The following is a 72,089-nucleotide window of genomic DNA, read 5'->3' as shown; positions in this document are numbered from 1 at the left end:
TTGATATCGACATGATACAGCGGTCAAAGGTAACCGCTGCGAGCTTGGTAGCGGCTTGCTGGAGCGGAAGAAAGAACCCGCTTGCGGTCGAGATTTTGAGCTGTTGACCGGTTTAATCCGGTTTGACCCGGTTTAATTCAACTAAACCAGGACGAGTTTAGACCTCTTATAAATAGTTTTAGCTTCCAAAACCCTAGTTTTATCTCATTTTTCTCTCAAGACTTTGTCTAAACTTGTAAAAGCTTGAATCTTTTGATAATCTAAGGAAATACTTCATCTTATATCTGTGTTTCTCTTACTCATTAACATGATTAGCCTTGATCCTTACATGGGTTTAAGGTTTCTCAGGGAGATTAGTGAGTAGTGACCTTGTGATTCATGGGTTAGATAGATTAGGGGGATTATGTGGATATTTAGGATGTTTATTGCTTGATTAACAATGTTTTATGCTTGCTAAGTGTTCTTAATGCTAGATTAGACTTGATCACTCTCATCTAGACCTTAAGCTATTTTACGCCCGGAAGGTGTTTGTTAAAATGCTTGAATGAACTTAGCATTGTCTTTTACATATTTGGCCAACGGCAGTTGATGTCCAAGATGTTTAAGTGGTTAGTAGACTTGTGATTTATGCATGCTTGAATGTGTTAGCCAACGGGAGTTGATGTTTGATGCATGACTAGCATAGGGATTATTATCACGGTAGTGGATTAATCTATTTTGAATGAGATCTAGACCTATAGACTTGTGGATTGTTTTGTTTGAACATCCTAGATTGAACCTTGATCACCTTATATCAATTATCCTTGCCCATGGATCCATCCTTAGTATTTGATTGAATTCTTGCACTTATTTCTTGATTGGATTTGAGATCACCTTGTTTATATTTCTAGGATATTAGCTTGTTACAAATCATCTATCTTCTTGTTTGCTTAGATTAAGGAAGCTTGTGTATTCTTGGTGTTATAGATCACTAGTTCCTTGTGGATTCGATCCTAAAATGCTACAATGACATACTATTCGATTGTGGTATTGTTGGCACATTAGGTTAATTGGTGTGTGCTTAAACGCTTAATCAACGGATTACTCTAATTCATATCCGCAAAACGCTTGATCAAAAAGATGTCTGGAAATACGAAACATCGCAGTTCGCAACAACGCTGGTAAAACAACTCCAGCAGCCACTGCGCCTATGGCCAACGCTTACGCCACAGTTTTTGAGAAAATCAAAAACCTAGTCGCGACTTTTCGCCACAGGAAGAGCAACGAAACGAGCTCGCGATTTCCACCCCGGAAGATTTGGCTCATTACCGAGCTAAAGAAGTCTCAACGCATAAGGGTTTCACCGAAAGAAGTTGTCCATAAACTTTTCGGAAAAATAAAACATGCTCTCCTCAAAACCACGGAAAAACCCTAGGTTAATCGAGGAAAAAGGGAGCACAGCAAATCGGGTACATAACTCACCGCTGTTCTTCTTCCGAATATCTTTTGGAAAAACCCTAAATTAATCGCGGAAAAAGGAAGCACAGCAAATCGGGTACATAACTCACCGTTGTACTTCTTCCAAATATCTTTCTTAAGAACCCTAGATTACTCGCGGAAAAAGGAAGCACAACAAATTGGTTACACAAACCCCCATAGTTGTACCTCTTCCAAATAACTTTCGTAAAATTAAGCTTAACAACATTTTATGATACAGCTTTCCTAAAACTAAACTAATGATATTTTGCGGAATAACTTTCATAAAATTAAAGTTCGACAACATTTTCCGCAACAGCTTTCGTAAAATTAAACTCAACAAAGTTTAATGGAACATCGTTCGCAAAGTGAAACAAGTCAATATGTTACGATACGACATTCGTAGAATAAAATTGACATCATTTACGAAACGACCGCATCAACGTACCATCAAAATTCGAGTTGGACCCGTCCAGCTCGCCGAATGGGCGAGTTGGACCGAACGAGTCGTCTAACTCGCCCAATTGGCGAGTTGAACAGTTGGACAAGCCCCTTGGGGTTCCTACTTTTCGTTCTCTTTTGAATTCCAATAGAAACGCTTTTGGTTTCATCTCAATCGAAGTTTCTGTTGAGATTTTACGATATAACAAGTTGGACGCACAACATCCAGCTCGCAATCAGGCGATTTGGATTTACTCCCTCCAACTCGCCTCATGGAGAATTGGACCAGCCCTCAAAGGCTCCTCCTTTGCGTTATTTTTTGAATCCCGATCGAAACGCTTTTCGTTTCGTCTCAATCAGAGTTTCCATTGAGATTTTACGACGAAAACAAGTAAGACTCGCTTAAACTCCTTGGCTTGCTTCTACTCGCCCTCTTGGGCATCCAACTCGCCCTCTTGAGAATCCTACTCGCTCTTACCTCCATATTTACGTTCTCCTTCGAATCTCGATCAAAATGTCTTTTGTTTCGTTTCGATTGGAGTAACCATTGGAACTTTAAGACAAAAACCGCAAAGACTTGTTTTCTCATATGAATTCAAATTGATCGTATAAAACAGCAACGGTTAACTTAACACCTTAGCTGCCTCAACTATACGAGTAATATGAACCTTTTTACAAAAATTGACGTCGTATCAAAGGAGAAGATAAAAGTCAAGTTCGGAAGATAATTGTCAAGTTTCAAAGGATAAACACCAATATCGAAAAGGGCGTACAGGCACGAGAAGAGGAAGGGGAAATGAGCAAGCAAAACGGAGAAGAGGTAAACCCGAATCTTCGAGAGAACTAAGGTATGTCCGACTTGAAATTGATGAAATCAGACTTGGAATTTTCGTAGGAAAGTACTAAGAAATAAAAACGCTTTTGAGACTACCATAGAACTTCAGGGAACATAAAACCTAGGTGGATAGTCTAGCAAACTAAGTCTTAGGCGTTTTGTCCTGTCTCGGTATATTGTTCCATGACTGTTCAGGCAGATCTTGCAAACCGATCTAAACTCTCTGAAAATTGAGAAGCGATCGCCACGCATATTCAGATCACTTCCTAAAGAAATAAAGAACTAGAGACACAAACTTCGTCTTAAAACTGATTTGTTTCTAGCGATTTTCTTAAAACCGACATATTCCGAATCGTCAACCTGGAAATAACCAAATCACAGTCCCAGCGTCGTCTTTAAATCGTCCCGGATTGTCGATCATTCCAATCCTCAAAAGATGAAACGTACACAACCCTTCAAAGTATCGGTTCAACCGTTTTCTTTCGTAAAACAAAAGGGGAGTAGGTACATATACTATACTCATATACTCCCAAACTTCAAAAACTTTTGCCTCGTCATAAAAAAATCCTCTTTCGTCAAGGCAAAACTCTCGCAGCAATAGGGAGAAAAACATTTTGGCAGTACGATGCCTCACTAAAATCGTCCCAAAAAAAGCAAACGACAATCTAAAATTCGTCTAAACGCTAGCAACATATCCAGACGATCATGAACATAATCTCAAAGACTATACAGCATTTGTCGTCCCAATCATGCGTATAGAATAACATGTACCAATGTCAAACTGAAACTCGACGATTAGCCAAAGTCTTGAAGCCCTTTCCGGCTTAATAAAGCCAGTTTCGTATAAATAATTTTATGAGAAATCTTCAAGCATCAAATCATTTCTTTCAGTTTCCGTTGAACCAAGTGAGTCACGGAAACGCATCGAAAACATTTGCGACGAAGAAAACTCGAGAATAAAAGTAGCAGTGAGCATATTAAAGGGAACACTTTTTTCCCGATCATTGGCTAGATCTACTGCTGGTTGACCAATTCGTTCCAGAAACGAATATGTCATGAGAATCCTCTCAAAAGCCTATGAAAAATGTTATGCGACTAGATCGTTTCGAAGAAAACTTCGGTAACACTCCATGAGTAACTCCAAGAAACTTTCACCAAAGATCGAAATCAAAGCAGAAACGTTTCTCGTAAAACCCGCAGAAACAACGCTACTTTGAAATGTGTATACATATCACCGATTTACAACCTTCGTAAAACCGGCCGCCCATTACTTACGCAAAAAATCCTTCGTACAATCAGAACAAGTCATACGAAGAAACTTTCAAAAGTAAACATAACAGGTTTTACGAAGAAGTATTTTTCGTATAGCAAATACAAAGCTGTAAGATCCGACTTTGGATGATCAATCTAAACTTTATCTCTTTGCATTACGATCTAATAGATCTGATTTTTAGCCCTGCGGCTTGCTGGCTTCTGCTTTTCGTTCTCCTCGGTCACATCCAAGCAGGCAATCATCCCGCAACTGACTCCGCACTGGTTAGACTTCGTCTTCCTCAGACAAAAACGAACTAATTTTCATAAGACTATAGGTAACATTATACGAAAAATTTATCGTAAAACTGAAACCTAAAGCGGAGAATCGTTTTTACGCCATCTTAACATGGATAACCCCGGCAAATTTGGCCTATCAATCTCGACAAGCGCTCTTTCGTCCTCGGTCAATTACGCCTTCCACTGAAAGTCTGAACCAGAATTTGGCATCCCCATTAAGGACAATCGTAAACTAACATGACCTTAATGTTAACACGAAAGTAACATGGTCTAATCCTTGACCTACAATGTCCTTGGCTATCTGAGTGAACACTTCCTTCACGCCAAGCCAAAGTATTTGAGCAACCATCGCTCCATCACTTAACGGCTAAACGGCAATCTGCGATTTGTCAAAAACGTCATATGACTATTAAGAGAACAATTATCGTATAATCCATAGTCGGAAATCATATGATAAATTCTTCGTGTCAAAACTCAGTCCTAACAACCAAACGGTTGACGGAAAATCTAAACTTGTCAACAATCGACCAAGTTCAATATGTTCCACAATTCACTTTAATCCCGGTACGTTTTACCCATAACATGCGGCATGTAAAGAAAAATTCGTAACAAAGCTCCTAGAGATATACGAAACATCCTCAAAATGCACGAAACAGATCTCGGAAGGCCAACACTTCACAAAGCATTATGAAGGATAATGATTCTTCCCATGGACAAATTTAAGCGACCCGTCGGTCATAATTCCTTGATCGCAAATCAAACCATTAGCATCCAAACAGCAACAACAGTTTTGGATGCGAACATCTGCAGACAAACCAAAAATGTTTCTCCGACGTAAGGTTAAGACTAAACTCTTGCAACACCGCGAAACATTTTCAAGCCCGCAAACATTTCAACCACGAAACGCGGCATGCAAAAGAAAAACCAATCTTTAGCATTGTGAGACAAAAATGCCTTCCTCGATAAAAACATCTTCTTGGAAGACCAAACAGTCATATGCACTAACATCTTCTCAAATACGTATCCTTCGCGAAGACTCAAAAACTTAATATCTACCGATAGGTTTGTTTCTGATCACAACAAACTCTTAACGTCCAAAACAGACTAAGCCATCTCGTAGAGATAGCTCTCGTACACCCGACACAAGGGTAATAGCGTTATACAAAAAATCCGAAATTTTGGTCAACACTTCCGGGAGACTCAAAATTGTCCTCGAAGAGATGCTCGATTCCTACCATACAAGTCACGTAAGATGAGAACATATCGCGGACTTTAAAGTAGGACGGAATCAGGCCGAAAACAATACGGGAAACATAAGTCGGAGTAGTCATCGCACCCCCTAAAGTCGTGATTAGACCTAGGTCTTGCCCTAAACCCAGCACACTGGTCTCTAACATCTCTAGGAAAAGTATCAAACACCCTGATACGAGATCCCAAAATTTTTCTCTAGGCTAAAATTCGAGTGTCTTCAGAAATTCCGCAAGTTTACGCACTGCGGAAAACTCTCAAAACAGATCAAAGATATAGCAGTTCACCCAGAATTAGATTACAAGGTGACAACTCGCAGTCTTCCCTCTACACTAATATAAAATACCATCGGCAGAAACATGCCTGATAACCTCTACCATAAAGGTCTCACTGGGAAACAGGTCTTAGGAATAGTAACTCCAGGACGAACTACGAAAGGCTTGTTCCTTCGGCAAGTGTACGTAGGCAGCCTTCACAAGGCGCAGTCCTAATCTTATCGCACTCCACTTTTAGTAGAGTGAACAGACCACTTCCAACCGTTAATTCCACCTAACTTACATGACCTGCCTAATCGCTCGCAAGAACATCGCAAAAATTCGGCGAGTTAAGTCCTAATCTTATCGCACTCCACTTTTAGTTCGGCGAGTTGGACCGAACATGCAGTCCAACTTGCCCATTCGGCAAGTTGGATCAATCAGCCTGCCTTTGTCCCGTCCTCGTAGCTTCCCCCTTCGGAATTAGATCGAACGTGCTCTTGTTTTATCTCGATCGGAGTCACCATTGGAACTTTACGATTGAAAAATCACAAGAACTCGTTCTCTCGAATAAACATTCGGATTGATCGTATAAAACGACAACGGTTAGATGAACACCTCTAATTGTCTACGCTATACGAGGAATTTGAATTTTCTTCGGAATTGACGTCGTTTCGAAAGCGCTCTTTTTATAAAATCGTAAAAACGCCTAAGTCAGAAAATGGCCCGAAAGGGCAGAACTGTTTATCTTTTACGATTTTATTCGAAATCAAGCCTAATCGTTATCTTTTATTATGCAGGAGAAGATAAATGTCAAGTTCAGAGGATAAATGTGAAGTTTCCGAAGATAAATACAAGGATCAAAGAAAAATGGAATATTTCCGCGAAGTGATACACTCGAATGAGGGCAGAAAGGGAAAGAGCAAACCGCCTCTAGAGAAGTATATAAGGATGTCGAGGTCGAAATTGCAGAGGGACGCAACTTTCCTACTCATGACAATTCTTTTTACTCTTAGAACTCTCTGCACTTAGAAACTTTAGGCATTATTCTCGACATGTACTGTTTCTATGACTTGCACTCGATTACTAGACGAACTCGCAAAGACAGTTCGATCTCTTGTTCTACTCTTTTAATCGAACTACGTTCGGCTTGAACCTCGAAAGGGGTACGTAGGCAGCCTATCATAAGGTTCAGACCTAAATCAATCAAAACCTTTTTCGTATTTTTTTTTTCTTCTGTTATCGAGCTTCGAGACTCAACTAGGTTTAAGGTTTTAGGTTGCTAAAACTAGGTAATTCGCTGACAGCTCTTGCGGCCGGAGATTTTATAATGTCTTGTAATGATCGCAACGCTCTTACGCGTATTCGAAATAAGATCTATCTTTTCTATATATTCGTTTTGTTATCTTTTCATATTTTCCGCATTTATTGGTCACTTTTCGTTGGCTCTCGCAGAGAATCCGGGACCTCAGGGAAATTTAGGATTTCTTGACTTTCCTCCGATTACAGAAATCGACGGTGTGAATTTCGGTCCAACAAATGTTACACTTTCAATCTTGAAAAACATAAAATTATTTTTCCTAATTGTATCATTCCTTCTACTGCATTATTCAATAAAAATCCACATATTCTTAGCATTTTTGAATATATAATTCGAGTATGTTCCGGGCGATCAACTTCCTAAAAAAACCTTCCTCTGGTAAATCCATACCAATATTTCGCAAAAAACCCTAGCACCTTTTCAGTTGAAGGTGTTCGTGAGCTCATAAAACAATCATCCAATCATAAGGTCATGGAGTATGTCCAGTCCAACAAGTTCTCATCTTGCCAGGTTCCAGCCACGGAAGAACAATTCATCTCTCTGAACACCCGGAGAACCTGCCTAGATTATGGCAACAACAAGGCTATACTCACCTTCACTTTGGGGTAGTAAGAATTGGTTTGAACCTACATGCGAGGGAAGGTCTACCAGTTATTGTGGGAACCGAAATTCACACCGCCGATTTCCGTTAAATTAGGAAAGTTCGGAAAACTCTAATTTCTCAGAGGTCCCGGATATCTGCTAAACCACATGCAAAGCAATCAGAATATGAGAATGAAAACGATGAAAATATATGAAATCATAAAAAGAGAGCAAAAAGAATCATCCAATCATAAGGTCATGGAGTATGTCCAGTCCAACAAGTTCTCATCTTGCCAGGTTCCAGCCACGGAAGAACAATTCATCTCTCTGAACATCCCGGAGAACCTGCCTAGATTATGGCAACAACAAGGCTATACTCACCTTCACTTTGGGGTAGTAAGAATTGGTTTGACCCTACATGCGAGGGAAGGTCTACCAGTTATTGTGGGAACCGAAATTCACACCGTCGATTTCCGTTATATTAGGAAAGTTCAGAAAACCCTAATTTCTCAGAGGTCCCGGATATCTGCTAAACCACATGCCAAGCAATCAGAATATGATAATGAAAACGATGAAAATATAAGAAATCATAAAAAGAGAGCAAAAAGAAATCTTATTCTGAATTTGCGTATGAGCGTTTACAACAAGGTTGGAGCCTTGGCTACAAGAGCTGTCGGCGAGTTCCCTAGTTCTAATAACCTAAGACTGCAGAACCTAGTTGAGTCGCAGCTCGAAATAACAAAAACGGAAAGTTGCCTAATTGCTCTAAGTGCTAAGTTGCTCTGGAAATGTTCTCTCTTGTGCCTCTCGCCTAGGACTCCTTATATACTCCCTCCAAGGTCGGTTTGAGCTTTCCTCTTCTACCCTTAAGCCGTCATAACTCGAAAATGGAGATATTACATTTTTCTCGATCTTCATGATTATCTGCGGAAACTTAACATTTATCTGCGGAAATTTGACATTTATCTTTTCTTGCGGACTAAGTATAAACCGCCATTGTGTCTACGGGCTTTTCCTTAAAAAATCGTAATTGGGTTTCTAATCACGATTTGGGCCTTCTTTCGACTCCAAACGTTTATTACGATTTTTATCGATAAAATTAAACTTTCCGCAATTTTTATCGTAAAGTTTAAGTGATAACTCCAATCGATGGGAGTGAGATATGGTATTGTCGTGGCCTATCGAAGATAGTATTAAGGAATTTAGACGAGAATGCACGGATTCATGTCGTGGTGACTTTACTCATTGATTGATGTTCTAGGCAGTCCAGTCATTGAATCGTGACCTGGTCCGTGCGTGGACCGGTCGCAACGTTGCGGCCTGATCCGTGCGGACCGGTCGCAACGTTGTGACCTGGTCCGTGCGTGGACCGGTCGCAACGTTGCGACCTGATCCGGGTGGACCGGTCGCAACGTTGCTACATGGTCTGTATGTGGACCGGTCGCAACGTTGCGACCTGGTCCATATGTGGACCGGTCGCAACAATGTTGCGGCCTGATCCATGCGGACCGGTCACAACGTTGTGACCTGGTCCGTGCGTTGACCGGTCGCAACGTTGCGAACTGGTCCGTGCGTGGACCGGTCGCAACGTTGCAACCTGGTCCGTGCGTGGACCGGTCGCAACGTTGCGACCTGATCCGGGTGGACTGGTCGCAACGTTGCGACCTGGTCCGTATGTGGATCGGTCGCAACGTTGCGACCTTGTCCATGCTCGGTTCGGTCGCTATGCATTGATCGGTTTGTCCGATGTTCTTGGACAATTGGTGTTTGGTGGCTCGATCGAAGATTTTTAATAACTTCATCGTGAAAATATTTCCGCAAGGGTTTCTTTATGAACATTACTTTTCCGAGAAGTGTTTTTACCTGTTTTTAAGGATATTTGGATGTTAACTTCGTTGTGATCGTTTTTTACCCCAGCAGTTATTGCTCGAGTAGCTTTGATCGACACTCGATTAAAGTCCTACCGGCAAGCGTGCATCGGAACGGTTCCAACAGCATTAAATGCAGGAAGAGTATTCATAACACTGTTTCCAAACTTTAATGTTTCACTACAAGACCCAAATCTCTTAAATACACTCAAGGTTCAGCTTCAACTGGTCAGAGCACCTATGCAAGAAAAGAGTGTAGCAGCTACCCTACATCATCAGATCGTCTACCAAATTCAAGATCACGCGCACTTGATCTTGTATTACCCTCATCGAATGAAGCACTATATCTCGAAGTCACATATGCATCCCAAGCACCAAACTCAATACAAATCCCTCGACAAATATCTCGTGAGGAATTACTGTGCCGACTGCCGGAGTCATGGGTAACGAGTTATGAGAAGCTTCATCAAGCTACCCAGTCGCCTATCCAATCATCTGATGTCAGCTTCCATTCTCGAAATGATGGAACAACCGAGATCAGATTCTAGGTACCTCGATCATCATCATTTCGAAAGCATATGTTCACTCAATTTGCGATACAGATTGATGAACGAAGCTTCTACGGTCCAGTAAAGCAACAAATTTCCAAACAAGGTTCTTTTAAAAGAGATGGAACAATAATCTATCCTTTTATGGACGAAGATGGACATTGTTACTTGGATGTTTGCTCATGTACTGCTTGTGAAGAAGAAAACTACGAATCTGATGAAGATATTCGCACACGTCGAAGAAAAAAGAAAGACCCCCTCTACAAAAGATATCTCGGAGGAGATACTTCTGTCTGTCCGCTCGGTGAGGGAAAGTAAGACTTTATTGTCCAATACTCTGACGAGAAGGAAGAGCCAAGACATCAAATCATGATGATAAATCAAGATGAGTTCCCTCCACAAGAAGATTTCATCAGGAGCAACACGCCCATAGCCCAAAGATTCTTTCTCAAGCTATCGACTCTTCTGGTCCCAACCAACTAAGTCAAGCAGACAAAGTCCTCAACTTGCAAACAGAGAATTTGCTCGCTCAAAATCAACTTTTATCAACGATAAATCATAAAGTTGATCAATTAGCGGAAGGATGCAATAAAAGATTAATTGGTCTTCAAAATTCGATCATAGAGATACACGGTCTACTTAACAATCTCCATCAAGAAATGATGACCATGGCAAGACATATGATGGCAGACACAACTCAATTCCGCAACAAAGGAGCAGAAAAGACTAGTCTTAAAAACCAGTTGAAAGATCTCCAAAAGTTCCTAGAAAGTATGATTCATAATCAGCAGCAAGCTAATACATACTTTGATCCCCTTGGAAGCACATCGCCAGGGATGCCGATGTATCAAGGATCCTACTCTCCTGGATTCCTCTTTGGCCATCAGACCCAAAAGACTAGATCTCCATTACCGGGCTTTCTGTCCTCTGGTGAATTCTTTACATCTCACTATGGCTCGACTTCAAACAGCTATCATCCCAAGACGACTCGTTCAAAGCCTCGGCGTCAAATGGAATCAGAATTTCAAGTCTACCCAAATAAGAAACCAACCCATACATCGTCCTCCAGTCACGAGTCTGTTGAAGACAACAAGAAGAAAGGACAAGACATTGGGGTAATCGAATTTTCTATGACCAGCCTGCTCAATAATCTCAGCAAGCCTTCAGAAACATTAGATCAAAAACATCCTCAACCCTCATCTTCTAGCCAAATCGTAAAAATCAGTCACATCTCATATACAAGTTCCACTTACTAGGAGACCGAATCAAACGAGGAATCTCTAACAAGATTATTTGCGATAGGAGAAGGAATCGAACACCCCAAATAAGGAGCCAAGTATCAATGAAGTCTATTCAAGCGATGAAGAAATGAATTATGTGCCTCCTAGACAAGAAACTCCAACTAAGCAATTTGCTTCAAAATTATGGTGTTCACATTCGATGACATTCCCGTTGACAAGTGGAATGACCAACTCGACGAGTTTCATGCATGGATGAATTCAGAAGCCATTACATCTCCTTTACAAATGGTGATCCAGAAATTCACGGCAAGATTATCTGGAGCACTTAAAGAATGGTGGAATTCACTCGGTGAATATAGACAGCAGCAAGTCTATCAAACAACAATACCATTGCTCCTCGGAGAAATTCATAGAGAATTCATTGGTACACCTACACACCAGAAGGAACAACTACAAGAAGAATTCTTCTCAGCAAAGTGTTGTTCGTTAAGAAAGAAAGATCTTGCAAAACACTTCAAAAGAACACGAAGGTACTACGCCCTGAATGGCGTTAACAATCCAAGCCTGAAGCACGTTTACCTCTCCTTCATCGATGACTGTCTTAGTCAACAGACTAAGCTATACATCCCCTATTTATTATTTGAGAAGCATTGCAACATTTTTTTGTAGTCATGTGTCATCACTAGAATGATTCTTAGAATCCTTAGAGAAATAGGTTGGTCCATTTAAATATATAATAAGCTTTTTATTAAACCACAATAAATACATTATTAATGTGATTCATTATTTCCTTAAATAAGATTATGGAATTACCTAATGTGGCTAAAGTATATATGACAATTAATGATTTTGAATAATAAAGATTTGATAAAAATAAGTATGTATTATAATTATATTTGTTTAATTTTAAGCTATTAAAATAAATTAAACAATCATAGTAACTATATAATAAAAATTAAAAAAAATTATTTATATATTATATTTTGAATTTTTAAAAACGAGTATAAATTACTAAAACTGTTAAAAGTTTTACATTCAAATTTTGTGATCTATGATTTAAAACTTTTGTTATGACATGATACAAATAATTGAAAAATAATATAAGTTGAAAGTCTCATTTAATAAGTATCAAAAATAAAAGATATATAAATATATGTATCATTTTAAATTAAACTATATGCCATATAAAAATACATAAATATCGTAATTTTGAAATTTACTTTGAACATTTTTTTGATAAAAAATTTGAAAAAATATTGACAACTTAATTTTTTTAAATATTATAAATTACTTAAACCACTATTCACACACTGAAAATTTTGTTGTCACTAATTTAGACTTTTTGCTATAACATATACAAATGATAAAAAAAAAATATGAGCAAAAAGTATCATCTAATAAAATATTAATATTAACATATACCTTATATATGTTACTATCATTTAAATTTAATTATATATCATATCAAATAGAAAAAATATTTTTTCGATTTATTAAATTTATTTATATGTTCGCACCAATTTAATTATATAAGTAGTAGATAATGACTTTTTAATTATTCAATATATATTTATTATTTCATAATATGCTATAAACATATAATATATAAAATAATTTTTATATATAATGTTCATTCCACGCAAGGCGCGGGTCTTAACCTAGCCAGAGATAAAGGACAAACAATCGAGGAAGTTTCTGTTGGTCAAATCCAGCAATATGTTTTCAGAACACTGGACAAACTCTGCAAACAGAAGAAATTCTGGATAGAGTTCATGGATAGATCAAAGCAGCTATCAAAAATATGTGCCAGACCAGATCTATCAATCAAATGTTCAAAGTCCAAGAAATCTTGCTCGTGTGATACCCATGAGAAGCGTCGGAAATTCAAAAATCGATTCTCTAAGGGCTCCAACAAATTCAGACGCAGAAGGTTCTTTCGAAAGAAAGGAAGTTTCAAGAAAGCAAAGAAACAAAATGCTTTCTATGCCGAAAAGAAGGACACTTCGCAAATAATTGTCCAAACAAATCCGCGAAGAAGAAAAAATACTTGATCAACTCGATATCTGAAATCGCACCAGATATTGACCTCGAAGGCCACGACCTGGATCATCGCCTGACGAAGATGATGATTGTTGTTTACTCAAGGACATTCTTTGGCGAAGTGTCCTCCTTTTCGGCATAGAAAGCATTTTGAGACGGAATGCATGTGTTTATTTAAATGTTTAGAATTTGAGATTTAGAGTTTCGTTTTGAATCCTCTAAGGAAATTTGATACAAAAATTATTCTTTTTGTTTATTTAAATGGTATATTTGAGGTTTATCTCTAAAATAATGGAGAACATGCACTAAATTATTCTCATTTTTTTATTTTAAGAAGCAATTAATGTTGATTTCTACTCGTATTACTTTATTTGATTGACGTAATTCTAGAAACAATTTTGTAGCATTTACTAATTTATTAATCGATCATTTGGTATGTATCAAATTTTGTAAAGAAGAAACATTTAGTTCTTATATGGTAGATTTGAATTTTTTCCATGAACTAAATTATATAATGAATGTTACACTTTCTATCTTGAAAAACATAAAATTATTTTTCCTAATTGTATCATTCTATCTACTGCCTTATTCAATAAAAATCCACATATTCTTAGCATTTATGAATATATAATTATATTTCTGTTCACTATAAAACTCTTTTTGAGGATGAAAACCGATTTTATAGCAAATTTTATTTTCTAGCTAGTGAACATATCAAGACACAAACAAGTTTATACAACAAGACCAGTTCAATATTTATAGTTACTTTTTAGCGACAAGAAGACTGAGTGTATGGAGAACTGAAACGAGGAACACAAACACAAAACAACTTTTTGTATTCATAATGAAACTAAAGTACACACAACATAGGCATAAACTTGGGGGCAAAGCAATGATATGTTTTGCCCTTGATATTTTATTGGGAAGCAAAAGAAGCTTGAGCATAAACAAACAGACATGTCACCTATTAAACACAAATGTTACACATGGTGATTGCATGAGTCTCATTTCCCTGAACAACGCCATTAACGACTGGAGGACTCCCGTATTTGGTTTTGCAACATTTAAAGCAATCAGCATTTGTACCTAACGCATTTTTCCGCATAAATACATTTTTCCCACCAAAACCGCAAAAATACACTTTTTCGCCAAAATGCATTTTTCCGCAAAAACGCATTTTCCAACCATAAACGCAAACACGCGTTTGCGTTTTCCGGCCAAAAATTAAAAAAAAAAGCGTTTTCCTGCCAAAAACGGAAAAATGTGTTTTCCCGCTAAAAATGGTGCCAAAAATGGAAAACACAAATTTTCTCGCAAAAAATGGAAACACGTGTTTTCCCTCCAAAAACGGAAAAACTTATTTTCCCATCAAAAACGCAAACACGTCCTTTCCCGTAAAAAACGCAAAACACATTTTTCGTTAAATTCGCAAAATCAAATTTCTCCTAAAACTGAAAAATTATATTTCCCTCCAAAACTATTTTATATTTTAGATAATTAAAAAAATTAATTGTGAAACAAAAATAATATATGATTAAATCAATACAATGGTATTTTGATTAAATCAAAACAAGAGTATTTTGATTAGTTCAAAACGAGGGTATTTTGATTAAATCAAAACAAAGGTATATTCGTATTTTGTTTACTAAACTTATCTAGATGAAAATGAAAATAAAGAAACGAACTAAGTCCATTTAGATGATTCATTTAGATGAACCATCTAGATATACAAACAAACAATCCCATAAAATCTAGATAGATCATATGGATGGATCATATAAGTGGATCATCTGGATGGAAATGACAGATGGTGAAACAAACAGCCCCAAAATCGATTGCAATAGTAAGCAGAGAGATATTGAGTTCATATCTGGGGGCAGCAATGATAATGGAGATAAGAACTTAGTGAAACGATAAATATCGCGAGTCGGGGAAGACAGTACAAATGGAAACGCAAGTCTAAACTAAAGTTACAAAAACGTGGATCGGTCAATAAAATGTGTTCTCACCTTTTTATGTTACTTAGAAGAATAACTCTGTATCGTTTCCTCTGTCTTTAGGCGGTTCGAACTACACGTTTTATGTTTATAATATTTATCTTGTATTCATGTTTCCATTTTAGCATTCTTGCTGAGTTTAATGTTATTCTATTTAGAGTTCTGAGTTTTCTGATTTGGGAGATTTCATGGGCTTTAGGATAATGGCATGGCTCAAATTCCTTATATCTACTATTTTAAAATTTTCAATCACATTAAACATATAATAATAAAAAAAAGTTCTTATATTTTGAAAATTTTAAAATGACTATAACTAAAATTGTTAAAGATTTCATGTGAGCAATGGTTTAACTATTTTTGTTATAAAAAAAATACAAGTGATCATAAAATTAGATGAATTTAATAGATATTCTGATTAGATACATATATATATACGTGTGAGTTTTATATCATTTAAATTAAACTATATATCATATAAAAATACACAAAGATGTTAATTTATAAATTTGCATTGAAAAAGTAAAGACCTTAATATTTTAATTTCAAAATTTGCAGTAAATTTTTAGAAAGGAATATTAATTACTAAAAGTATTAAAAATCTCACACTGAATTTTTTTGTGATCAATAGTTTAATTTTTTTATAACAAATATAAAGTTAATAAAATCATATGTGTATAAAGCCTCAACTGATAAATATCCGTATTAAAATATACTATATATCTATGGTAATGTCATTTAAATTTAATTATATACCATACAAGTACATAAAATGGTTATTTTAATTTATTTAACAGTAAAATTATTGTAAATAAACAAGAATGATTTTTTTATTTATATATGCTTACTCCAATTTAGTTATATGCATAATAATTACTCGATTCTCAATTATTAAATATATTTATTATATCATAATATGTAAATGAACACAAAATAAATAATATTTTAAAAATAATTTATATACCTAATGTTTTTTCCGTGAAAGGCGCGGACTTATCCTAGTTGAATTATTATGAGTGGCTCATTTCTCTTAGCCGGTTTAAGCATCAGCATGGTTCTGCTTCCAATGATGGTTCATTTTGTAACGAAGACCCAAAAAATCCAAGGAATCTAAAGCGGGTTTATGACTTTGACTGGTTCACTTAATTTACTAAACCGAAATATACTGATTCAGTTACAATGGTCTTACTAGGGTTATAGAAATTAAGGATCTATAGTATCTCCTATTGAAAAAGAAAAAGTATGGGTTGTACGAAGACTGGGGCTATACGAAGAGCGGTTGTATGCCGTAAAACGGATTATTGGGGTTGAAAAGAATGTCCTTAACTGTAATCCTGAAGTTACGGTATCAGATCTGAGTATTACGAAATTACAAGCTTGCGCTTGGAAAATCAACGCTCCCAGAAGATGCGCTACCTAATATGGCAAATGGCCTCGGGTTATTTGGCAGTGACAGGAAACTTATCATGTAGCCATATGCGATGCGACAATCACTATCCGTAATGTGGAAAAGATGACGAAACAGTCAATCATGTAATTTCTGAATGCCCACCTACTTTACGAAAATGGTGGAGTCGAGGCCAAGGCCCATTTTCGTAAAGTAGGTGGGCATTCAAAAATTGCATGATTGACTGTTTCGTCTGGAGAAAGAATGAAATAGACAATCCGGAACTAGACATAGATCCACATCCATGGATCATCTGGTATCTTTGGAAATCTAGGAATGATAAGCTGTTCAAAGGAATCAATCGGGACCCGATGGAGCTAATTAGACATCCTCAAAGCGAATGTTATGCTTGATTTGATGCAAACTCAAAACCCGACGATGATGTACGGCTACCACACCAGGCAGAATACACAGGCCTTATGCTCGAAGAGTATCTGTTTTGTAAATGGATCTTGGACTACAGAATCACAATATAGTGGATACGGTTAGGCATGGCTAGATGAAGTGGGAGATAAACAACTCATGGGGTTGAGAAACAAGGAGAGACGATTGTCCCCTTTACACTCAGATTTGGTCAATGGAGAATATGATTCAACATGCACCATGCCAGCATTTCGGGATGCAAGGAGCTAATTTTGATGATCAAGGATCCGACAGAATGGCCAGACTTTTCAACAGAACTATCATTGCTAGCATTTCTTCAAGAACGCTTCCAAGACTTCAAGATCATTCACGTTCCAAGGGCACAAAATAGGAAAGTTGACTTCCTACCCAGGACTGCGCGAGCATTTTACAAGAGTTTAGTTTTTATTGTTTGTTCTATTCAGGTCTGGATTTCCATACCACCTCTGGTTTGATTGGTAGAACAGCCGTTCGATGTCAAAAAGAAAAAAAAAATGGAATGTAAAATTCAAAACCTTTAGATTGAAATCATGTTCTTTAAAGAAAAAGGTAATATAAAAAGCAACGTTTATATGTAGAAAAGTGGCTTCTGAGTTTTGAATGAATAATGACTAGAATAATTTTTCTTAATATTTTTTCCTCTTCTGATAAAAAAATCTATAAACTTTCAAACTTGTGTAAAAGGGATTACACTTTCTTGCCACAGGAAAAGTATTACACTTTCACTGCTTGTGACCTAAATGAAAATCCAAATAGAATTATAAATTTCAACTTGGTAAAATAATGCTACCGTTTAAAAGAACTTTTTCAATGTAATTTCTAAATCGGTGATTAATCTAGAGAGGGAGAGAAATCCACATCGAGATAGAGAGGCAAAACGCACAGCGAAACTCTAAAATAGATAAGTCGATACGTAATTTGTCTGATATCACTTAGACTATTTCCAATTACTCAATTTTTTTAAATAGAATAAATAGATAATAGAACTGACTTATACTCTAATGATACAATATTTTAAAGAAAAAAATAGAGTGATAAACAAAAATAAATAAACTATTGTATTTATATAGTAAACTCATTTTTTAATATATTACAGAATTAAAAATAAAGTACCACTAAAACATATTTAGTCTATATTCTATTTATGTGTGAATTATAAAGTATATTTTAAAGTGAAAAATAGAATATCATTGGAGATTTTCTTAAAATACTGGCTACAAATCTTGTTTGGTAAAACTTAGTCTGTTATTTAAACTAGTTAGGAAAGTACGAATAAATCTTTTCAGGATAAAATAATAAAAACATTTTTTGCATCAATTTAGCATTAAAACAAAACAAAATAGTATATTTTCATAAAATATCATTACAACCATAATTATCCAAAGATATAACAAGCGAACAGAAGAAAAAAGAAAACCGTTTTTCTATATAATCTTAATTTTCCTGACATCAGTATACCAAAATTACAATTTTCCACAAAAAATAAAACACACAAATGAATTACAGAGATTATTTTTTGGGATATTTATTTGTAATATTAAAAATGAATTACAGAGATAAGGTAAGTGGCATTACGAATTAGACCATCTCCAACCCCACTTCATTTTCTACTTTTTGCTTCATTTTAAAGAAAGTTTTGCTCTAACCCCACTCCATTTCTTGCTTCAAAATGAAGAAGTGAACAGTATTACTTCAAATTTGAAGTTCTATTGTACATATCTTCATTTTTTTAAGATGATTTTTCTAATTGTAAATTGGTCTTTAACTTTTATTTATTCTTAACTTTTGCCAAAATAAACTATATGCTTTAATATAATCCAATTAATTTCTAATTCCAGTTGTTATTTTCATCATACTAATTTAAAATATTAAATATACTTAAAACTTATACTAATAAATAAAATAAAATTACGTAATTAATATAAAAAGTCAAATACATAATTAATAACACCAAACTAAACATATAAACTTATTAATACAACATAAACTAACACTTAATAATCTGGTAAATCATTAACAGAACCACTAAGATCATTAAAATATTTTCCAAATGAAGTAGATGTTTGAAGAGGTTGTTGAGCTTGTTGTTCTTCACTCCTTTCCAACAAAATTCGAGTTTGTTCGGATTGAATGTATGCACGAACTTTAGGATCTTGTATGGAATTCACATCACAAAATAAAATTTTGTTTTCTTCTTTTTGTTTTATCAAAGCATAATTCCTACTTTGAATCTCTAAATGATGTTCTCTTTGTGTGCTTGTCTTCTTTAACTGTTCCAAGAGTTGTTTATTTCCTTCTTCCAAAGTGTTAATAACAAGTGATGTTTGATCATCTTTTTTTTCTTTTAAGTTTAGACTTCTTTACTTCTATTGGCCTTTTAGATGAAGATCCACCAATAATATCTTCTTCGTCATCTAAATTCAAAGAAAATGAGGACAAACCTGGAGATTCCTGTGTAGCAGAATCAGAGGCTGAATTTGTATCTCCGAAACCACAAGAATTTGACACTTTTTTAGCATATGTGTCATTAAACTTTTCTAAATTCTTGATATTATTCCACACATAATCGAATTTCCAACCTCCATTGTATTTTGGATCATCCACAAACATTAATTTAGCTTGCTCAAACTGCATTCCAATTTAAAATAAAAAGACATCAGTACAAAATAAGTAAAATATATATTACAGTAATCATAAAACACTTACAATATCATCATTTGAAGCACCACTTGGACGTCTGCTTTCACATTGTTTGAGACATGCATGCAATTTCTTTGTTGCTTTTTCAATAGTTTGAATTCGACAATGAATGGATTTTTTTGTACGTTCATTCCAACTTGCATTTTTCCCATGCCTCGTAAGCATATGCCACACGAGACCAGAACTGATCGGATGTTTGATAAACACCTGTAATTGGATCTTGGGATATTTCCATATAGACTTGGCATAAGAACTTATCTTCTTCTTGAGTATATCCTGCTGAACGTAACGGCATTTTGTAAAAATCTAAAATAAGTTGTGTATGAAAGAAAGAGAATAGAATGATTCAAAGTTGTGAATGAAAATGTAGAGCATACCACGTAATTTATACATAATAATAAAGACTCTCATATTGCTCAATTGAGCATAACATGATTTGATAATACAATGAAAAAGTATTCAAGGAATCTCACATTTTTTATATATTATTACATGATGTGATAATACAAAGAAAAAGTGGTTCAAAGATTCTCACATTTTTCAATTTACTATGGCATGATTTGATAATGCAATGATAAAGTTATTCAAAGATTCTCACATATTTTATTTTACTATGACATGATTTGATAATGTAATGAAAATTTGATTCAAAGATTCTCACATTTTTCAATATAATATGACATGATTTGATAATTCAATGAAAAGTGATTCCAAATTTTTACATTACCCAAAGTTTCACGAGACAAATAATAATACAAAGAAAAAGCGATTCCGGAAAGTTTTATATATACTAGTAGAAATCAGTTTTAACTTCGCACACTCTAAATTTTCTATCTTAAAATGAATTGTAATTTCACAAATTCATTCCATTTGGATGGTTCTTCATCATCTTCAAATGATGATGAAATGTAGAGATGATCAATAATCTCTACCAAGAAGAATTGATGATACAACATGCTATCGCAAATAACAATGTGATAATATAATACCTTCGTAATCAACACAGCAGCCAGGTGATTCATGGACGTTCAGTTTCTGGACGTTCTTTTATCCCCTGCGATCGAGAAAGCGCACATTGTAGATTGTTCAACGACTACTTCTTGGAGAACCCAACTTACAATGATGCCATGTTTCGTAGGAGATATCGTATGTCTCGTCCTTTATTTCTTTGTATCGTTGATGCGGTTGAAAATCATGACAACTACATCAAACAACGAAGGGATATAATCGGTAGACTTGGTTTACCATCTCTTCAAAAAATAACTGTCGTCTTTCGGATGCTAGCTTATGGTTTACCAGCTGATACAACAGACGAATACATAAAAATTGGCGAATCAACAGCAATCAAAAGCATGAAAAGATTTTGTCGAGCTATAGTGGAGATATTCTCAGAGGAGTACTTACGATCACCAACACATGCCGATGTTTCAAGACTTTTGTATATTGGTGAACTACGAGGTTTTCCGGGAATGTTAGGAAGCTTATATTGCATGCATTGGAAGTGGAAAAATTGTCCTACCGCTTGGGGACAATATTCAGGTCGTAGTGGATCACCAACTATAATTCTTGAAGCTGTTGCGGATTATGATCTTTGGATATGGCATGCATATTTTGGGATGCCTGGCAGCAATAACGATATCAATGTGTTGGAACCCTCCTATCTTTTCTCCAATCTCGCTCAAGGTATTGCACCTCATGCTCATTATATTATTCAAGGAAATGAATATAATATGGGGTATTATTTGGCTGATGGAATATATCCAAAATGGTCTACCATAGTCCAAACTATTCACGAGACAAGAGGTTAAAAAAAGCAATATTTTGCTACGCAACAAGAAGCATGTTCTCCAATCACGCTTTGCAATTGTGAAAGGACCGGTTCGTTTTTGGAATAGAGAAGTGATACATGATATCATGACCACTTGTATAATTCTTCATAACATGATAATTGAGGATGAGCGTGATCTCAATGCACCAATTGACGTTGCCAGAGAAGCTTCACCTACAGAGGTTGATATCGAAGAACATGAGAATATTTGTTTTCAAGAATTTCTTGATCGATTTAGAAGAATTAAATATCAAGAAGCTTATTTCGCACTTCGAAACGATTTAATTGATCACTTGTGGAAAAAACATATGTTTGGTACTGCTTTATAAAATCTAATGTTTTTATTTATTTATTTGTGTTTGGTGTAATAATTTTATTATAAGATAATGTTGAACATGTTGGATTATGTAAAAAAAAATAGTTGAGTAAAATTAGTAAAGTGTTGTAAAAGAATGGGAATTCGATCTATCTTATTAATGAACAATAGAGGTTCCTTTTATAAGGATTACAAAGTATAAGTTAAAAAGAAATTATCCAAAACCTAATCCAACAGGAAATAGGAAAACTACTAAACATAGAAAAGGAAAGTTGTAGTCTTGGCCGACTGGGAACTTGGCCGGCTCTCTCTCTCTCCCACGGTTGGGCCTTGACTCGGTCTTGGTTATGGGCCATCCACTTAATGATTTATAACACTCCCCCTTGGATGCCATAACCATATGGGTTTGTATCATGCACAATGTTGCCTCATTAAAACCTTCTAGGAAAACCAAAAACCCAACGTGGGAAAAATGGAAACCGTAGATAGGAAAAAGAGTACAACGCATGAAACTCCCCCTGATGAATGCATCACCGAAGATTCTTCAGCTGGCGCATTCCTATCTGATGAACAAGTTTCTTGAACGTTGAGATTGGCAGAGACTTGGTGAAGAGATCGGCTGAATTGTCACTGGACCGAACTTGAACCACTCGAACTTCCTTTGCCTTCTGCAGATCGTAGGTGAAGAAGAATTTGGGTAAGATATGCTTCGTTCTATCTCCCTTGATGTATCCATCTTTGAGCTAAGCTATGCAGGCTGCATTGTCCTCATAGATGATCGTTGGTTCTTCTTGTCCCACGGCCAAACCACTCTCTACACGGATGTGGCCGGTCATGTTCCTCAACCACACAAGCTCACGGCTTGCTTCATACATTGCTATGATCGCGGCATGATTGGACGATGTGGCCACTAAGGATTGTTTTGTGGACCGCCAACATACTGCAGCCCCACCATATATAAAAACATATCCTGTTTGAGATCTAGCATTATGTGGATCAGATAAGTACCCATCATCTGCATATCCTACCAAGCTCTCTCCTGGCCGGTCGGTATAGAACAAACCGAGATCCTTTGTTCCTTTCAGATATCTGAACAAGTGTTTTATTCCATTCCAGTGCCTTTGACTTGGACAAGAGCTAAATCTTGATAATAGATTCACGGCAAAAGAAATGTCTGGTCTAGTGTGGCTAGCTAAGTACATTAAAGCTCCAATGGCACTTAAGTAAGGCACTTCCGGCCCGAGCACTTCCTCGTCCGGCTTCTTTGGTCCGAATGGACCCTTCTCTAGGTCTAAGGACCTCACGACCATAGGACTCAAAAACGGATGAGCCTGGTCCATATTAAACTTTTTGAGTATCTTTTCTGTATATGCCAACTGATGAACAAGGATTCTATTGTTCACATACTCAAGTTGCAGTCTCAAACAGAACTTAGTTTTTCCTAAGTCTTTCATTTCGAATTCTCTCTTTAGACATTCGACTGTTTGGGAAATCTCTACAGGGGTTCCTATTATGTTCAGGTCGTCCACATAAACCGACATGATTACAAAGCCCTTGTTGTCGAATTTATTTATAAAAATACATGGACTTATTGGATCGTTCTTATAACCCTCTTTCACTAGGTACTCTGATAATCTATTGTACCACATTCGACCTGATTGTTTCAAACCATATAAGGCTTTATTCAGCTTAATACAATGTTGTTCTCGAGAACCTTTCTTATCTTTGAGCTCAATACCCTCTGTAACTCTCATATAGATTTTATTATCCAGTGGACCATATAAATATGCAGTCACTACAACCATTAGGCGTAAATCAAGTTTTTCTTTTACGGCCAGACTGATTAAAAATCGCAATGTAGTTGCGTCCACCACAGGGGAGTAAGTCTCCTCATAATCTAATCCTGGTCTCTGTGAGAATCCTTGTGCAACAAGCCGTGCTTTATATCTCACTACTTCTCCTTTCTCATTTCTTTTCCTCACAAAGACCCATTTGTATCCCACTGGTTTGACATCTCTTGGTGTCACGGTTATAGGGCCAAAAATGCCTCTTTTCCTTAATGATTCTAACTCCACGTTTATAGCTTCTTTCCATTTGATCCAATCTGATCTTTGCATGCATTCATATATGGACGTGGGTTCTAGATCCTCATCTATTTCCATGATCTCAAGTGCTACTTTATATGCAAATATATCATCGACGTCGATATCTTTTCTGTTCCATTTCGTTCCAGACATTATATAGTTTATAGAGATCTCTTGATTGTCCGGCCCTGGTGTCCCATGAAGTTTGGCGTCCCGAACCCCATCATTGGGAACGGTCGGATCAGTTGGTGTGGCCGGCCCACTTGGCTCGACCATTCTGGTCGGCTCGGCCGGTCCATCAATGTCCTGGACAGTTTCCTTGATGCTCTCGGATCCAGCACCTCTCTTGGACTTCCGAGGCTGTTTATCTTTGGAACCAATAGGTCTACCATGTTCGAGACGTTGTTTAGACTCTGTAGCCACTTGACCTTGTCCATTCTGGACGTCTATATGTATAGGTGCATTACAAACCGGTATATATCACTTTGTCACTCGATTTGGGTCAGGAAATGTATCTGGAAGTTGATTAGCTAGCTTTTGAAGATATATAATCTTTTGGACTTCCATATCACATTCTTTAGTCCGAGGATCTTGCCAAGATATTGATGGTCGAGACCATTCTATTTCTTTGCTCAACCGGCTGTTATCTCCCCCTAAGGTCGGATATGCGGACTCATCAAACTGTAAGTCTGCGTATCTGGCCTTAAGCAAATCACCGGTTGTTGGCTCAAGATACTTTATAATGGTTGGGAAGTCATATCCAACGTATATTTCCATCCTCCTTTGTGGTCCCATTTTAGTTCTCTGTGGTGGAGCAATTGGAACGTAGACGGCACATCCGAATATTTTGATGTGGGACACGTCTGGCTCATGACTCGTTAGTAACTGGGATGGCGAATATCTATGCTCACTAGATGGCCTGATGCGAATCAGTTCTGCTGCAAGTAATACTGCATGTCCCCACGCTGATACCGGGAGTTGAGACCTCATGAGTAATGGCCGGCTATCAGCTGGATACGTTTAATGAAGGATTCGGCCAAGCCGTTCTGTGTATGTACATGTGCCACAGAGTGTTCTACACTTACCCCCATGGACATACAATACTCATTAAACGCCTGGGACGTAAACTCACCAGCATTGTCTAGACGTATAGTCTTTAAAGGAAAATCTGGAAAATGTGCTCTCAGTCTTATAATCTGAGCAAGCAGACGTGCAAATGCCATGTTTCGTGTGGATAGTAGGCAAACATGCGACCATCTGGTCGATGCATCAATCAGGACCATGAAATATCGAGACGTCCCACTAGGTGGGTGTATTGGTCCACATATATCTCCCTGAATCCTTTCCAGAAAATTTATGATTTCCTTATTAACTTTGGCTGGTGATGGCCTAGTTATGAGTTTCCCTTGTGCACATGCTGCACATGTGAGATTGTATGGGACAACTCCTTTAAATGTGTGCCCTTGTGAATTCATTATCAGTTTTCGCATCATACTAGTACCGGGATGGCCAAGCCGGTCATGCCATAGAGTGAAATTGTCGCAGGCATTAGCCTCGATCATACTGATCTTTGCATTGTATAGACCAGTATCTATTGCGGGAACGGTCTCTAGGACCGTCTTATTGCCTTGGGTGATCGAAAATATGTTAAGGAATTCTTTATTTCCTTCTTCCCATGTTTCAAGGTGGAAACCGTTCAATCTTATATCCTTGAAACTCAATAGGCTCCTTTTAGAGCTAGGGGAATAAAAGGCATTTTTAATCTCTAGACGAGTGCCTTTAGGCATCAATATATAAGCCTGGCCGTGACCCTCAATCAGGCCGGCCACACCCGCAATAGTGTGTATGTTTGCACTTTGCATTATGAGATTAACGAAGTATCTTTTGTCTATAAGAATTGCGTGACTTGAGCCACTATCCACCACGAGTATACTCATCTCATTTATTCTATATAAGAAGATTTCTAATCTCATAGACTTTATAAAGTTTTAAAGCTTTCATATTATAAATTCAAACAAAAAATAAAAAACACCAAAGCAGTCAAAGAACAATCAAAAGTAAAAGTCGAATTTAGTCTTTAAGACAATCTGATGTCTCATGATCCATTGGATCATCCTTTTCATGGTCGAAATCATCATCAGCATCATACCCATTGTCGTGAACCATATGAGCTTCTGGGTTCTTGTTCTTAAGACTCTCTTGATAGAGTTCACATAGATGTTTAGGAGTTCTACTCGCACCACACCTGTGACAAACGGATTTGGTCAAGTAAGACGGCTTGGATATACCGCCTCGACCGCGGCCAAAATTGGCTCTTCCACGGCCATGGTTGGAACCACGACCACGGTTATTGTGGTTTCCATATCCACGACCATAAGCATAATTTTCACGGCCATATGCATGATTGTCACGGCCACCACGTCCCTTGTACCCACCACGGCCTCTACCGTGTGTTCTTCTCTCATTATAGACGTGGTTGCTTCCTTTGGGATCTTTCTTTTCATGTTCAGCTTTGTGAGCTTCTGGTAATGGTGCTGAACCTGGAGGTCTCATCTCACTGTTCTTCATCAGGAGTTCATTATTAGCCTCGGCCAAAAGTAGGCACGAGATCAGATCAGTATATGTGGCGAATCCTCTCTCTCTATACTGCTGCTGCAGCAACACATTCGTTGAATGGAATGTAGAGAAGATCTTATCAAGTAACTCTTTCTCGGTTACTTCTTCACCACACAATCTCATCATTGAGACTATTTTGAATAATACAGAATTGTATTCATCCACTGACTTATAGTCCATGAATCTGAGATTCTTCCACTCATATCTAGCCTTTGGAAGTAGCACCGTTTTCTGGTGATCATATCTACGCTGTAAAGCAGTCCCAAGGTCTAGTGGATTTTCCATTGTTAAGTACTGATCCTTTAAACCTTCCATGAGGTGATGGCGTATAATACTAATCGCCCTGTATCTGTTTTTATCACTCTCATTGTTTCCCTCGACGATAGTATCACCGAGTCCCTTTTACCTCAGGTTGATCTTTGTATCTAGCGCCCACTGTAAGTAGTTATCTCCTGAGAGATTAAGAGCTGCGTAGTCTAGATTTGAGATTTTCGACATCTGGATCACATTGTCATTTAAAATTCAGATTCACAATGTGATCATTCGACCATAAGCCTTTCAAAAGAAATCGGCTACAAGCATGCTTTATGCGGCCATGTAATCAAACAATAGGATCGGCTATGTAAATCTACTTGACCATGGTGCGAACAATCCTAATTCATGATTCTACATTTGATAGAGAGACTAAGGCCACACGGCTATATGCTTTTATCAATGTGATCAAATTCGGATTCGTATGTTCTATATGCTGGTCGATTTTAAATAATACGAATGCAATTCAATTCAGATTTAGATGTAATGCAAACAATCTTAGTAATTTTATTTCTATTAAATTCAATTTATGAATTTAGGGTTTCAATTTAAACAATAAGGCTGCTGGTTTCAATCAGTATGATTTCAAGGTTTCAAGGCCTCTAGGGTTTAAATTCGATTTAGATTATTCAAGCAATCTATCAATCCTAAAACCTCAGATCATCAAACACTCAATCAAGAACAATCAAAATCGGATTCAATCCTTTAGGTTTAGGGTTTCGATTCTAGAATTAGGGTTTCTTAAATTCTGATCAGGAACAATCAATAACAGCAATCAATTTGTTCTAAGGAATCGATTTCTATATCTAGTTATGAGATTGTCGATTTTTGATTGTAGGTTTTAGGGTTTTGATCAAGAACATGAAATTCCATAATAATGGATTGGGGGTTTTAGGTTTGATCATTATGTTCTCAGATTAAGTATGTACCTTTGTTTTGTAGGTCTGAACCGGACCACCAAAGATCAGAGACGAGCTGAGACGAACGGACGCGGGACGGCTCCTATCGGGTCGTGGTGCCGAGGACGATCGCGAGCTGTTGCTTGTCGCGGATGGAGTTGCGTCTGGACGGGATTGTGATCTGAACTGGACGCAAGCTGAGTTGAAGCTGAGGACGTTGGACACCAACAGGAAACGTCTGAAGCTGAGCTTGATCGGAGTTGAGACGAGACAGTGGTCGTCTAGGATCGTTGCCGCCGGCTTAGGGTTTTAGGTTTTTAGGTTTCGATTTTTGTCTCAGGGTTTTGGAGTCTATCGTGCTGATAACGTGTTGTAAAAGAATGGGAATTCGATCTATCTTATTAATGAACAAAAGAAGTTCCTTTTATAAGGATTACAAAGTATAAGTAAAAAGGAAATTATCCAAAACCTAATCTAAAAGGAAATAGGAAAACTACTAAACATAGAAAAGGAAAGTTGTAGTCTTGGCCGACTGGGAACTTGGCCGGCTCTCTCTCTCCCACGGTTGGGCCTTGACTCGGTCTTGGTTATGGATCATCCACTTAATGATTTATAACATAAAGATGAGAAACTAGAAGATTGTAAGTGAAGATGAAATATATTTGGAATATTCCTTTTACAAAGAAGAAATGAAGCAAACCATTGGAGTGAATGTGCTTTTTTCTTTTTTCATTCTGAAGAAAGTAAACATTTGAAGATAAAAATGAAATCAACCATTAGAGATGGTTTTACACAGTCCAGCTTCAAATGTTTTTTTTTTAAAAGAAAAACGTCTTTCTCGAAATATCATTTTTTCTTCAGAGAAATATGAAACACTCTAATGAAACAAGTGGGTTCTCTAACAACTCTTCGGTGGTATAACCGTGGTTTTGATATGGTTGCTGATCCGACGTGTTTTTATTCGGATCTAACCTAACCCGACCCGGAGACTGACCATTCTTACGAGTCCTTGCCCCACCCACCCGACTCTGATCCGAATCCATCACGGATCTATTCGCCGCCGGCGATCTCGACCTTCTTCCGGATCTCTCACCCGGGTCTCTCATACCCGACCCGACTCTCGCTCCAGTATTACTATTACACACTCCGTTGTTTCTCTTATGAGGAGACTGATCGGTTCTTCGGGTCGGATAATTATTACCCGTGACCCGAGTCCGAGTTTTAGCCGGAGATCTCTGAGATTTCCTCTGCTTCACTTCTTCCTCACCGTACCCATTCATCACAGCCGTCGAAGAAACACTCTCACTCAAGCTCAAGCTACATATCTCGGAAACCTCTGATCCTTCTTCCGGGTCATTCGAGTCGGGTCGGGTCATACACGAATCCGGAGCAACTTTCAGTTTTTCCTCCTCTCTTCCCCGGATCTTCCTTTTCACCGGATCATCCATGACTGAGTTTTGGACACTAGAGGAAGTAGTGTGAAATGCTGTCTCTGACAAGACTTCTTTGACGACCGTTTCTTCTTCGCCAATGGTTGTGTTCTTGTCGGACACGTTCTCGTTGGTCCGATCAGCGGTGCCGGAGCTAACGCAGCAACCCATGTGAGAGAGAGGGTGAGAGAACACGATATCGTTTGATCGGAGATGGAGAGTAGTACTACTCTTTTGGTTGTGAGATGACAGCAGAGGGATGATTCATTATTGTGAAGCTAGAGCACGTGAAAGAGTATTTATTGTTAAAATTTTTGGGACAGTTGATAAATTGATGTGAGTGAAAAAAATAATAACAACTACCCTAAAGTAGCTTTAATTTTCATAATAACTCAATAGTAGTGGTGAATAAGCGCCATGCATATTTCAATTTCTTGACTCTCGAATATAATTACGTTAATAAAGTCTTGTTAACTTTACAGATAGTTGACAATAAGACCGGTGATTGAACTTGATCTGAGTCCTACTGAGTTATATAAGTGTCGATGATTTCAAGTTATTAGCAGTTTAGCACAATCACTTTAATGAGTTCACGACCGCAGTAGCTACGTGTCATGGGAGACTTTGACTTTCCTCCCAAAAATGCACTAAACGGGAAATAGATACACACACTACTCACTTTGTAGAATCAATGGTGATACAACTCAAGAGAATATTGATACTTAGCACAACACACTGTGATGCTATACTTCACAATGATCGAGCCTTCCCGGAGTTTGGAAGATGAGTAAACCGACTCTTTCTCTAACTCTGTTTTTCTTTCTCTTGTTGCGTGTGAGGTTGTTATGCGGGTTAAGAAGACAGTACACGTCATCTCGACTTAATAAATCTGTTAAGCTTCACAATGTGTTGCGGGTAAGGTTGTTATGCAGATCAGATGTCGAGCTTCACCGAGTCTCGGCCCAGATCCTTTCTTCCTTCTATTCGCTCTTTAAACTCATTCCAGAAGTCCACTCGTGTTATGTTGAAGGTCAAGTCAACAATAATAAAATGAATTTTATGTGAGATCCATTCACATCCTTTGAAATTAGATTAGTTAAAAAAACTTCTTAAAAGTGTAAACGAAAGTTCAAGATAAAAATAATGCAGATGTCGTCAAAAAAACATATTTAAAGATCTAAAAGATATATATTTTCAACCACGGGGTGGTGGGCTAGTGGTCTTGAGACAGTTTCCCCCCAATACGGACCCCGCCAATCGTGGGATTAGTTGGTTGACCTCGGTCGCCGGATCCCCACGGATATCAAAAAAAAAAAATATATATATATATATATATATATATATTTTCTAGTCACATGCATAACATGGTTTCATATCTATACATGGCTCATCTCCCTTTTTAATTACCACTGAACGTAACAATTTTATAAACATTATTGAGCTTCCAGACAAAAAATTTAGTATAGATGATACGTAAGCTCTAAGAAACATTTTGACAAAAATAAAGCTATGTATGTAAAAGCAGATGATAGTTTAGTTCTGAGATATTATAATTCATGAAATCCAAATATAGCTAACAAACGAGAGGACCTGCTTTTAATAATAAAGGTGAGAGAGATAAAGGTTTTCTCAGAAATCTCAGATCGTATTATAAGTTATAACATAAGACGAATCTAACAACCAGAAAAGCATGTTACCTTACCACTTACCACATCAATATATTTCAAACAAGTTAATGCTTATTAGGTTCGGGATTAAAGATTGAGCAGGCCGACAATAAAATATTGCTGCACACTTTTCACACCGACAGTGAAAAAACACATTCATTCTCTCTCCCTTCAAGTAATTTTCTTGTAATAAGCATATGAAAATAAATTTTAAAATCTGGCAAATCTTAAATACTTATATACTTAAGCCAGGCTTTAGCAGCTTGGTTCCTTTAGTTATATCTACGAAAAGATACTCATAACAACCTCCTTTAATCTAAGAGATAAAGCTGCCACAATCACATAGGAACAAAACACTGAATAATGAAAATCTAGAATTGTTAACATTCTTGAATGGAGTTTGAGCTGGAACTTGGAGTGTTGGACTTTTTGTCTGCAAGTGCGGGCACGGGTACGGGTGCATGGTGAGCAATGAATGTAGGTACATTGTCTCCTGGCATTAACACAGAGACCCCTTTTGAGTACACACCTAACTGGAGATCACAGAAATTAATATCCAAACAGTTTCATTGAGCAAACAAAAACAGATCTAAACCTCTAACCCTGTTGGACAAATGAAATGTATTAAGTTTCTAAGTTGACGTTAACAAAAGTAGTACAGTTTTCTTTAATTGAATCAGGACTTAAAAGAATCATCCATGTTTTGAATGATTCTAGTTCTGATCACATGGTTGGTTTCCTATGAAAGTGTAATATGCCAACCCCCAAATAAATGACTATTCCTAACCAAAAGTAGATGAGTTTTTAAGACAAAAGGATAAAGATTTCATAGAGATAATAGTTTAACTCAACAAAAACCCACTGTCTTTGAGTGAGATTTGGCGTTCCAAGAATCAAATCATCTCTCAAGCAAGCGGACCTAGATTCATTAGAGTATTGTTAAGCTGATCCTTATTGCTAAACTTGAAGTGATGAGAGAGAAAGGGAATCTGTAATCTCTATGGAACTATATTATTCCCAATTAGAAACATGTAAAATAAGAAGAAAAGGCCAGTGGGCCATTTTGTGTTCCAAGGAATGTTAAAGTCAAATATGGTAGAGACCACATCTTTTAGCTCCATACGCATAGAATCCGCTTTTTCTTTCACATTCATAAATACTTACAAACCAATCAATCACGCCAGAACAAAACTACATTTCCATCTTGCTTTTTTCACTCTCTTTTGTCACTATGGTAAAAAAAAAAATCAAACATAGATGATGACGAATCATTTCAAATTTTCAATGAATATTACATCAACAAAAGTATCCGTGTGTGTATGTGTGTGTGACAAAACTTATGATACAGTATGCAAAATCATGTGTGTGGGTCAGTTTATTCCAATGAGTACACAAACCCTATGATGTTTTCTTGTTTTGCTTTTTGGAAAAAAGGGTGTTCAAAGCAGTTAAAGAATTATCTGGATCACATCCCTATCACATAAAACTCTAATAAAGAAGATTTTTATACTGGGAAAACTAAAGAAATGAGGAAAAAAAGAAAACTTGCCTTGGGAGATTCGCAACCAAACTTAGAAAATGCAAGGCCATTGAGCCCCACCCGCGACTCTAGATCCGAAAGGACCTGACCCGGAGAAGAATGTGAGTTAGTGGTGGTGGCTCGAATAAGCATTTCGAAGATGGCCATGACGATGAACATTGAGATGAGAATGGCGGTGGCGATAAAACCAAAGGAAACAGCGTTGACTGGATCGTTGAACTGAGATCTCCATGGCTCCTCTTGTCGGATATTCGTTGGAGCTCCCACCGGTGGCCATTGAAGGTTCTGATGTAGTGACGTCATTTTGAAGCTCTCTAGCTCTCTCATGTCGTTGTTTTGATATTTCTTGTTAGCTGCATTCACTGTATTGTGTTCTTGGCTCAGCCATGCCAAAAGAAGGGAGAGAGAGGGAGTAACTAAAATCTAAAAGAGAAAGAGTGAGCAATGTGGGGGGAGGGGGGGATAAAGTGAGAGAGTGTGAAAGCTTTCAGGTTTTCAAAATATCTTTTACGTGAACTCTAGTAGCTTTTTGGGGATACACATGTTTCCCTTTTCTTGCACATCATTTTTTGAAAATATTTTCAAAGAAAGAACTGAAAACTGTATTTAATTAAGCAAAGATAGAAAATACTTTAGATTTAAGAAAGGATTAAGCATACTTGCAAAAAAACAATCAAAGAATATTTTAAATATGAAATTTAAGTTTATTCTGGAAAATAATGCGAAAATGTGACATTCATGAATCATGGGTATAACATATTTTCACTTGATATCGTCATCTATTAAAGCATCTGCAACACTTAGATCTCCATTTTGAGTCTCCTAAATATAAAACAGAATTGTTTGAAGAATGTTTGTTTGTCAATCAGTCATTTTTATCAAGATGGACCATTTAAATGATGCATCGAAATGATTTATTCAAATAGTTCATTTAAATGGATCATACTTGAAAATTGAACTTAAACAAAGATTGAAAATACTTTAAGCTATCTTGTTCCAAATATGAAATGTAAGACCACCTCCATCGGTAGGTTGAGGTGGAGATTCTAAAGTAATAAAGGGAAAAAAATTAAATAAAAAATGGTGTTATTAAGCAGAACGGTCCTTAATTAGGTGAGTTTAGAGCAAGTTTATTGGTGGATCTTAATAGAGTTGCTTAGATTGGTTAGGATTAAAAAAAAAAAAAAATATTAGCCCAAGATGCGTCTCTTAATTAAGAGAGCCAAGGGACGTTTCTTAGGAGACACCTGTCACAAAATTATTGGGTAGATGAGTTCTTTTGTCTCATTTCATCGTTTGTTGTTTAGTTATTAGTGTTGTTGTGTTAACATACAGGTAGTTGCATCTTGCAGTACTGGAGGTTTAACTGGCTTTGTTCAGGTAAGAAATGGATTTGATTCATGTTCTTTTTTAAAAAAAATTATCTTAAGTGTTTGTTTTGACAAAAACGACATCGTTCTGAAATGTTTCAGAAGGCAAAGGAGCTTCCTTTGTTAACGAAGAGAATGGTGTGGCACATTATGGATCAAGATACTACCAACCTGTATTTTAGCGAAGTTCACATCTTTGCAGTTAAGAACTTTTTTACCTTGGTTTCCACCTTGTTTGCAGTCATATATCTCACGTTTACTTTTTATAGTTTAGTGTTTAGTTATTATCTCTATCCACTTAGTCATGTTGTTACTCATTGTCTGTGATTATTGCTTTCTACCATTGAAAGGATGAGAAACTAAGTTTCTTCCGGTGTTGCAGATGTTGATCAGTACACTCTACACTGCCTTCGAGTTTAATTTCATCCCAACGGGTAAGTTGCCTCACAAGATTGAGATTCTCGTGGCATATGCCTCTGCAAGAATCATTTGGAAACCTGAAAATTTTTAGTTTGAGATTGTGTGATTAGAATCGAAGTTCTTGTGAGTCCAAATGCTTTTTCTAAAAGACTGATGTACCAATGTTTTTTTTAAGAACCATAATGAGGTTTTACCATTGGAACAAAAAAAACAAAAATATTTTAACAAGATCTCTTAACAAAAATTTAATAATTAAATATTACCTAAGAGACCGAATAAAGTCTTTCCCATTGAACATGCTCTTAGGATTGGTAAAAACCCCAGACGTAGCAGGAGGGTATTGGTTGGTTCATTTTAGACGAAAGGGAAAAAGTGGCGTCTCTCTCTCTCTTTCGTTCTCCTCTTCGATGTCATCGACTCTTCGCGTTCGATTCTGTCGAAATCTCTAAAGCTTGATGATGTTTGATCCGTTTGTTCGTCGTCGATTCTGTCGAAATCTCTCCTAATCCTCCACCAATGGTCTTCGTCTCTCCGTCGCTTATCACATTGTTCCTCAATGTCTCTCCTTCACCAATCTCTGTCTCTTGCAGCCTCTCTCTCGCCTCCCGACTCTCCTCCCGGAAACTCGATCGTCGTTATGAACAACTCTGTTTCCGGCTTTGCCGTCGACGGCATTCTCGTCACCGAACCGGATCTTTTCCCCTCTTCTCAAATGTGCCTTTGACGAAATTGTAGTGAGCTCCTCTTATAGAAAGCGTGTTCTTCACTACTGCAGCTCTCACAAATGGGTACGAAAGCAAGTTCCCAAGCGACACATTCACAGCTTCCTGCATCTTTTAGAATCATTCACTCTCTTTGCTTTATTTGAGTTTTTCTGGAAGATTTTGCTTTGTTACAATGGGTTATGCTCAGCTCGTTATAGGGAGAACAATGAATGTTGTTAACTTGGATCGTGCTGCTGAAATCTTCAACTATCCTGTGGCTATGAAATCTGACTGGGACAGCTCGATACGCAAGTGTCAACACTCACCTTGGAGTTGGTAAGAGCTATGTCCTGTTTTTCTGTTTTGTTTTTGCTATCAGCTTACCATGGCAGGGACTAAAAGCTGGGACAAAGAAGCAGAAATATGATGTAGTAAGTGAGAAGAAAGTATCAACTCCTATAGAGGTAAAAAAACAACTCGATAATCATTGGTCTACCCCCATATTTTCTGGTAGGGCTTAGTAAGTTAAATGTTATTGATGTAGGTGCTGTGTAAAAATTGCCCGTCTGAATTTGTTTCATACTTCCACTACCGTCGATCTTTGGTGAGTTATTCAATCAAAATCCCTTGAGTTTATAGTGTCTCTCAATTTCTTGGTTTCACACTTTTTTTGTTGTTTGCAGATATCAGAGAACTTTTTTTCTTTGGAAGATGTAATGGAGGAGGTCGGGCTTGGTCCTAATGGTGCCCTCATGTACTGCATGGAGTATCCTTTTTGTTGTTACATAGACATAAAATGAGAATTTAACTACCTCCAGTCTTAATTATGTTGCCTTTATATGTTGGAAAATTGCATGGAGAATCCACAGATACCTTGATGATAGCTTACATGATTGGGTGGATGAAGAATTGGATAACTACCGAGATGATGATTACCTTATATTCGATTGTCCAGGTGCATACATGACCGTTACGTTTATATGTCTGATCTTTTTATACGAGTGGTTTCTGTCACCAGTTTGGTTCCCAATTATGTTTTTTTTTTATCTCTAAATTCATGTAATCATCTTGCTTTTTTTTCTTTATTTCAACGACACTTTCAACCAACACTTGTTGGGTCTTGTTGTTGTTTTGTTCTCTCTGTTTTTGTTTTCATTGCTTCTCTTTTCTCTTCTCTCTATGTATGTTTTTTTTAAAATTATTCTACTTAAAAAAAAAATTTATTTAAGAACCCTTATGAGGTTTTTTCATTGGAGGAAAAAATTATTAGCACTATCAAAGGTTCTTAAGTTCTCAAATCACTTTATTAAGTCATAATTTAATCATAAGAGTCCATTAGAAGTTCTAATGGATGGACTTGCTCTAAGTTTATTCTGGAAAATAATCAAAATCAGAAAATGTGACACTCATAAGTCATGCGTCATGGGTACCGTACATGTTGGTAAGAGAACTGGTTTGCCTATGTTCAACCTGATAAAGACGGTGCCTCAATCTTTCGAACTACTGGGCCCCAGTTTACACCAAACCGACTCATGAACTCCTTTCCTACCACCAATTGACAATCTGCTATAGTATGCAACAGTTTATAATACCCTTGATAAACATGATAACTAATCGACGTGGGAACTGGTTTACATTATTTACATAATCGTTTTAGTTATATCATCTGCTATACATATTCTTCATCACACCTTTGAAACCCTAATTTTAATATTTTTGGGTAATTTTCTCAATTAACGCTCCATGACTGTCTTTAGTCTTTATGTGCCACACAATGAAAAGAGAGAAGAAGATGTTGGGCTTCTTGAGGAGTAAACAACAGCGTAACGAGTTATGTTTTAATGATTTGGTGAGATCATGAGAGATCTACAGATAGCAAGATACATGATTTCTTAGGGTTTTAAATAATCTAAGACTTTATATTGGACGCCAAAAACTGTCAACAAAAGATCAATGATTCAGAATAATCTCCACAGCATAACCACTACAAGAAAACACACCGAATTCCGACGGATCTTCCGACGGACACCAAAGTCGTCGGACATTTGCGACGGAATACTGACAAATTTCCGACCAAATCCAAAAAAATGAAGTCGTCGGAATTCCGTCGGCCATTTCCGACGGAATTCCGACGACATACGGTTCGTCGGAATTTTCCGACGACTTTTCGACGACATTCCGATAAAAAATGTAACCGTTGTAGTCGTCGGAAGTTCGTCGGTATATTCCGACGAAATTCCGACGACATTCCGATTAACAGCAAAGTCGTCGGAATTCCATCGGTATTTTCCGACGGAATTCCGACGAACCATGTGACCGTTGCCGACAAATACATATGACCATTGTATAGCCGTTTGGGATTGGACAATTCCGACGGAATTCCGACGGACTTCTTTACATCCGTCGGAATTTCGTCGGAAAGTCGTCGGAGGTCCGTAAGCAATTTCCTATAAATACAACCCCTCCTCATTCAACTCATTCACACTTCATTCTCTCTTCATTCTCTTTAGTCATAACAATTCCGTGAAAATCATGTCTTCAGAAGTTTATTATCGTTCGTGGATGGATAAACCTCATTTGGATCCGAACACCAATTTGCTTACGGAAGAATACGTTCAAGGGATTGGAGAATTCATGAGGCTTGTTCAACAGCAACCGGATGCAAAAAGTGGTATGTTAAGATGTCCCTGCTCTTCTTGCAATAATAATAAGGTTATAAAAGAATTTGATGTTTGGACTCATTTGTATATGAAAGGGTTTTCACGTAATTATAAAGTTTGGTACCTTCATGGGGAAACTGGTTATGAATATGGTAGTACTAGCGAACCTCAGCCTGTTAGTGAACCTCAGCCTGATATTAGGTTAGAAGAATCTAGAACGGATATAGATTATGGTGTAGGTACTGAGCAGATGGTACATGATCATTATAGAGGGGAAGAACCAAACCCCGAGTCTAGGAGATTTTTTGACATGTTGGATGCAGGAAAACAACCTTTGTATCAAAATTGTAGAGATGGTCATTCAGTCTTATCATCTGCAACTAGATTAATGGGTATTAAGACAGACTATAATTTGGCTGAAGAATGTATGGATGCGATTACTGATTTTGTCAAAGGTATTCTACCTGAGGATAACCTTGCACCGGGTTCATACTACGAGGTTCAGAAACTTGTTGCAGGTCTTCAACTACCGTATGAAGTGATAGATGTATGTATTGACAACTGCATGATCTACTGGAGAGCGGATGAGACACGGAATGTATGCAAATTTTGTGGGAAACCTCGTTATCAGGAGACGAGGGGAAGAGTTCCGATCCCATTCAAAAGAATGTGGTATTTGCCTTTGACGGAAAGATTGAAGAGGTTGTATCAGTGTGAGCGCACAGCAAAAGCAATGAGATGGCATGCAGAGCATTCCACAAATGGTGAGATTAGACATCCTTCAGATGCAAAGGCTTGGAAACATTTCCAGTCAACATATCCAGAATTTGCGGAAGAGAGAAGAAATGTTTATCTTGGATTATCTACTGATGGTTTCAGCCCATTTGGAAAGCATGGAAGGCAGTATTCTCTATGGCCAGTTATTGTGACACCGTACAACTTACGGCCGAGCTTGTGCATGCGACGAGAGTTTTTGTTTCTCTCAATTCTAGTCCCCGGGCCAGATCATCCTAAAAGATCACTAGATGTGTTTCTTCAACCACTAATATATGAGTTGCAACAACTATGGGCGCATGGTTTTGAGACATACGATGTTTCGCGCAAAGAAAACTTTCAGATGCGGGCAGTACTTATGTGGACAATAAGTGACTTTCCAGCATATGGTATGTTATCTGGATGGACAACACATGGGAAGCTATCATGTCCATATTGTCAAGATGACACAGATGCTTTCCAACTAAAGAACGGAAGGAAAACGTGTTGGTTTGACTGTCACAGACGATTTCTACCACCTGATCATCCATACCGCAGGAGTAAGACTTCGTTTACGAAGAACAAGCAGGTGTTTGATGGTCCACCTGAGGAAGTTAGTGGGAAAGATTTGTTGAAGCAGTTTAGGTATTTTGATGCAGAAAGGACGCCAGATGTAGGTGGACATGAAAACATTCGAGTCAATGCGGTTGGAGAGCTACATAACTGGCACAAAAAGAGTATTTTCTGGGATCTACCATATTGGGAGAGTCATCTATTGCGGCATAATTTAGATGTCATGCATATTGAGAAGAACTTCTTCGATAATCTGATGAACACAGTCCTTAACATCCAAGGTAAAACGAAGGATAATTTGAAGTCAAGGTTGGATTTAGTCGATATTTGTGATCGTTCTGAACTTCACGTTGATGAGAACGGTACGGCCCCTTTTCCCATTTATCGGCTAGATGGTGCTAGAAAAGAAGAGTTCTTTGATTGGATTACAGAGAAAGTGAAATTTCCTGACGGATATGCATCAAATTTGGGGAACTGCGTTGATAGAAGCGAAGGAAAGTTTACTGGCTTGAAGAGTCATGATTGTCATGTAATTATGCAGCGCCTCCTTCCGTTTGCCTTTTCAGCATTATTGCCACGTAATGTTCATGAAGCAATTGCAGGGATTAGTGTTTTTTTCCGTGACTTATGCAGCAGAGTATTGACTGAAGAGGGTATTAATAATTTGAAGACAAACGCACCAGTCAGCATGTGCAACCTTGAGAAGATATTTCCTCCATCATTCTTTGATGTAATGGAACATCTTGCTATTCATCTCGCAAGAGAATTGGAACTTGGTGGTCCTGTGCAGTACAGATGGATGTATATTTTTGAGCGTTATATGCATCATCTGAAGAAGATGGTCAAAAATCAAAGCAGGGTGGAAGGATCTATAGTGGCACAGGTGATCAATGAAGAAACTGCAATCTTTGCTGAAAATTATTTTCCACCAGAAGTGCAAACAAAACACCGAAGACCTGCTCGGCATGATGATAGAGGGGAGAGAGCAACATATCATGTTACTGTCCCAAGCATGTTCAAGGAAATAGGACGACTTAGTGGAAAATTCACGAAGCGGAGACTTACGGACACTGAGAACGCTCATTTGCAAACATATTTGCTCACCAACTGTGAAGATGTTCTACAATATGAGAGGTAAAAATATTTATTCATTTATTGTTAGATTAATATTCAATAAATTTATTTCATATTGATAATATTTTTGTATATAGTGTATATATGGCGGAGTTGCGTATGACTCACAGGCATGCAACAGAAGATGAGCTTCGACAACTTAGAGATAACGGATTTGCTGCGTGGCTTCGTAGTTATGTGAGTCATATATCCTATTACCCTATGCAAATGATTAGTTTAAATTTAATATATATAAACTAATTAATTTTGCAATCATATATGTTTTTTTTTATAGGTGAATGATGGTTTGGCCAGAGGTCTTGTGTTCGATGATTGGGTACGCGAATTTGTGCAGGGACCAAACTATGTGGTCAAATCATATCCTAAATTTTGTACGCGAGGATATGCATTCACAAGGAAAGGTCATTCTAAGACAACATATGATGCTGGTGTTTCATCTTCTTCTGGTGACGATGTCTACTACGGCAACATAAAAGAAATATTGGAAATCCAATTTCCTGGAATGGTTGGATTGCGTTGTGTAGTATTCTATTGTGATTGGTATGACACCACCCCAGATAGAGGAGTGAAGATTGATGCGTTTGGTGTTACATCAGTTCATTCGCGGCGGAAACTTCAATATTATGATCCCTTCATTCTTGGTTCGCAAGCTGATCAGGTATGTCAATATATTCATAATTTTTTACCAATATAATTAATTAATGTTATATATTGAACTAATACTTTGTATAATTGATATGTATAGGTGTGCTACATCAGTTACCCTCGGGTGACGTACAGAGACGATCCATGGGTTACTGTAACGCAAATCAACCCAAGAGGACGAGTGGATGGAACTTCTGATGATGATGAACCATTGCAACCAGAGTCTACCAGCAACGCCCAGGCAGTTGAAGATTTGGAAAATGTTCAACTCGTTGAGAATTTGACTGTGTTTGGACATGATGCTGTCGTACATTCAGAGCCGGAAGCCGAGGTTGGGGAGTTTGATGAAGATTCAGAAGATTCTGATTAGTTTTTTTTTTTTTTTTTTTTTTAATGGTCCGTCGGAAATCCCTCGCAATATACCGACGACATAGCGACGACAACGGGTTTCATTGAAAATTGGAAAGGTCGTCGGTATTTTCCGACGAATTACCGACGACATGTTTTTCTATAAAGTTTCAATCATAAAAATCTATAAATTTAGATGCCAAAACTATGAAAATAACACATAATAAGTGTTTAGTATAGTATTAGATCGCAACCGTTCAAATATAACAACTCATTAAAATATTTATGTATGCATATCATTGTTTTCATAACATCTCATCTTAACATTATGTACTTATACAATCATATTTATATAAGCTTACACTACAAAAAATATTGTTGTGTAAAATCGTGTTATAAAACATTTTTATTGTTAAATCTTTATGCAAATACTATATATATTATCAAAGGTTTGGATTTTGCATTTAGAAACTTGAAAAGAACACCCTAAACACTAAGTCGTCGGAATTCCGTCGGAAATACCGACGGAATGTGTCCGTCGGAAAATACTGACGGACACGTTCCGTCGGAATTTCAATTAGCCCGGGAGAACCAAACCGCTTGAAAATTTTCGCGAATCGGCATTTGGTATATTTTAAATATACCGACGGAATACCGACGAACCCGTGTCCGTCGGAATCCGCGGAAATAAAAATCCTTCTCCTTTCTTCTTCGTTATCTCCGCGGCCTCTCTCTCTCTCAAAACTCTCCGGCGATTTCGGCGATTTCGGCGACTCTCCGGCGATTCCGGCCTCTCTTCACCGGCGAATCCTCTCCTCACCCTCCTATCTCTTCCCCAAACCCCAAATCATGTAAGAATCATCCCAAACCTTTTTTTTTCAATTGTTTAGGGTTTTGGAAGTTGATCTCGGATTTTAGGTTGTTTGATTGAACATTTTAGGATTGAATGGATAGTTTAGGATATATAAGTTAGGATTGTTGTTTTAGTTTTTTTTGGAACATTTTTTGATTTTTAAAAACGTTTTTTGATTTTTTAAAACGTTTTTTTTATTTTTAAAAACGTTTTTTGATTTTTAAAAACTTTTTTTGATTTTTAAAAACGTTTTTTGATTTTTAAAACGTTTTTTGATTTTTAAAAACATTTTTTGATTTTTAAAAACGTTTTTTGATTTTTAAAAACGTTTTTTTGAAAAAATATAAATATTTAACACCATTTTTCTTCATTTATAAATTTTAACAACATTTTTCTATATTTATAAATTTTTTATAATTTTGTATACATATATATATGTAAATCATGTATAGTAAAAATTTTAAAATTTTAAATTTTTTATATTTTTTTTAAGTTTCCACTAATAAATATTTAACAACATTTTTTTTTTAAAATATAAATATTTAACAACATTTTTCTTCATTTATAAATTTTTAACAACATTTTTCTATATTTATAAATTTTTTATAATTTTGTATACATATATATATATATATATATAAAAGGTTTAATAGTTTTTTTTAAAACGTTTATAAAACCTTTTGTAAATATATAAATGAAAATATGTTTGATGGGTTAATTTTTTTTTTTAGGGCCGAGGATGAAGCCCGCCCCGCAGCCCGTCTTCGACGTAGTTCGGTGAGCGGTTCCCGTGCATCGGTATCGTCTCATGACTCGGTTCCCGCATATATTCCCGCTCCAGCTCCCTCTGCCCCTCACGCTGCCCCTCACGCTGCTGCTCAACAGGATCCGGGGGTCATGCCGGTTCATCTATTGGTTCAACAACCAGGTCGAGAGCATCTCCCGTTTCTCCAACTCAACCCACGACGAGGCCATAGCACTTGGTTAGTATTTTTTTTTTTTGTACCGTTATATTTTTTGCTTTAATTAACTTGCTAACTTGTATTTTTTTTTAAAGGTTCACCAAGTCGAAAAATGGCATTAGCCGGAGCATCAACCAGATGATGTACTCCATGCTCCGTTTTGGATATCCAAAGTGGAGTGTGATCCCTTCCGACGAACGAGAGTTGTGGTTTCGTCAGTTTGCGGTATAGTAACCCTTCATTTTTTTTAAGTTTTTACATTTTTTTACATATATTTACTTATTAAATTGTGTTTGTTTTGTAGCAAGAGTTCAACTGGCACTCCGATCTTACGGAAACAGTCCGTAAGAAATTCAACGAAAAGGCCATGGACTCTTACACAAAGCAGATAAACGCGTGGAAGACAGTTTGGCAGAAGAACAAGAAGCCACGGTTCATCAACGGGGGGGTGTGGGAGCAGTTGATAGCTCATTGGGAGAGGGAAGACACTGCAGAGACGTCTTCTAGGAACTCCAGGAACCGGAAGAGCGATCGTGGCGGGAAAGGTATGTATGTGCACAACCTCGGCGCTTGCTCCATGTCTACTAAGGAGGATGAACTTGTAAGTTTTTTATTATTATTTATCTTTATATTTTTTAAATAAATATTTTATATATTTTTTGGCTAATAATGGCGGTTTTTTTAGATCGAAGCAAATGACGGTAATCCCGTTGATCGTCTCCAACTCATTAAGGTGGCTCACACTAACAAGACGACGGGTCAAATTCAGGACCCCGTGATCAGAGGTGTAGTTGATTTGGTGGAAGCTGAGATAGTTTCTCAATCTCAGCCTCTCTCTGATGACGGCGACTCCACGGGAGCTTCAACCAACCTGTCTCTATTGCAAATAAATGAGATGGTTGAAAAGGTAATTTTTTTTATTAATATATTTTTTTTATAATGTCGATTACTTACTTGTCCATATTTACTTACTTTAAATATTTTTGTAGGCGGTTCCTAAAAGGAAAGGAGGCCGTTTAGTTGGGTTGGCCCGTCGTGCTTCTTCGTATCCGGCATCTTCTTCGCAAGCTCCGTATGCCGATCCCATGATTCTCGAGGAGCTACATGACAAAGATGAACGGATTGGGGCATTGGAGGAGCAGAACACCACTATCCTTTCGGAGAATGCCACTATCCGTTCGGAGAATGCCACTATCCTTGCTGAGTTGGCATCCCAGAAGAAGTTCAACACCGAGATTATGCAGAAGCTAGATCGTTTGATGTCTTCGAGTTCTTCTTAGTTTATTTCGGCTTTATAAAACTTTCGGAATGTTTTTTTTTTCTATTTCGGTTTGTATGAATGTTTTTTTCCTATTTCGGTTTTTATGAATTTAAATTTTATAATATTATTAGTTTTAAATTTCCAATTTTTTAAATTTATTAATATCAAAAAATATATAAAAATGCAAAATTAATTTGTAAAAAAAAAAGGGTATATACCGACGGACAACGGTCGTCGGAATATACCGACGGACATATATCCGTCGGAATTTACCGACAAACTCATTTCCGTCGGAATATACCGACGAACGTGGTTCGTCGGTATATTCCGACGACCGATGTCCGTCGGTAAATTCCGACGCCTACAGTTCGTCGGAATAAACCGAGGAACCACGTTCGTCGGAATTGTAGTTTTCCGATGAACTCTGGTCTCGTGTAGCCGCATCGTAATATCGTCGGAAGTTCGTCAGAATCACGTTTCTTGGTATTCGTCAGAAAGTCGTCGGAATTTCTGACGAAATTCCGACGAATTTTTTTTTTCCGACGAAACGATACCGACGGACGGGTTCGTCGGAAATTCGTCGGAATAGACCGATTCCGACGAATTACCGACGATTTCGGCCATCAGAATCCCCCTGTTTTCTTGTAGTGAACACAACAAATGTGAACTTTCTCTTCATTCCATAAGATTCAAAGCTATCTGTCAGTACCAGAAGAACAATACCAACCTTATTCCAAGTTGATTTATTGATCCATATACATGTGAAGAGGAAAAGCCAATCTCTCTTGTTCCTCCAAACAACCCCATATAGATCAAAACAAGGAAAGGTCAAATAACTTCATTCAAATCAAATGGGCACACCATGCAATGAATCTTCACATGTATATGGATCAATAAATCAACGTCGAGCTGACCATGCAACAAATCAAATGGGCACACCTTCTACATACATATCCTAAACAATTCCAGGGCCAACAAGAAGAAAAATGGAAAGCAGAGAGCATTCGCTAAAACATAATGAATCTTGACTTATTGAGATTGAAACGGGAGAGAAGGGCATCATTGATTGTGTCCTTTAGCAGCTTTTTTCCACTTGCTGAACGAAGTATTGAATTATTATTCTGGCGGGTCTTCGAGCTGGCCAGTAGACAAATCATTGATGTGCGGATACACTGGTTTCTCATCCAGCTGGTTCTGAGCCCAAATCAGCATCTTCAACAAGCTTGGAAGTTTCGGATCTGTTTGTTCACAAACATCAATCATTTACTAGAAATAATTTGAATGTTAATTATGCGAGTTGAGCAATACTATTTACTTTTAGAGCAATACTATTCACAAACATCAAACATCAACAATCAACCATTTATATGGAGAAGATAAAGCTTGCCATATAAAACTTTTTACTTATAGATCGGATGATCGAGATAAAAAGGCAATTTGTGGCTACCAAAACAGAACATGGAGAGTTACCTTTTTCATGACTCTGGCTTGTGAGAATTGCTGCATTCACTTCACTTGTTGTCTTAAGACGTTGGGAGATGTCAAGAAGATCTTTAACAGGACAGTTGGAGGCATCTTCAAAAACAAGCAGCGCTACAGTTTTTTCCAATTCTTGCAGAAACGCTTGCTGCAGAAAGAATCAACAAAATAGCATTGTTTCAGGCTTTCAGCATCAACGAAAAGAGGTGTTGCAAGAAATATATATAAATGCTTCACATTCTTCAACGAGAATCAAATGAGCAATATAAAGAGAGATATTACGTTTTCTTCGCCACGTGGAGCAAGTTCCTCCTGAGCAAACTCCAAGGCTTCTTCAGTCTTCCCTTGTCAAATTAGTTCAATCAACCTTTGCTGCTGAAGATGAAAGAACAGCTCGGGATTTGTGTCGAGTATCCGCAAGCACAGGTTCGAAGACGAATCAGACTTCGATTCTTGATATTTCACTGATCACACAAGAAGAGAGAAGGCATTGATTGTTGTTGTATACCTCAGGATTCAAGTCATTAACTTTTTCAATAGCATCCTCGACATTGCCATTTTGAACAGCCTTTTTAACAGCCATTCGATCAGTGATGGTCGCAAGATCTATCTCTGCTGTTTCTCCATAAGGAAAAAGAAACATCCAATGCACCACAAAGAATAAAAAGTAAAGTAAATAAAAGAAAGGATATGTTTGGTGCCAGACTCCCTTTGGAACTTGTCAGCAGCGTCTACATAACCCTCGGTGACAAGAAAGTTCATGACGAGAGTGTTCATGTCTTCTTTCCTAAGCTTGACAGCGTTTAGCTTCTTCTCCCACTCTTCACGCGTGATCACTTTCTTCGAAGTAGCCTTTACAATCAAGTCAAGTTGGATCACTGAACATACTCGTAAGCAACACAACAAAAGGTGAAGAAGAGAGAGGGAGGAGTCTATTTACCATATCGTCGACGTCGTCCTGATTGATGAAAATCCGAAACAGTGACATTAGAAGGCGAGTGCGGGTCTCATATTGAATCTAATCCACTCAATTCAACTTCTTACCTGGAAAAAAAAAGACAATCTTTACAAGTGGAAAAAGATGATATTCCAATTCTCTTTTGCGGTCAAAAGGAAACTCAGGTACTCGTTGTTCTAAGTTCTAAGGAAGTGTGTGCGACTATTTTCCAGGGGAAGAGTACCTGGATAAGAGGGAGAATCTGGAGAAACAAGACGACGGAGATTTTGAGGGATCTTGATTGCTTCTTCCTTCTAGATTGCCTGCAAAACTTGCTTGCTCCCCTAATTATTCTACAATCTCGTAAAGAAAGTTGTGATGGAGTCTTTGGATTTTGTCGATAGAAAAGAGATGAAGTATCTTCAGAGGATAATGATATGTTGGCGAACTGTTCATGAACCGATCCGGTTTCTACTATTAAGGAACTCGGTTTCTTGGTTTGGTTATTTGTAACCCGGAAAGCATTGTTCGAACTTATTGCTTGTTAACTTGTACTCCATTTTCTGATTTTCTTGAACATTACGGGTCTTTTCTAGAGGATTGTAATTTGTAAATTTACAATTTTATTTTGATTATGTATGGTTAGGAGATGTAAGGACGATACAATCTAAAAATTCGTTGAAGTCTTGTTGCGAAGATGAGATGATCCCAAGTCTTTTTTCTTTTGAAACGAAATTCGCCCTACCCAAGAGAGATGCATGGAGACCAAAATCTACTTGGTTTTAGGGGATCCTTTATCCGAGTCTTAAAACTACTTTCCCGGTATCTAAAAACTTGAAATGTATTCCAGATTTTTTAACTATGTTCTGTGAAGAATAAATAATGAAAAATTGTGTTTGTTCTTAACAAACAGAAAAACTCCTAAATCCACCAATAGTCAGACACATGATAAATGTTGTTGCAACTTTTTATTCATAGGATATAAGATATTTGTTTTCAGCTTAAACAAAGAGGATCTAGATGTCAGTTCATTGGAGTAATTAAATACTGAATTGACCACTTATACTCCAACTTGGGTAACTCTTTACCATGTGTGAAGTAAATCCCATTTTCTCTAGCATCCCAAAAGTTTTTCTTGCCATAATGAACGATGAATCCACCACCTTTATATGCCCTGAACTTTGCATGAAACCTGAAATCAGGTCCCTGCCATAAGTCACAATCGACCTTTGTTTTCGTAATACTTTCATAAAAGCTAAAATCATAAGTTTGTCCCGGGCTTAAAAAGTGGTCGCCAAAGTCATCTTGGTCCGATATACAATGAACTTTGAGAATGTTGTTTGGATTAAGAGAGTTATTAAAATGTACGGAGTCTTTCTCGTAGAACTTGGCGCAACTCAACCCAAAGCACAATGTAACGACAAGCTGAAAACACAAAAGGCGATTCATCATTTCGATGTGTACTTTTCCTTTCAGAATATTTTATTATTTCAAATACAATAATATTAGATGATTGCTCGAAAGTCGTGTACACTCATGATTAAATAGGAAAACCATATGACCATATCCCCTCTGTATTGTTTGCAAATTGATTTCACATAAGTAATCTCTACAATCACTTTTCTTTTAATGTTGACTTATATTTTTGGTAAAAAATTTTAAAATAAGATAGTAATTTATTCATCCCATTAAAGTAAATATTAAATTTTAAAATAAGGTAGTAATTTATTCATCTCATTAAAGTAAATCTTTTCAAATATAATATTAAATAATATATTACATTTAATGCTGATTTATATTTTTGGTAAATATTTTAGAATATGGTAATAAATTATTCATTTTCACTAAAATAAATCTAATCAAATATAACATTAAATAATATATTACATTTAATAGTGATTTATAGATTTGGTAAACGTTTTAGAATATGGTAGTAAATTATTCATTCTAATTAAAGTAAATATAATCAAATATAACATTAAATAATATATTACATTAAATGTTGATTTATATTTTTGGTAAACTTTTTACAATATTGTAGTAAATTATACATCTTCACTAAAATAAATCTATTCAAATATGATATTAAATAATATAATAATAAAATATTATAAAATTTTACAAATTTTTAAAAAAATTTAAAAATTATTTATGATTATACTGTTTTTATTATTAAAAAATATTTTTAAATTGTTTTACAACTATTTAAAAAGCAAAAAAAAAAAATTAATCGTAATATCATTAGTTTCTTTTATACACCTATAATTTTTAGAAATACTCTTTACTTTTACTTTTTGATAATTATATAATTTTATATCAAAAATCATTCTTATACAAGTTAGTTTAATATATTTTTAATAAAAAAAAGATTAAAAATCTATCTAAGACTTATGATTTTAAATATATTCATATCAATTTTTAAATATAATTTAAAATTTTGAATTAATTATGTTAAATTAATTCAAAATTTATATTAAATATTAGTAAGAAATAATAAATTCTAAAATACTAATAAAATTTTATTTTAAAGTATAATTTAAATATAATTTTTTATTGTTGCACAAGGTGCAGGAAAACATCTAGATTTCTATAAAAGCAAAATTGATATTTCTCCTTTTTTTGTAATTTTATGAAAACACAGAAGAAATATATTTCTCATTATCTTTTACTTATATGTTACAAAAACGATAAGTGCATTATGTAATTTCAAAAAAAAATAAAAAAACTTAAAGGAACGTTTTCTTAATATGGGAAAATGGTGAATTGATAATGGTCAAAGTTACTTTTGGCTCATTATTGTATGTGGATCTAAAAGAAGATGGTTTTTTTTCAAATCATCCAAATCTTTCAATTTATCAACTTTGTACTAAGAGTTGCGAGAAGAACTTGTTAAAAATTAATATAAATCCCAAAAAAAATAAACTCTTCTTACTTTTCTGTTTATGTCTTAAAAGATGTTTTGTAAGACCATGTGCATTAAGGGTATTTGAATTATTCGTTTAAACAGTTGAAGACAGCACAATGAAAATGTTGAATTTATGAGAAAAACATGTGAATTAATATAAGTCGAAAACTTTCAAATGGTTGAAATTTGTTTGATGAGCCCGATTTTTCCATGTGGCAGCATTTTAGTGATAGTCTAGATTTTTTGTTTTTTTTATCTTGCATCCAATAATTTGAATTCATTGATATCATTAAAAGAGGATCATATGCCCTTAATGAAAATTGTATTTTTGCCAAAAATAAGAGAATAATAAAATTCATTAATGACATTTTTAATCTGTGCATGGAAGCGCTCGTTAGTCTTCTCAATCATGCAGAGAACCAAGGAAAGATAACGGGGATGCGCATCACACGCGCATGTCTTTTGGTATCTCACCTTCTCTTTGCTGATGATAGTCTTTTCTTCTGTAAGGCGGAGCTCCGTGAATATGAAGAAGTAATGAAAGTAGTCAGGACATATGGTAAAGCATCTGGCCAATGTATTAACTTCGACAAATCTTCCTTACTCTTTGGTAAGAAGATTAATGTAGCTACTAGGCAAGAGATTAAAGATGTACTTGGAATACAAAATGATGGTGAGATGGGGAAGTACTTGGGAATCCCAGAGGATATTAGTGGATCAAAATGCAAACTCTTTGCATTTCTAAAGGATAACCTGATGCATATAGTGAATGGGTGGACTGGTAGATGACTCTCAAAAGGGGAGAAGGAGGTAATGATCAAATCCATTTTATTCGCTCTTTCGACATACGTTATGTCGAAGTTTCTTCCCATTGGAGATTTGTGAAAACCTCGCTAGTGCCGTTGCACAATTTTGGTGGAGTTCGAATCCACCAAAAAGAAGAATACACTGGGCAAAATGGGAGAAGGTTTGCCTACCAAAAGATGAGGGTGGAATTGGCTTCTGTTTAATTCATGAGTTCAATTTAGCATTACTAGCAAAGCAATTATGGAGATTGGTCCAGTACCCTGATTCACTTGTTGCCCGAGTCTTGAAGGGCAGATATTATAGGATGACCTCACCATTAAGAGCGGTCTCTGCAAGTAGTCCATCATATGTGTGGACAAGCATCTTCGCCGCAAAGAAGCTTCTACTTCTGGGGATTAGACAAGATTCATTCTAGCTATGAAGTCAAGGTGTGGGAGGATCCGTGGATTCCAACGACACCTGCTAGACCAGCTACACCTGTAGCACCTGTGATGCACTCGAATATGAGAGTTAGTGACCTCATTAATCAAGAATTGAAGGAATGGGACGTAGGAACATTAGAGGACTATGTCCATCCTGATGACATACCACTCATTCGCAGTATGGACATAAGCTCTACTCATCGCCGTGATACTTTCTGCTGGAACTACACGAGGAATGGTCAATACACAGTTAAATCTGGATACTGGGTTGCTCAAAATCTGTTGAAGCCATAAGAGGAAAAGGAAATACTGGAACCAAGTATAACTAAACTTCAAGCCTTTGCTTAAAAGTTGAAAGCACCAAGGAAGATGTGCCATCTTATTTGGCAATTGATAACGGGTCAGGTGGTAATAACGAGGAATATAAGGTGCGATAATTATTGTCCAAGGTGTGGGGAAACAGAGGAATCTGTAACTCATGCTATATTCGAATGCCCTCCAGCCTTGCAAGTATGGTCCTTATCGGCAACTCCTACAAGCCCAGGTTCATTTGTGGTGTCAAGCGTCTACACAAACATGGACTATCTATTATGGAGGAAAAATAATATCATAGAACCAGACCAAAACAGAGATCCTTATCCCTGTATAATATGGTATATGTGGAAGGCTCGCAATGATAAACTTTTTAGGAGAATAGACAGAGACCCTTTGGAACTAGTTCGATACGCAGAAAGTGAACGTCAAGCCAGGTTTAGTGCAAATGAGATGATACCACCAGTAGTACATGCCAGCAATAGTGAAGAAAACCAAGTCTTAAGCTTGGATAATATTTGCATACTGGATGGATCTTTGACAGCTTCTGATCGCTTTAGTGGATGTGGATGGGTCTGGATGGATAGTGGGGAGAACATACAACATATGGGAACACGGAATTTCACTCGATGTGAATCAGCATTGCATTCGGAGGTGGAAGCACTACGCTGGGCGATGGAGAATATGCTTCAACACTCGCCATGCCAGAGCTTTGGAACAGACTGCAAGGAGCTGATTGCAATGGTAAAGGAACCCCAGAAGTGGCCAAGCTTCGCGACATAATTGGAGAAGATAGAGACGCTGCAGATTTGTTTCCCGGACTTCAAAATCACCCATGTGCCACGAGTGCGCAATCAGTTTTCGGATTTTTAAGCTAAGACTGCCAGGACCTTTCGTAGGGAGTTACTTTTCATTGGTTGTTCTATTCCGGTCTGGTTACCCAGACCACCTCAAGTTTGAGTTATAGAATGGCCGTTCGACGTCAAAAAAAAAGAAGAAGATATGTTAACTTTAAATTTAATATAAATATTCTAAGTATAAATATAATACATACACATATTATGAACCATATATAAATTAACAAACACAAGAAAATATTATTTTCTTAAATCTATGTATCAATATTCAAAATATATTATTCGAATATTATGCAGATTTTCAATACAAACCAAAACCCTATATCCTACACCATATATTATATACATATTTGAATCTCATTTTTCCGTGTATAATATTATTTAACGATCCAAAATGAGTATATACACACAAATTAAATAAATATATTTGTTGTGTCATTTTGTACATAATATTGATATGGCAATTATGAGTCTTTTAAGAATTATTTTAAAATTTATCTTAAAATCAATTTTCAAATCTAAATAAAAAATACAAACTTATAATAGGTTATTAATAAAAAAAAACCTAATATTTTCATATCAATAAAAATTATATTATCATTTTTGATTTGATAATATAATAAAAATTTCATCAAAGTCTAAAGAATAAAAAATTTATGTAATATTAAAAAATACATGAGTAATTTAATCAATTTTTTAAAAAATATAAGCAGATATTTTGTGTGTTTTATCATATCAATGGTATCAGATAGCGGTTAATAGCAAGTTTTGAATTTTTACTGGGTTTTAACATATTTTTAATTAACAATTTTTTCATTAAATCTGAATCGGATTATGTACATGTACCGTGTCTACCGTTTCAACCAAAAATCTAGGTCGGATATGAAAACAATTCCTAAACTCAAACATTATTATAGAATAACTAACATATTTCGAACAAATGTCATATTTTGAAGAGAAAAAAACAAATCATAAAAATCTAAAAACTCAATTATTACGATTCGAAACAAATATAATGGTAGTTTGTAAATCAGTTTTCGATCAATAAATGAAAAAATAAACCCGCGGGTCAAAATCTAGTTTATTTTATAATAAAACAGTAGTTTAAGATCTGCGCTTTGCGCGGAATGAATATTTTTATACACATTATTTTAACTATTATTATTTGTTTAAGATTTTTAGGGAAATTTCATGTTTACCACTTTCATGGTACCACTTTTCATCTTTACCACAACTGAAGGGACATTTTCAAAAATACCTTCTTTATTAGGTGGCAAAAGACTCTTATACATTTGTTCTCTATATATATAATAAATCATCATTTAAATATAAAAAAAATAAAAAAAAATAAATAAATAAAAAATAAAAAATCATTTTTTTTTGTTTTTGAATTATACTTTTTCAAATTCGAACTTTTTTATAAATTTTTTTTTTGAATTGCTTTTTTTTTAATTTTTTTAAATTTTTTTTTTGAAAATCGAAAATTATGTTTGAAACTATTTTTAAAACTATTTTTTTATATTTTTTAAGTATTTATTTATATATTTATAAGAATCCTAAATTTCATATTCCAAAAATTCTACCCTACCCCTCAATTCTAAACCCTAAGTCTAGATTAGTTAACCCTAGGGGTATAAGTGTCTTCTACCCTTAATTAAATGTGAGAGTAAAAGTGATTAGTGTAGACATAGAAAGTGGTACTATGAATGCGATATTTATGGTAATTTCCCAAGATTTTTTACATATTATGAAACAAATTAATAAATATATATTGAATAATTGAAAAACTGTTACATGTATAATTAAATTGACATAAATACATAAATTAAATAAATCACTTTTCTCTATTTACAAACATTTTGTGGTAAATATATTTAAACGATTATATTCTCTATTAATATGACTATCTATGAAATGAAACTTCTCATTTTAGAGAGATTTAGTATATTACCCCAAATGGAGGCCCAAATTTGGAAACAACCCATGATTGGAAATAAAGCACTTGTGTCGTACCATTTATGTGTCGAGAGGACGGAAATGCTCCTCACTCTCTTTCTCTTCAACCTATGGGTATTCCCTCTCTCGTGACATTCTCTTTTCTCCGATCCCACCTCTTTCTTACTACACCATCTCTCGTCTCTTTCCTCATGATTCTTTCGCCTCTTATCTTTTTTTGAATACTCTCTTTTTAGTTTTGAACAATTTTTTTTCATTTAAATTTTAAATTTATTTTCACTAAATAATAAATGAATCGTCACATTCATTTTAAATTTAAATCAGTTATATGAAAAATCACATCTTCATCTCATCTTCTTCATGAAAGATTAAATCGATGGTAGTATGCTTATGAAAAATGAAAAACATGATAAATACTTTTTTTGAGTTTATGATGAACTACATCATAATTCATCGATGATTTGACCACCAAACATGTTACAAAATATGTTAGCGAGTTAACAAATTTTGTAACATGATACACAATTTGCTTACATTAAATATTACTTTTCAACATGTTACAAATTTTGTTATCGAGTTATATTTTATGAGTTATATTTTATTAACACGTTAAACAAATCAATAACTCATTAATACACTTTATAATTTAGCATTAATTGCCAATCTAACACAATATTTAACGGTTAACATATAAAGTCAACTAACTAATTTTAAAGTTAACGATCCAAATAAAAAAAATTAGCATGTTTTAAAACAAGTTACCATGTTAACAATAACATTATCGTATACAAATATATATTTAATTTTATATATATGGTTTACATAAATGTTATCTGTTTTATAGCAGTACACGAATAACATGAAGACCAAATCAAAATTATTTAGAATCAGATGTGAATTGACGAATATAAAGTATCGGAACAGACAATTACGTTTGCAGTGCCAATAAATTAGAAAATCGAAGCTGTTTTATCACTGCTAAAAAAATACATATAGAAGTTTCTGAGAGGTTTTAATCAGCTCCGCCGTCGGATCATACACCGTTGAATAATTTTTAATAGGTTCCGCCTTTGGAACAAAATCAGCCACTTTAAACCACCACCGTTGGATCAGAGTCATGGAAACGCAGTCAGCCACCGAAATCTTGCTCTGTTTCGGGCGTCAATTGATTTGTGTTCATTGTGACTGAAAAACAAAAAAGATCCAAACTGATGAAAGAGAGAGAAGAAGAAGAAACTTTGATAAATGCAACATAGAGATGTATTTCGTAAGGAAAGGAAATACGAAAGAAAAGTAGAAGAGAAAATGACAAAAAAGTAAAAAAAATGATGACAGACAGCTAAGAGTGGGACCACTTATCAGAATCAACTGACACTTACATGTAGAGTTCTAAGATTAAAATCGTCATAGAAATATTTCAGTCAACTCATGTGTAGATCTCTAATTAAGGACTCCATTATAGACATAGAAGCTAATTATCTCATGATTTTATGTTCACTAGTATTGTCTCCCGTGCTTAGCACGAGAATCTTTTGTTTATATAAATTGAGTATAATATATAATATAGAATATATAAATATAACTAAAATATCAACCTTAAATTAATTGACGTGACAAATCTTTTGTAGTCTATTTTTTCCTATGTATATTTTGTTTTCTTTCGTCATATTTTTTTTTTACATTTCTTATTTTCAGTGCTATACTTGCTCTAATATTTTTGTTTCCAAGAGAATTCTACAAATCGGGTAACAAAATAATATCACCACATTCTATAAACGAACCTTTTCTTTATCATTTGCTAGTCTCTTTAAATGCCAATCACTTTCGATGCAAGTCTTAATTAGCCTTTAGCATAGTTCCTCCAACAGCAGTGATACATTCTTCCACAACCACCTAATTCAAATATGCAATAACATGATTAGAAAACCCACGAAACTATTTCAAATCTAGCTTAGCATACCATTTTACGATCCCTATTCTCCAAGAGAGATATCAAAGGCATGATAGAAAGCATCAACGAATGTAAAATTCGTTAAACAGACACAATTTAACTTGAATCCCAATTCAATTAAGGAATGAATACAATATCTAAATTTCAATCGGATTAAACCGAGAAACTGTTATCACAATGCAATATGAACCCATCTAGAAAACTTTAAGATATTTACTATATTGAGGAGCAGATGAGATAACGTAGCTATAACCAAGATATAAAACCACCTTATCCACTTGGCTAAACGTTTTAAACAGTTTTTCGTGTCCAAATCGCGGATGTAAAGCGATGCCATCATCTCTTGTACTATTCTGGCAGTCTCCACAGCTCCACTATAGCTGCCACATAACCAACTGCTACTCAGTAACTTTAACGGTTATGTTAAATTTGAATCATTTTCAAGAAGTTGTTTCAATCAACAAAATATATATATATATATATTGTATAGAAATAGAAGATGCCAACCGTAAATGATTAAAACATATGGGAGATGACAAAACTTTACCATGATAAATCAACTTTGACTTCGAAATAAAAATTCCACCGTTGGAGTGTCGTTGGAGTGCTATTTTTTATAGAACTACTGATTACACAGAGACCACTAAAGAATATAGGGTTTATTAAAACACACAGAAATTTGTGGAAAATTGAGTTATATTGGAAAAAGACAGTGGTTTTAAATGAGAGAAATCTGAATCAACACTATTGTGTGTTGGAGAATTAATTATACAGTCATTCAGTTAACCAAATAGTTTGAAATCGTGACAATTACTTAGAATGTGGGGGTGATAATCTGAACGTTTTTAAGAATTTGAAAAAAGGTTTTTTTTGAGATTTTTAATAATTTAAATATCAATTCCATGTGTCAGAATTTGATTGGCAACGTGACTTGTGCTTTGGTATATAAGATATTAGTATTTTTTAACAAAAAATTTTAAATCATTAATAACAAAAAAATTAATGTGAACTTTTAATATTTTTAATAATTTATAATCTTTCTTGAAAATTAAATGGAAATTTTGAATAAATATGAATTTCTTAATTTCAAAAATTTTAAACCATTGATCGTAAAATATTTACTGCGAGAGTTTTAACAATTTTCCAAATTTATAGTCGTTCTTAAATTCAAAATATAGCATATATGAAATTATCTATAATTTTATTATATGGTTAGTATTATTTTTTAATTTATTTTAATAATATAACATTAAACAAAATAATTTACGATAGGTAAATTGTTATAAAATCTGTATTATTAAAATTATTAATTATCAAATATATATTTTATTCACTTTTGGTAACTTCGTAGCTTTTATTTAAGGATATAATGAAAATATTAATTGTAGATTGTTAATTAATTTATTGTTAGTTGAATGATAAATATATAATATATGTTTAATAGACTAAAATATTGTAATGCTTCTCTTTTAATATATAGGGAATTTTTCAAAAAAATAAAAAAAATTATAATTTTTATGATATATATAGTTTCATTTCATTTAGATACTAAAACGTTATTTTCACTATGATAAATTATTTTGGTGTTTTAAAATTTTCTTATTTTGTTAAGCGGATTCCAATAATAATCCTTTCAACACCTAAAATTCTTCTAATTTTCTTTGTAACTATCTAAATATTACCAATTATTAATTAAAAATAAAACAATATTTATTGAAAATTATGTCATTTTAGTAATGTAAGTTAATTACAATAAAATATTTATTAATATGTAGTTATTATATTGTAAAATATACATATATATGAATTAAAAATTTAAATTAAAAATAGTGGGGGTAAACGTTGAATTTTATTAAACAAAACTATTGTAGATGTTAAAAATAAAGCAATTGTTGAATAGTTAAATGTAAGAGAAAGAAGATGATGTTGAGTGTTAAAAATAAATATATACATATATAAAAAGAGGGTGTTGAATATTTGTCACTATTGTGGATGGTCTAATAAATAAAGAAGATAATATTGAGACTTTAACTTAAAACCTAAAATTGTTTAAATATTTAGTTGTCTTTTAAATGAAACCTGATAAAACCCCATAAATCAGCATAGATATGTTGGATAATTCCAATTAAATTGAGCAGAAATTTAACTCATTAAAGTGAAGTTTGATGGGATAAGGAAAAAGGAAAACATATCGAGCTTAGGAATGTTTCCATATTATTATTAGGAAAAAATGTAGCTTCGTCCTATATAAAGAGTTTTCATGGAGAGATGTAACATCAAGAGAAACACATTGAGAGATTTAGTTTTGAGAGAGTTTCTAAATCTAATAAGAAGAGAAGTTCTTATAACCTTTGTGTTTGTGCAACTTTAATTGGTATCAGAGCTCCATGTTTCGAAGATCGTCTACAAGAGGAGTTGTAACTCGGTCAAAACATGGGAGACGATAAAAATTCTCAAGAACGTGATAAATGTCTTGAGATGAAGAAGGACATACGATGTCCGATGCTATCATCGACCAACTACACCGTATGGTCGATGCGAATGAAAGTGATGCTTCGTTTATACGAAGTTTGGGATACGATTGATCCAGAGAGTGATGATGCAAAGAAGAACAATATGGCGATTGCTCTAATCTTTCAATCAGTCCCAAAAACGCTAATACTTCAGATAGGAGAACATGATACATCGAAGAAAATTTGGGAAGCTATCAAATCCCGTAACCTAGGTGCTGATCGCGTGAGAGAAGCGAGGTTACAGACTTTGATGTCTGAGTTCGATAAACTGAAGATGGCAGACACAGACACGGTGGATGACTACGCATGAAAACTTTCAGGCTTAGCATCGAGAGCTACCGTGTTAGGAGAGATAATGGAAGCATCGAAGATGGTAAAGAAGTTTCTGAAGGGACTTTCAAGAACAAATTTCATTCACATCGTAGCTTCGTTAGAACAAGTGTTGGATCTAAATTCAACGGGGTTCAAAGATATTGTTGGGAGATTGAAGGCTTTCGAAGAACGCATAAAAGAAGAAACCCAAGATGAAGATCAATCGAAGCTAATGTTTGTAAAGAATGATACGCAAGGTCGTGGAAGCCATAACAACTCGCGGGGAAGAGGCAGATGTAGAGATTATGGTAGAAGAGGAAGAGGACGAGGGAGGTCTAATGGTTATGATGGTCATAAGAATGGAGGAGAAGCTTCGGACAAGACCAAGAAGGACTACTCTAAAGTTAAATGTTGGAGATGCGACAAGATGGGGAACTTCGTGTCACATTGTCCTACACGACCAAGAGAAGAAGCTAACCTAACGGAAACACAAGAAGCAGATGCATTATATATGCATGAAGTAGTATTCCTCAACGAAGAGAGAATGTTTCCTAAGAGGTTTGATGAATGCGATGGAAATACGAGTATATGGTACCTTGACAATGGTGCAAGTAACCATATGATAGGCAAGAGAGAGTTCTTCTCAAACCTAGACGAGAGCATCAAAGGCAAAGTCAAATTCGGTGATGGATCAAACGTCGAGATTGTTGGAAAAGGTCCGATCACGTTCATCGGAAAAACATGGGAGAGAAGAGCACTCAAAGATATTTACTACATCCCAAGTCTTAAACACAATATCATAAGTCTTGGACAAGCAACCGAGATGGGTTGTGAGGTTAATATGAAAGGAGACTTACTGATGCTGAAAGATCCCCGTGGAATGCTATTAGTACAAGTCGCAAGGAAACCAAACCGATTGTACAAGACACCAATAGAGGTTGAATATCAGAAGTGTCTTCAAATACAAGAAACTGATGTTACATGGACGTGGCATTCGCGGCTAGGACATGTGAACTTTGGAGTCATGAAGAATATGCTAGACAAGGAGATCGTAGTAGGGATGCCTCAGGTGATACACGAGAAAGATGTTTGCAGCGCCTGCTTAGTTGGGAAGCAAACTCGGAAGCCTTTCCTGCCTAAAGAAAAGTATCGAGCATCACACGCATTGGAGTTGGTACATGGTGACTTGTGCGGTACGATATCACCATCAACACCAACAAACAATAGATATGTATTTGTCTTAATTGATGATTACTCAAGATATATGTGAAAGATGCTGCTAAGAGAGAAGAGTGAAGCGTTTGATCGGTTCAAAAAGTTCAAGGAGTACGTGGAGAATCAAATGAAGCTAAAACTCAAGACTTTTCGCACCGATAGAGGAGGAAAGTTCACATCTTCTGAGTTCATTCGTTTTTGTGAAGAAAACAGTGTAACTAGACATCTCACTGCACCGTATACACCGCAACAAAACGGTGTGGTCATGAGTAATAGAACACTAGTGGAGATGACTAGAAGTTTGATGAAAGCTATGAAAATACCTAATCAGATATGGGGAGAAGCAGTACATCATTAAACGTATCTCATAAACCGAATTGATACAAAGGATTTGGAAAACAAAACTCCATACGAAGGCTTATATGTTGAGAAACCGACATTGAGCATCTAAGGGTCTTTGGGTGTGTAGCTTTCGCAAAAATCAATGCTCAACATCTTAGAAAGCTCGATGATCGATCAAGGATGGTGATCAATCTCGGGACAGAGCCTGGTTCAAAAGCTTATAGGCTCTATGATCATGTCACGAAGAAGGTAGTTGTTAGTAGAGATGTAATCTTTGATGAGAAGAAAAGTTGGGATTGGTCTACACTATCAACAAACGTGGACGAAGAACCAGGATCATTCAAGCTTCCTCATATCGATGTTACAGAAGAAGGAGATGGTGATGAGCATCAAGATCACCAACACCACAAAGAGCAAAACAATAATGAAGAAGAATAACCTGTAGACACAAGTGAACAAGAGCAAGTAGCAGAGAACAACGATGCAAACCAAGACCAGCATGTAACATCGAGATATGGCCGTAACATCAGAATATCAAAGCGGTTCGATGATTACATTCTACTCGCCAAAGTTGAAGGTGGTAGACTCTTGCTCACCATAGATGGTGAACCAGAAAGTTACATCGAAGCTGCAGAAATACAAGCTTGGATCGATGCAATGAAGGCAAAGATCAAATCTAACATCAAAAACATGACCTGGAATCTCGTCAAGAAGTCGGCAGGTGTGAAACCGATAGGTTTGAAGTGGATCTATAAGATCAAGAGGAATGCAAATGGAACGGTGATCAAATACAAAGCAAGGCTAGTTGCAAAAGGCTACATGCAACAACAAGGCATAGGCTTCAATGAAGTGTTTGCACCAGTTGCTCTAAGAGCTTGGAACATCAAACTCGACCGTGTTCTCAAGGAGATGGAGTTCACGAAGTGCACCAAGAAACCTGCGGTATATAAAAAGAAAGAGAAGGGGGAGCTTCTGATCATAGCTATATACGTCGATGACTTGTTTGTAACAGGGACTTTGCTCAATGTTATCAAGCAATTCAAAGATGATATGTCAAGAAGATTTGAGATGTCAAACCTCGGGAAGCTTACATACTATCTTGGTATAGAAGTAACGCAAGGAGCTGATGGCATTCGAATCAAGCAAGGAGGATACACACAAGGTATACTTGTCAAGAAGAAGATGGAGTCATGTAACTATACTCACGTTCCGATGCACATGAGTTTGAAAATATCAAATGCAGAGGAGGAGCCTGAGATTGATGCAACATCGTATCGAAGCACCATAGGATGCTTAAGGTATCTTCTTCATACTCGAACGAACTTGGCATTCTCGGTCAGTGTATTGAGTAGATATATGCAAAGTGCAAGAGAGAGCCATGGACAAGCGGTGAAGCATCTGTTGCGATATATAAAGGGCACCACTGAGTATGGTCTCTTCTTCAAACGGGATGGAACAACGGATATTACAGGTTACAATGGCATCAGTCATAACATAGACGTTGATTATGGAAGAAGCACGACAGGGTTTATGTTCTACCTTGGAACATCGCCGATCACATGGACATCGTGTAAGCAACCCACCGTAGCACTTTCTTCATGTGAGGCGGAGTTCATGGCAGCTACATAAGCTGCAAAACAAGAAATATGGTTAAAGGAGTTGATGGTCAAGATCATGAACAAAGAAGACAAGAAGGTCGTGTTGAAGATTGACAACAAGTCAGCGATAGCCCTCACCAAGAACCCAGTGTTTCACGGTAGAAGCAAACACATACTCTCGAAGTACCATTTCATTCGAGAATGTGTGGAGTTCGACTTGATCGAAGTGAAGAACGTACTTGGAGTGGAGCAGAAGGCATACATACTCACTAAACCATTGGCAAGGATCATGTTCGAAATGCACAAGTTCATCGGAGTTCAGAAGATCAACATACCTAAGATTCAAGTTGGAATTAAGGGGGGAATGTTGGATAATTCCAATTAACTTGAGGAGAAAGTTAACTCATTAAAGTGAAGTTTGATGAGTTAAGGAAAAAGGAAAACATATCGAGCTTAGGAATGTTTCCATATTATTATTAAGAAAATACGTAGCTTCGTCCTATATAAAGAGTTCTCATGGAGAAATGTAACATCAAGAGAGGCACATTGAGAGATTTAGTTTTGAGAGAGTTTCTAAATTTAATAAGAAGAGAAGTTCTTATAACATTTGTGTTTGTGAACTTTTAAGATAGTCAAATTTATCCCATTGGGTTACGCATTGCTAAATTTTTTTTCCTTTTCTATGAAATAACTTAACTGAAATTAACTTAGTAGATGATTAGTTTAAAAAACTTTATACAAAAGGTATGATATCAGAGCTTATTTGTCCTAGAAAACAAATAGACCACTGTTATGAACAAGATTGTGGATGGCTCATAACCAAGAGATTATGATTTGTAATCTTTCCATTTATCTATGACGGTGTAATCTCCTATATAAGGAACCTCTATGTTATGAATAAAGATAGACTTTTCCATTACTTTTATAACACATTATCAGCACAAAACTCTAAATCCCTAAGCTAATACCCAAATCAAAAACCCTAAAACCCTAACACTAGCCGGCGATCCGACGAACCCTAAACCCCAATCGCATCTCTTGTTCCCGCATCTGTTCCAGCTCGCGTCCCCGATCAGCTTCAGACCAAGGCGTTCCTGATCCTAACTCAGACGTTCGCGACCCGAGAGCAGCTCTAGCACGCGACCTCTTCCTCGTTTGCGACAGCATCAGACAGCTCGCGTCCGACGATCAAGCCGTTCCCGATCAAGCAACAAAGGACGTCTGCGACCCGATAGAAGCGACTCGATCCATTCCAGCTCGCGTCCCGTTCGTGTCCAGCTCGCGGCTCAACTCCTTTGGTGGTCCGATTCAGCAATCATCTAAGGTTAAAAGGTAATTCAAAACCTAAGAACCCATAATCGAAGATGGATTGATTGATAAAGAATGAAACCCTAATCTTTATGAATCAAAACCATAGGGTAATAGATCAAAAATCCTAACTGAGTAAATCGAAGCTCTAAAAGTTCGATACCCCAAACCCTAAATCATGTTCCTACATGATTAAAACCCCAAATCGGTTTTTACAAGTTAAAATTGATATCGTGCATATTTCCATTATCTTATCCATTCGTCCATGTGCATTTTGATCATGTAGACTAGGATTTAGCCATGTTTAGGTTACATTTTGCATACATGAGTCTTTATCAGGTGTTGGAGTGCCACATGGAGTTCTTGGGGACATTTGGATGCATTTGGAGCTCAAAGGAGGTGAAATAGGTGATCATTGGACGAGCAGAGGATGGGAGCGAGGTTCCACAGCGACGTCATGAGGTCGCTCCAAAGCACCTCTCAGAGCGACCTAGCTGGAGCGACCCTGTGAAGTCGCTCGCCATATTCATCCCGTTGGAAGCCCAGAGCGACTTGCCCAGAGCGACGCACCGAGGTCGCTCGCATCTCACACCCCTCTCGGAGCGACCTCCCAAAGCGACACCCCGAGGTCGCTCGCGTCTCTATGGCGAGATGACACGAAGCGAAGCCCGGAGCGACCTCTCAGAGCGACCCACTGAGGTCGCTCCCGAAGGCCGGAGCGACTTGTCGGAGCGACATGCCGAGGTCGCTCCGCGTCTATTGTTCGGTCGATTTCTATTTTACTTAAGGCCCTTTTGGTCATTTCATTATGCACGTTTTACATTTCTAAAACCTATGTTTTAAACATCTTTGGTAGCCACCAGGCAGATTATCTTTTGATCTATTGAGAAATACACAAAAACTCTCTTGAGAAGTTCATCTCTTGGATTTTGATTGTTATGTGCTTGTGTTATTGTTGATTTCTTATCTATTTCTCTACATGATTAATCTGAAATCCAATATGGGTTTAAGAGGAATCATGGAGATTAGTGAGTAATCACCTTTTGAATTCATGGGTTAGGGAGATCAAGGGTGATTAGGTTAGTTCTAGGATGTTTTAGTGTAGATCATTCTTGTTCCTTGCTAGTAGAGTATTCATAATGCATCTTCTGAGTTGGCCACTCAAAAGTTGATCAATAGGCATTTCCCACCCAAAAGGTGTTTGATGAAATGCCTGAGACAACTCTCCTAGGCTTTTAGTATACTTTGCCAAAGACATTTGTTGTTAAAGGTGCTAAAATAGCTAATAGACTTGTTAGTAATGATTGCTTTCATATTATTCAACCAAAGACATTTGATGTTTGAGATATGTTAGCAAATGAGCATTCATCTAGACATAGAGCTTGCTTAGAATTGTGTCTAGGCTTAAGGTCGATAGTTTGATTGATCATTTGTCATCCTTAGTTCGAAACTTGATCACCCAAGGTCTAATCCCTATGCCCATGAGTTCTCTTTTCCCTTAGTCAAGAAAGTATCATTCTGTTATTGCTTTTTAGTTTTAGTCATAGCTTAAAACTCATCTAAATCATTGGTTGCACTTAGATTAAGTGAGTACTTGCATTCTCGGTGCTTTGATATCCCTCAGAACTGGTTCGACAATCACTATACTACAACATTTGTCTTAGGAGCTTGAAAACTCTTAACATCAAATTGGCGCCGTTGCCAAATTCTGAGCAGATTTAAACATTGAGATTTGGTCACTTGCTTGAGACTAAGTCATTTTAATTTTGTTTTATTACTGATTCTTCTTCTTCACCTACCTTTCACTTTCAGGTGTATGAACTTGAGGAGCAGGGGTCCATCAAACCTAGTTCCAATAGTAGCAGACATCAGAGCATTTGAGAGGGAGTGTGCTAGAGCTAGAAGAGAAGAAGAACAACAAGCCCACTTGCAGAGATTCGATATTGATATGGAAGATCAACCGCAAGGGGCAGAACACCAACCGCGGGCAGCTCGACCCATTGGTACTTATGACCGGCCCAACATTCATGGTCATAGACTGGGAATCCGAGCACCGGCTGTGGCAGCCAACAACTTTGAGGTCAAGTCAGGACTCCTCAACGTGATCGAGAACAACAAGTATCATGGCTTGGCTCTAGAGGACCCATTTGATCACTTGGACAAGTTCGACAGCTACTGTGGGTTGTCAAAAACCAATGGTGTGTCCGAAGATGCCTTAAAGCTCAAGCTATTCCCTTTCTCTTTGGGGGATAAGGCACGTCAGTGGGAGAAGTCTCTACCCAGCGACTCTATCACCACTTGGGATGATTGCAAGAGAGCATTCTTGGAGAAGTTCTTCTCTACTTCAAGAACTGCTAAGCTGAGAAATGAGATTTCCAGCTTTCAACAGAAGAACTTGGAAGGCTTCAGTGAAGCCTGGGAGAGATTCAAGGGCTACCAAGCTCAATGCCCACACCATGGTTTCTCTAAGGAGAGCTTGCTGAGCACATTCTACCGTGGTGCTCTTCCTAAGTACAGGGCCAGACTGGATACAGCTAGCAATGGGTTCTTCTTGGGGAGAACTGAGGAAGATGCAGAGGAGCTGGTTGACAACATGGTAAAGAGTGATGCAGTCTACAGTGGAGACCACGACAGAAGCAGTCGAACAGATGATAAGCAGACGAGGAAGGAGTTGAAAGCTCTACAGGATAAGATAGACATCCTCCTTGCTGATAAAGCCACACAAGAGCAGCTGCACTTTGTTGGTAACCCAAGCCAAGAGACACCACCTGTTGTCCATGAGGTTGAGGGTTTGGAAGGTCAGGAAGAGCTGTGTTTCATCAACAACAATGGTAGCTGGTACAAAAAAGAGCCCAACTTTCAGTACAACAACTACCAACAGAAATCCTATCCCAACAACCAACAGAGTGGTTATCCGCCTCGAAACAACCAGCAAGGCAGCTATCAACCTCAGCAAAACCCCTCATCTGGTTCCTCTGCTCCTCAAGAGAGCAGCACTGACACCCTGCTGAAACAAATCTTGGAGTCTCAGACTAGAAGTGAGAAGCATGTTGGTTATGAGTTGAAGAACCTTCATTCCAAGATTGATGGGAGCTACAATGAGCTCAACAACAAGTTCTCACATCTTGCTTCTACAGTCAAAATTTAGAGAATCAGTTTGCTTCCATGAACACTCACCAGACTCGCCAGCAAGGATCTCTACCTGGAAAATCTGACCAAAACCCCAAGGAGGCCAAAGCTATCACCCTTAGGAGTGGTAAGCAGTTACCTCCTACAACCCTCACCAGGGATGCTGAGAAACTAGGTGAGGAGGTGGCCATCAACTTAGATGATGAAGTGGTGATTGTTGATGAGAAAATCAATGATGAAATCTTGGAGAAGATTGTGGAAGCCAAAGGTAAAGGAAAGGTGGGGGAAGAGAAGAAAACAGTGAAAGATGGTGAAGTTATTGCTCCAGCAAGTGAAATTCTTTTGTTCCTCCTCCCTATGAACCCAAACTACCATTCCCTGGTAGATTCAAGAGGCAGCTGCTAGAGAAGTACAAGGCTTTGTTTGAGAAGCAAATGAGTGAAGCTCAGGTTGCAATGCCCATCATCGATGCTTTCATGTTGATTCCTCAATACAACAAGTTCCTGAAAGATGTTGTAGCTGCAAAGAAGAAGGAAATGGAAAGCATGATGATTCTTACCCATGAGTGCAGTGCCATCATCCAAAGGCTTGATGTTCCAGAGAAGTTAGAGGATCCAGGATGCTTTACACTACCTTGTGCTCTTGGACCTATGGTATTTGAGAAATGTCTCTGCGATTTGGGAGCTAGTGTCAGCGTGATGCCTTTGTCTGTTGCAAAGAAGTTTGGATTCACTCAGTACAAGAAGTGTAAACTCTCTCTGGTGTTAGCTGATCGTTCAGTGAAGTACCCTGTGGGCATCTTAGAGGACCTACCTGTGAAGATTGAAAGGTATGAGATACCTACAGATTTTGTGGTGCTTGAGATGGGTGAGGAGGCTCAGGACCCATTGATTCTTGGAAGGCCATTCTTAGCTACAGCAGGAGCAATTGTTAAGGTGAAAGAGGGCACGATTGATCTCCATTTGGGTAAAGGGCATGTTCTCCACTTTGACATCAAGGAGAAAATGAAGAAACCAACTGTGTTCGGGCAAGCCTTCTACATTGAAGAGATGGGCACTCTTACTGATGAGCACCTTGAAGAGTTACCACCTGAGGACGACGAGGAGGGAGCATCTCCCTCTACTCATTCTCCATAGAAGGTAACCCACTACTTTCCCTTGTATATACCATTTCGTTTTTGCATATTAGTTTTCTCTTTTTGGGTATCTCTCTCTCCTTGACAACACAGAGACTGTGTCATTTAAGTTTGGGGGAGGTACCAAGTATTTGATCACGTTTGCTTTGATGATTTTGAGTCTCATGCATTGCATTATACATATATATTTGCATTAAAAAAAAAATTCATTTAGTTTGCATCATTGGCATTTCTAGGAGAGTCTAGAGCATATAGGTTGCATTTACTTGCATTGGGAGCAATGATTTGAAATGCCTTGTAAAGAACATTACTTTGCACCTGAATAGCTTATGCACCTCTCAAAAACACTTGTATGCTTCGAGCCTTGAAGACTCTTCCTGAAACTTGTTGATTGCTGAAACTCAGTCTTTGAAGCCAACTACAACCTTATTTGAACTGAACGAACTTAATGCTTCTTGCTCATGGTCCCTTGTGTACTGAGTCATAGCTATACACACTTGAGTTGTCACATCCTTTATCCAATCTTATTTTGACAAACTCTAGTGGTAGACCACTCCCAAAACCTTTCCCTTCTTTTAAGCTTTCATTGTTTGATGAGTGAGGCCTTCTTCGGAAAGTCTTACATGTGCATAATGTTGAGAGTATCGGGAACGACAATGCTTTATCTTCATTCTTGCTAGATTGGGCACTCTATTGTCTAGCTATAGGTGGGGGGTGAGAGTTGTGATTATGATTTGGGAGCAATGAAAAAGGAAAAGAAATGACTCTTTGTGTTTAAGTGAATTGTCTTATTGGGATAAGTAGAAAAACCTCTAGCTCAAGTTATGAAAAGTCTTGGCCCCCATCTAAAAAAAAAAAAAAAAAAGAAATAAAATATAAAAAGAAAAGAAAAAGAAAGAAAAAGGGGGCTAGCAAAGTTGTTAGGAGCTAAGTAATGTTTTGAGGTTGTGGAAAATCTCTTGTAGATTTCAAAGAGAAGGAGTTAAAGTTCTTAGGATCTTTTGGTGAGAGATGTGAGTTGGGTTTGACATTTGGGAGTTGGCTGATTTGCATGTGTGAATGCATGATGATGAGTGTAGGGATGAAAAGAGTTGAATAGGCCTAGAGAAGCTAGAGTATAATAAGAGAGGGTGTACTAATGCTGAATTTAGATGTTGATTTGAGTGCTTTGTGTGTTTCTTTTGGCTATGAGCTCTCACCTTCAAACCTCTCTCCCTATGAGTTCTAGAAAGGTCACTTGTGGACAAGTAAAAGAACAAGTTTGGGGGAGTTGATATCTTGCATACTTCCATTATCTTATCCATTCGTCCATGTGCATTTTGATCATATAGACTAGGATTTAGCCATGTTTAGGTTTCATTTTGCATACATGAGTCTTTATCAGGTGTTGGAGTGCCACATGGAGTTCTTGGGGACATTTGGATGCATTTGGAGCTCAAAGGAGGTGAAATAGGTGATCACTGGACGAGCAGAGGATGGGAGCGAGGTTCCGCAGCGACGTCATGAGGTCGCTCCAAAGCACCTCTCAGAGCGACGTAGCTGGAGCGACCCCGTGAAGTCGCTCGCCATATTCATCCCGTTGGAAGCCCAGAGCGACTTGCCCAGAGCGACGCACCGAGGTCACTCGCATCTCACACCCCTCTCAGAGCGACCTCCCAAAGCGACACCCGAGGTCGCTCGCGTCTCTATGGCGAGACGACACGAAGCGAAGCCCGGAGCGACCTCTCAGAGCGACCCACTGAGGTCGCTCCCGAAGGCCGGAGCGTCATGCCGAGGTCGCTCCGCGTCTATTGTTGGGTCGATTTCTATTTTACTTAAGGCCCTTTTGGTCATTTCATTATGCACGTTTTACATTTCTAAAATTATGTTTTAAACATCTTTGGTAGCCACCAGGCAGATTATCTTTTGATCTATTGAGAAATACACAAAAACTCTCTTGAGAAGTTCATCTCTTGGATTTTGATTGTTATGTTCTTGTGTTATTGTTGATTTCTTATCTATTTCTCTACATGATTAATCTGAAATCTAATATGGGTTTAAGAGGAATCATGGAGATTAGTGAGTAATCACCTTTTGAATTCATGGGTTAGGGAGATCAAGGGTGATTAGGTTAGTTCTAGGATGTTTTAGTGTAGATCATTCTTGTTCCTTGCTAGTAGAGTATTCATAATGCATCTTCTGAGTTGGCCACTCAAAAGTTGATCAATAGGCATTTCCCACCCAAAAGGTGTTTGATGAAATGCCTGAGACAACTCTCCTAGGCTTTTAGTATACTTTGCCAAAGACATTTGTTGTTAAAGGTGCTAAAATAGCTAATAGACTTGTTAGTAATGATTGCTTTCATATTATTCAACCAAAGACATTTGATGTTTGAGATATGTTAGCAAATGAGCATTCATCTAGACATAGAGCTTGCTTAGAATTGTGTCTAGGCTTAAGGTCGATAGTTTGATTGATCATTTGTCATCCTTAGTTCAAAACTTGATCACCCAAGGTCTAATCTCTATGCCCATGAGTTCTCTTTTCCCTTAGTCAAGAAAGTATCATTCAGTTATTGCTTTTTAGTTTTAGTCATAGCTTAAAACTCATCTAAATCATTGGTTGCACTTAGATTAAGTGAGTACTTGCATTCTCGGTGCTTTGATATCCCTCAGAACTGGTTCGACAATCACTATACTACAACATTTGTCTTAGGAGCTTGAAAACTCTTAACATCAAAAATCCGATAAACCCTAACCCTATATCTATAAACCCTAAATAATATAAGTATCAGAATTAATTATACTATAATTATCAAATCACATATTAAAACCCTAATCGAATATTTTGAAATCAAAACTGTATTCGGTTTTGATCATTGAGGTTTTAAATCTGATTGAATCTGATGCTATGTTGCTAGAATTGTTTGACCGTTAAATTGATAGATTTATTTTCTCATCCTGCTTGGTTAATTGTTCATCTGATTTAAAATTGTTTAAACCGACCAACCTGTTAAAACATTGATTGAATCCGATAGGTTGCTAGCTTGCTTTGCTTATATAATCCGATAGGTTGATAGATTGATTGAGGTTTACTTGTTTAAAATCCGAATGATCTGATTGCATGATTCTTGAGGTTTAATATCATCCGTTAGGATTGATAGTTTTGTAATATGATTTGTTTTAAATAGAAACCCTAAATAATCCGTATGATAGGTTATATTGATCTGATTTGGATGTCTTTGAGAATTGAGAATCCGTATTCTAGGTTGATAGATTCATGATAAAATCTAATGTCTTGAGGTTTAAGATTGTATGCTAAGTTCGATTAAATTGATTGATCTGATTATATGTTTTTGAGGTTTGATAAATTCGGATACTAGATAAATTATTTACACATGGTTTATGCTAAATACCAATCAGCCTTGAAACTAATTCATTGAAATTCATGCTTGAAATCTATATTCTAGTATTTCTAAAATCAGCTTTGAAACTGATTCATTTAAATTCAAACTTGAAATCTACATTCTAGTATTGCTAAAATCAGCTTTGAAACTGATTGAGTGATTAATAAATCTTTTTACTAGTCTTGCTAAAATCTATTGATTGTTAAACCCTAATTGCATGATTAATTGAATCCGTTTTTGCTAGTCTTGATAAACCATAATATTATGAGCACATAGAAATAGTATTGCTGAGACTTGCTAGAAATTGACTGATTGATTAAATGCCTTTAAGATTGATAGCCTCATTGTCCTCACAAGATTGAAATCCGAATTGATTATTTTTAAGAGTAAGGCCGCATGAAAATTATACCTAAATATTGAGTGATATATGATTTGAGATGTCAAAAATCAACCTGGATTTTGTTGCCCTGAATCTCTATGGAGATAATTATTTACGGTGGACATTGGATACAAAGATTATCCTAAAGTCAAAAAGACTTGGTGAATGTATCATAGACGGCAATAATGCCAATGAGAAAGATTGATATAGGGAAATATTAATTATTAGTCAACATCTTATTAAGAGTCTCAGAGATCAGTATCTGACTATAGAGAATCCTCTAGACCTTTGGACAAAGTTAAAAATTGAGATATGATCACCAAAGAACGGTGTTATTACCAAAGGCCCTATTTGATTGGAGGAATCCCAGAATCCAGGACTATAAGTCCGTGGATGAGTCTATTGCTAGCTGGGCAAATAATGGATTACTGATGAGAAACAGTGAATTGAGACCTCCTTGATTAACCCCATTACCTGATACCAATAAGGCCGCAGAAGAAAAAAAAGGTAACCACGTCCAGAATGATAGACCATGCGGTCATAGCCGTGGAGGGTGGAAAGGACGTGGCCATGGCCACTATAACACATTTGGCCGTGGGAATCACTATGGCAGAGGCCGTGAGTATCAACCCAATTTGAGCCATGGTCAAGGCAGTGGCCGTGGTATATCCTTTAAACCACAAAGCTAGACCGAATCAGTGTGCCATAGATGTGGAATGGGGAACCATTGGGCTAAGATATGAAGAAATCCCAAACATTTTTGTGACCTCTATCAAAGAGAGTCGGAAAGGGAAGAATCCTGAAACCCACTTGGTCTATAAAGATGGTGAAAATAATTTCGAACA

At 36.6% G+C, this 72,089-nt stretch overlaps 5 protein-coding genes, 1 long non-coding RNA gene, 1 other non-coding gene and 1 pseudogene across 10 annotated transcripts; 2 read left to right on the top strand and 6 right to left on the bottom strand.

Annotated features, from left to right (window-relative positions):
* The first annotated feature begins 20,440 nt into the window (after positions 1 to 20,440).
* LOC125580750 lies at positions 20,441 to 23,132 on the top strand. Its single transcript, XM_048745808.1, has one exon. The coding sequence runs from the start codon at positions 21,055 to 21,057 to the stop codon at positions 21,733 to 21,735; it is 681 nt and encodes a 226-aa protein (XP_048601765.1). The 5' UTR covers positions 20,441 to 21,054; the 3' UTR covers positions 21,736 to 23,132.
* Positions 23,133 to 26,225: 3,093 nt separating this feature from the next.
* Positions 26,226 to 27,269, bottom strand: LOC106384469. Its single transcript, XM_013824430.1, has 3 exons — positions 27,178 to 27,269; positions 26,919 to 27,120; positions 26,226 to 26,741 (listed from the first exon to the last, which is right to left on the bottom strand). The coding sequence occupies exons 1-3, from the start codon at positions 27,267 to 27,269 to the stop codon at positions 26,226 to 26,228; spliced, it is 810 nt and encodes a 269-aa protein (XP_013679884.1).
* Positions 27,270 to 28,619: 1,350 nt separating this feature from the next.
* LOC106385899 lies at positions 28,620 to 29,701 on the bottom strand. The gene has a single exon (XM_013825801.3). The coding sequence runs from the start codon at positions 29,581 to 29,583 to the stop codon at positions 28,840 to 28,842; it is 744 nt and encodes a 247-aa protein (XP_013681255.2). The 5' UTR covers positions 29,584 to 29,701; the 3' UTR covers positions 28,620 to 28,839.
* Positions 29,702 to 31,287: 1,586 nt separating this feature from the next.
* On the bottom strand, positions 31,288 to 33,485 carry LOC106385897. Of its 2 annotated transcripts, none has more exons than XM_013825799.3 (2): positions 32,629 to 33,485; positions 31,288 to 31,572 (listed from the first exon to the last, which is right to left on the bottom strand). In XM_013825799.3, exons 1-2 carry the CDS (start codon positions 32,944 to 32,946, stop codon positions 31,396 to 31,398), a joined length of 495 nt encoding a protein of 164 aa, XP_013681253.1. In that variant the 5' UTR covers positions 32,947 to 33,485; the 3' UTR covers positions 31,288 to 31,395. The 2 variants fall into 2 exon arrangements, with proteins under 2 accessions (XP_013681253.1, XP_013681254.1); XM_013825800.3 differs by having other exon boundaries at positions 31,288 to 31,612; positions 32,629 to 33,449.
* A 1,226-nt stretch (positions 33,486 to 34,711) lies between these two features.
* On the top strand, positions 34,712 to 36,357 carry LOC106389469. 3 transcript variants are annotated; one of them, XR_001278057.3, is made up of 4 exons: positions 34,712 to 34,928; positions 35,000 to 35,577; positions 35,658 to 35,717; positions 35,797 to 36,357. It is a non-coding gene; the product is annotated as an uncharacterized LOC106389469 (long non-coding RNA). The 3 variants fall into 3 exon arrangements; XR_007318494.1 differs by having other exon boundaries at positions 34,713 to 35,197; positions 35,322 to 35,577; XR_001278056.3 differs by having other exon boundaries at positions 34,712 to 35,577.
* Positions 36,358 to 45,128: 8,771 nt separating this feature from the next.
* LOC106385896 lies at positions 45,129 to 46,769 on the bottom strand (annotated as a pseudogene).
* An 895-nt stretch (positions 46,770 to 47,664) lies between these two features.
* Positions 47,665 to 48,644, bottom strand: LOC106384468 (S-protein homolog 9-like). Its single transcript, XM_013824428.3, has one exon. The coding sequence runs from the start codon at positions 48,168 to 48,170 to the stop codon at positions 47,742 to 47,744; it is 429 nt and encodes a 142-aa protein (XP_013679882.2). The 5' UTR covers positions 48,171 to 48,644; the 3' UTR covers positions 47,665 to 47,741.
* Positions 48,645 to 65,572: 16,928 nt separating this feature from the next.
* Positions 65,573 to 65,679, bottom strand: LOC125581000. Its single transcript, XR_007318711.1, has one exon. It is a non-coding gene; the product is annotated as a small nucleolar RNA R71 (small nucleolar RNA).
* Between the last annotated feature and the right edge of the window lie 6,410 nt (positions 65,680 to 72,089).

Source organism: Brassica napus, chromosome C1 (assembly GCF_020379485.1).
Source record: "Brassica napus cultivar Da-Ae chromosome C1, Da-Ae, whole genome shotgun sequence".
NCBI lineage: Eukaryota > Viridiplantae > Streptophyta > Magnoliopsida > Brassicales > Brassicaceae > Brassica > Brassica napus.
This window is presented reverse-complemented; position numbering and strand designations above follow the sequence as displayed.

Excerpts from the sequence above, each read along its gene's own strand:
- LOC125580750 (XM_048745808.1), top strand. The coding sequence starts at position 21,055 with ATGTTTCGTAGGAGATATCGTATGTCTCGTCCTTTATTTCTTTGTATC.
- LOC106384469 (XM_013824430.1), bottom strand. The coding sequence starts at position 27,269 with ATGTCGAAAATCTCAAATCTAGACTACGCAGCTCTTAATCTCTCAGGA. Across the intron at positions 27,121-27,177 it reads GATACAAAGATCAACCTGAG|ATACAGGGCGATTAGTATTA; the intron begins GTAAAAGGGACT and ends TGATAAAAACAG. Across the intron at positions 26,742-26,918 it reads CAGTGGATGAATACAATTCT|GCTAATAATGAACTCCTGAT; the intron begins GTATTATTCAAA and ends CTTTTGGCCGAG.
- LOC106385899 (XM_013825801.3), bottom strand. The coding sequence starts at position 29,583 with ATGGGTTGCTGCGTTAGCTCCGGCACCGCTGATCGGACCAACGAGAAC.
- LOC106385897 (XM_013825799.3), bottom strand. The coding sequence starts at position 32,946 with ATGAGAGAGCTAGAGAGCTTCAAAATGACGTCACTACATCAGAACCTT. Across the intron at positions 31,573-32,628 it reads TTGGTTGCGAATCTCCCAAG|GAGACAATGTACCTACATTC; the intron begins GCAAGTTTTCTT and ends TGTTAATGCCAG.
- LOC106384468 (XM_013824428.3), bottom strand. The coding sequence starts at position 48,170 with ATGATGAATCGCCTTTTGTGTTTTCAGCTTGTCGTTACATTGTGCTTT.